Here is a 71,073-nt window from a genome sequence, read left to right on the forward strand (position 1 = left end):
TATGAATCACAACACAGTGTTTAAAATGTGCGTAAACGGGTCTAGGAGTGCGCTGCACTATTGTGAAAAGTTCGCTCTGAAAGCTGGGCGCAGTGGCTCACGCCTATAATCCCAGCACTTTGGGAGGCCGAGGCGGACGGATCACTTGAGAGCAGAAGTTGGAGACTATCCTGGTGAAAATGGTGAAACCCCGTCCCTACTAAAATACAAAAATTAGCCGGGCGTGGTGGGGGGCTCCTGTAATCTCAGCTAATCGGGAGACTGAGGCAGGAGAATCGCTTGATCCCAGGAGGTGGAGGTTGCAGTGAACCGAGATCACGCCACTGCACTGCAGCCTGGGCGACAGAGCGAGACTCCGTCTCAATAAACAAAAACAAAAACAAACAAACAAACACAAACAAAAAGTAAACGGGAGGAGCCGAGCGCCAGCTTGCAGGGAGAGGGAAGAGGCGGGGTGCCGTGAAGTGGAGGAAGAAAAGGACAAAAGGGAGAGGGGTAGAGGGCAAGGAAAAGCATCCTCAAGATTATTAGTACTTGGATGGACTGGATGGTAGAGTGAGTCTAAACGCCATATCTCTCCGTCGCTTCCTCTGGATATGTGGGAAGAGAGGTTCCTTTTTGTCCCTAGGGGGGTAGGCTCGACCAGGAAGGGGACCTGGTTCGTTTCGCCCAGGCTGTCACGGCTTCAAGAGCGCCTCACCGCTCTTTACGTTGCTGGACAGACCAGCTGAGCTCTTTGGGTATGCACGTAAGGTGGCATTTTTATTTTCAGTTCAGGAAATGCTGATTCTGGAGCTTCTGAGGGAGCTGCAGTGATTTCCCGATTTCCTGCGTGCCTGTGTGGAAAGTTAGAAGCGGAATCTACCGGCAGCTTTGAGACTAAGCATGACGGTGGAAACGTCTAATGTTATTAGCTTTTCTCTGAAATGCAAAAGATGAGAAAGAAAGTTCCCGTTTGTTTGCTCCACATATTTCTCTTAGAAGCCTATGGAAAGCCAACTTTCCCCCTGAAGAAACTCCTCCTGGCATTTGCAAAGAGCTCCTTTACTCCTCTTGTCCAGCTCTTTTCTCAAAAGGACTCTGCAGAGCCGGACAGCGGCTGCGGAAAGGCGAAGTTGTTGTACCGCAGCGAGTTAGAGAAATGCCACACTTTGAGACGAATTTAAGAGTCCTTTATTAGCCGGCGACCGAGAGACGGCTAACGCTCGAAATTCTCTCGGCCCCGAGGAAGGGGCTTGATTTTCCTTTACACTTTGGTTTTGAAAGGGGAAGGGGAGCTTAGTTGCAGGAATTCTACAGAAGTAAATATGCAAAAAAAATTAAAAAGACAAATGGTTACAGGGAAACAAACAGTTCCAGGTGCAGGGGCTCTAAATCTATCATAAGGCGTTAGGTATGGGGACTCTGCCGGTCACAAACTCAAGGCTTTATGGTGTTATCTCTTGAGTGAAATCCTGGGAACTTTGTACATTGCTTGCTTCAGTACCTTATCAGTTAATTGGACTCTGATATGTTGAGAGTCAGCTTACACAAGTTAACTGCTTGGGGAAGGGGGTGGGTAAGGAGTCCTTGATGTCTTGTAAATGAAGGAGCCAAATGGAGTTCATCCAGCTTTCTCAGCTAAGGGAGAGCCTATTCATGTGGAAACAAGGCTAGGTGATTAATGGAGAGTCTAAAAACAAGGTTAGGTATTACATTCCCCACTTGTGTTTTTGGGAAATCAAATTGTTGATTCCTCAGTTATAATAAGGGGGTCCTACTGAGTTTTAAGATACATAAGTTTGACAGAAGCTATGCGTTGTTTTACAAAGTTAAGAAACTAATTTAATATACATGGCCTGAAAATTAAGCTTAATAGTAGGATGAGGAGGGGTCCAGCTAACATAGTGACTAGAGTAGTTAGCCATGGATTCCAGTTAAACATGCTTTGATACCAGGGGATGTTATTTTCTCGTTCTTGTTGGCATCTATTTAGATTTTCTCAAACCTTTTGGAGAGTATCTTTTATGACTCCAGGCTGAGTGGCATAGAAGCAACAACTTTCTCCTAGAGCTGCGCATAAACCTCCTTGAGAGAGGAATAGTAGATCTAAGCCTCAGCGGTTTTGAAGAACTACTTCAGCGAGAGACTCTACCTGGGAATGTAATATATCTATGGCAGACTGGAGGTTACTTAAATCAGCATCTACCTGTTGAGATAGGGACATTAGTCCAGTTTCTCCTTGAACTAGGGCTGCTGATCCGGCTATGCTAAGGCTGGCCAAGAAGGGAACTTGGAGCAGGGTGGCTCAGTGAAACCTGGAATGTAACTCCAGGGGAGCGATGAGAAGTTGTCCTTCTGGTCCACTGTACGCATATACCTGGGGAAGTACATGAACTAACATGCACAGGAGAGGTCCTGGTTCAGTTCCATTAATGCAGCGAGTGAGACTTGAAGTGCAGGCCAACCAGGTATTGTTAGGCGCTTGGTAAGAGACTGAGGTGCTTATGGAAGTAAGCAGGGGCTGATAACAAGTAGCATGAAAGGGAGAAGCAGATAAGTTATACCCGGTACTAATTAGACAAGAAGCATTTCCAGACACATCCCTTAGTGTGAGGACACAGGGTCATGCACGACAAGATAGAGGGCCACTTTTAAGTGTAGCCTCTACTCCCAAGCCTACATAATAAGGGGGTTTTGCTTTTAGACATAGCCAACAATCTTGGGCTAGTTTAGGCTGGGTGAGGTTAAGGAGGTGATGTACCCTGCCTAGTATGGACATCAGGCTGGGTTGAAGATGTTGTCGCTGCAGCTGGGGTTTAGGAACTAGGAATGGCAGCGGAACAGTTAAATCGACCTTGTCAGGGTGTTTTTGGAACATAGGGTCGCCGAGATCAGTTAAAGGCCTGATTGGCTTGGGTGGGCTTCATGAGACCAGGATTTTCTTCTGGATGGTGAACATAGTCCTAACATCAAATCCTGGGATATAAAGCCTTAATCCTTATGACATGCCATAATACCATTGAGCTGAATTAGGGTCATGGACAGTTATAGTAAGAGGATTACAATTTTTTCTAGTACACAATCTAGGACAGAAAGCACGACTTATGGAAAGAGTTGAAGATTGGGTTGATCCCCGGGAGTAAGTGTCTAAAGTTACACATGTCCAATCAGGGCAGAAAAACTGGTAAATATCTCAACAGCTAGAGTCAGGGTGGTTTCCAGGACAGAGGTAAAAGTCAACATTTTGGTGTCCTTTTTCTGCACCTTTGGAGCTCCCACATCCAGTCTGGCTCCCGGAGTGTCCAAATCCTGCCGCAAGGTCCACGCTTCCTGCCCCCATGACTGGCAGATTGTGTTGCTCTTTGCTGGTATGGGCTGGTTCTGGGAACAGCGCACATAAATTGACTGCAAAGGAGACTTCCTTGGAGGTTCCTGCCCTCCAAGTAGTGTTTGCGAATACACGTCCTGTCGTGAAATAGGTGAGAAGAAGGGAATAGGAAGGTGCAGAGGACATGACAGGCAAAAACCAAAAAGAGAAGTAAATAAAAAGAAATAATCTAATGGCTTCACCCGACTTAGGCGCAGTTTTAAGGGGCCTGACCCAGGCTTGGGGACCTATGTTTCTTGCTGGGCTTTGTTGGCCTTTTTGATGAGGGAGTGACAAATCCAATCAGGAATGTCGTCCACCTTCAGAGCTGTTGGCATGGTGAGGATGACAGTATGAGGTCCTTTCCAAGCAGGAGTGAGTCCTTCTCTCTGGAACTTTTTAACAAACACCAGGTCACCTGGCTGGAACGAGTGGCAGGGCCCCGTCTGGTTAGGAACTGGATCGGGATGGGCTCCTCGGACAAGTGGCTGGATGATATCTTGTACCTGTTGGAGAGACTTTAGGTACTGTAATAAATTAGCTTGTGATATTTCTGCCAAATGGGTATCCCTTAGCTTAAGCAAGATAGGCGAAGCCTTCCTATACATGATTTCATAAGGTGAGAAAACCTAGCCCAGTAAGGAGTGCACCTTACTCTAAGAAGGGCTAAAGGAAGGAGTCTTACTCAATTCTCACCGGTCTCTAAGATTAACTTTGTAAGAGTGCTTTTTAGGGTGCGGTTCATGTGTTCTACCTGCCCAGAGCTCTGGGGTCAATAGGCACAAAGGAGCTTCCATTGAATGTGTAATGCCTTACTGACTGACTGAGCTATGGACGAGGTGAAGGCCGGTACGTTATCAGACCCCATGGCAGCAGGCAGCCCATGTCAAGGGATGATTTCATTGAGTAAAAACCTAACTACCGTGGTGGCAGTCTCGTTCTTGGTGGCAAATGCCTCAGTCCATCCGGAGAAGGTGTCTACTAGTACTAGAAGGTATTTGTACCTAGCCCAGTGTGGTTTTATTTCTGTAAAGTCAACTTCCCACCTTTCTCCTGGCGAGTTTCCTCAAAGACGGTGGCCTGGGCTGGGTTTAGGACCTTGCTTGGCGTTTACCTGGGCGCGAGTTGTACACCAGAGAGCTGCTTGATCTGCTAAGCTTTGAAGATGGGGAATCTTAATATGGCTCCAGAGGAGCTGAGCCAGTTTTGCTCCTCCTAAATGGGTGGTAGAATGCAGGCGACTGATTAAAGTTTCCCCGAGAGCTCAGGGTATGAAGATTCTGGAGTCTGGAAGAATCCACCAACCTTCCTGATTTTTATTGGCCCTGAGATCTGAGGCTAGTTTTTTTTCTTCTGTTGAGTACGCGGGATTGTCGGGCAGATCTGGCTGTGGAAAGGAGACTGTGGTAATAAGTTTAGAGGCATGACTGGAAGTGCTGCATCCCGGGCCGCTGAGTCAGCTTTCTGTTAATTGCCATGTTTTCTCCTAGATGTCCTTTGCAGTGGATTACAGCCACCTGCTGAGGGAGCCATACGGCTTCAAGCAGGGCTAGAATTTCTTCGTTTTTGATAGTCTTTCCTGCTGAGGTGAGTAGCCCACGCTCCTGATAGATGGCTCCATGTACATGTACAGCAGCAAAAGCGTACCTGCTGTCAGTGTAAATGTTAATAAGTTTATCCTTACCCCATCAGAGAGCCTGAGTGAGGGCGATCAGTTCAGCTTTTTGTGCCAAGGTATTTGCCGGTAAAGCCTGGGCCCATAGCACATCTGTCTCTGTAGTAATGGCTGCACCAGCCTTTCGTACTCCCTGTTTTGAGAAAGCTGCTACCATCTGTAAACACAGTGGCGTCCGCCTTCTTTAGGGGCACATCTTGGAGATCAGGTTGGCCAGTTTCTGTAGTTTCTAACAGTTCCTGACAGTCATGGACAGGTGTAGTGAAGTCTGGATCAGGGAGGAAAGTAGCTGGATTTAAACACTTTCTGGGAGAGAAAGTCAAAGGAGGCTGATCTAACAGTAAACTCTGATACTGCAGGATGAGAGCATTTGACATCCATTTGCCAGAAGCAGTTCGTAATAAAGTCTCTATGCATGAGGACCCATAAAAGTTAAATTTTGGCCTAGAGTTAACTTATCAGCCTCTTGGACTAGGCTTGCTGTTGCCACTATGACTCGCAGACAAGTTGGCCATCCAGAGGCCACAGGATCCAGCCTCTTAGATGAATAGGCCACTGGGCATCTCCAGGGTCCTAAAGTCTGAGTAAACACCCCCTTAGCAACTCCCTGGCTTTCATGGATAAACAGGTGAAACGGCTTTGAGATATTTGGGAGGGCTAGAGCAGGGGCTTCAGTTAGTGCCTTTTTCAGATTTTGAAAAGCCTGTTCTTCTGTGTCCATCTAAACTAGCGGGCTATTCCCTCCTGTAGCAGTGTACAGGGGCTTGGCAATCTCTGCAAACCCCGACATCCATAGGTGACAGTATCCTACAGCCTCCAGGAATTCATGTACCTGTCTCTTGGTGGTGGGAGTGGGGATTCGTAGGATGGCTTCTTTCCGGGCACTGGTGAGTGCCCTTTTTCCTTGGTTTATCTCATATCCTAGGTAGAACACTCTGGGAAGACAAAGCTGGACCTTCTTTGCTGAGACTCGATACCCGAGCTCCTGAAGGAGGTAAAGTAGGTCCCCAGTATGTTGCAGGCAACTGTCTATAGTTTCAGTAGCTAATAAAATGTTGTCCACCTACTGAAGAAGAGTACAGTTAAGGTGACTAGCTTGGAATGGTATAGGATCCTGCTGGGGAGCCTCTCCAAAAAGGGTGGGGGAATTTTTAAAACCTTGAGGTAACTGAGTCCAAGTCAATTGGGTAGTGTCTCCTGAGCTAGGATCTGTCCATTCAAAAGCAATGATCAGTTGGCTCTTGGGGGCCAGAGGAATAGCAAGGAAGGCATCCTTTAGGTCAAGGACAGTGTATACTGTATGTTCTGGCGGGAGCAGTTTGAGTAGAGTATAAGGATTGGGGATGGTTGGATGGACAGTAACGGTCTGTTTGTTAACTTCCCTTAAGTCGGCTGGTAATCATTTGTTCCAGGTTTCTGGACTGGCAAAAATGGAGTATTCCAGGCGGACTGACATGGTGTGAGTATGCCAGCTTGTAACAGTTGTTGAATATGGGGATTAATCTCCTGTCTAGCCTGCTGACTCATAGGATATTGCTTTACCTGGACTGGCAAGGCGGTGGCCAGGAGTTCTACAACCACTGGCAGATGGTGTTTAGCCAGTCCTGGGGGGTTTGACTGGCCCAAACTCGGGGAAAGAGTGTCTGTAAGTCCAAGAGGAAAGGATTAGTATTATTTTCCAGTGGTTGTGATGTTGAAACTAAAAGATATTCCTCTGACAGAGGGGTAGTTAGCAGGAGTTGGGAGGTGCTGTATTTCCTAGCATGAGGTGAGCCTGCTGGCCTGAGAAGGAGATAGAGGCCTGTAACTTATGGAGCAGGTCTCCTCCAAGGAGAGGAAAAGGACACTCTGGAACCACAAGAAATGAGTGTGTCACTCTTTTTTGTCCCAAGCTCACTTCTCGTGAGTGTGTGACTGGATATTCCTGAATAACTCCAGTAGCCCCTTGTACAGCCACTCTTTTATTAGAGACACTGCCCAAAGGGGTCTGCGGTACCGAATGCTCCACCCTGGTAGCTACTAAGAAGCGTACAGGGTGGCCCCTCACTGTAGCGGTCACCATGGACTCCTGGGGGCCAAGAGAGAGGGAGTCCTGGCTCCATCAGTCATCAGACTCTTCCATTGCAGGGAGGGTGAGGACCTTTTTCTTTTCTGATTTCTCCTCTGGCCGTAGTGGGCATTCCTTTTTCCAGTGCCCAGTCTGCTTTCAATAAGCACATTTGTCCTTTTCTAGGGGAGACTGTTCACCTCTTTTGCCCTTATGGTGGGGACTCGAGGTTCCCTGGCTATTCCTCTGTGATGGGGGCCTTCCCTTCTTGACCTCTCGGATGGCCGCAGCTAAGATTTTTGCTTGTCTTTTGGATGCTTTATCAGCTGCTGCCTGTGCTGTTTGTTTTCGTTTTTCAAACTCTCAATTGTCAAAAACTTTTTGGGCTATCTCTAAAAGCTGAGTGATAGTTTTTGGAGTTTTCTTGTAATATCAGGGGCTGCCTGAGCCACAAATGCCAAATTAAGAGCACGGCTATTTTCGGTAGCTGCCGCATCAAAAGGGGTATAAGTCCGATAGGCCTCCTGGAGGCGTTCTAAAAACGCTCCCGGTGACTCATCAGGCCCCTGTATGACTTCAGTCGTTTAGACAAGTTTATGGGTTTCTGAGCAGCTCCTTTGATACCTGCAAGGAGACACCCGTGAAAATCATCCAAAGCTCTCTTCCTACTCGAGGAATTCGGGTCCCAGTTAGGCTGGGTAGAGGGAAAGGCCTCTTCAAGAAAGTCTCTAGTTTCCTCCTCTGGCCTATTGGCTGATGTGAGGAAATACTTTCTGGCCTCTCTTTGGATATGTTTCCTCTCTTCAGAGGTAAAAAGTGTCAAAAGGAGCTGCTGACAGTCATCCCAGGTGGGCCGATGGGTCCGGAGCACAGACTCCATCAGTGAGATCAAGACCTGGGGCTTTTCAGAGAAGGGAGGATTATGAGCCTTCCAGTTACACAGGTCAGAAGTAGAAAATGGGACATAAACCAAGAATGGGGCTGAGCGCTCATCACCCGGAGGGACTTGTGCTTCTCTCAGTGGTAGAAGGGGGGCTACTTCCTCCTGCCGCGGCCGCAATCGAGAGGCAATAGGCGGCGAGCCTACAGGGGATGTAGTCGAGGAGACAAGGGAAGATTCTAAGGGAGAAGGACGGTTATAAGGCAGGTTATAAGGATGGTTATAAAGCAGGAAGGTTATAAGGAACTGGGTGGGGGAGACTTCTTCTTCAGAGGGAGGTAGTACAGGGGGAGCCGAACCAACTGAGCATGGAGGCGAAAGTGCGGTCTGGCTCAAAAGGACCTTGGAGGCAGAATTATGAATGGTGCATGAGCGGAGCCATGGAGGGGGGCTTCTGACCAAACTCAGCCATTGATCAATGTGGGGAAACTGATCGGGGTGGCCGGGAGTTCCAGCAACAACCTGCCACACAGCCTGAACAATTGCGAGGTTCAGTGACCCTACTGGGGGCCACCCGACTCCAAACTTTGGCCATTCTACTTCGCAGAGTGTCCGGAGTTTGCTTTTTTTAAGGCGGACCCCATAATCCTCTGAGAAGCCTAAAGAAAAATTCTGCAACATACATTGGAGGGGGCTCCAATCCTTACAGGGCCGGGAAGAGGAGTTTCTCATTTTTGGAGGCAGTTTAACAAGGTTTGAGCAGGGATATCAAATCCAGCACGGACAGAAAAACTCACTCCCTGGGGGGCTGGAGTATCGGAAGAATAGAATTAACATAACCAGAAGGAGCCGAAAGACAACAATAGCTCACACTACTTGCCACATGACGGTTAACTGTAGCTTTAAGATGGAGGGAGGGCCGGGCGCAGTGGCTCACGCCTGTAATCCCAGCACTTTGGGAGGCTAAGGCGGGCGGATCACGAGGTCAGGATATCGAGACCATCCTGGCTAACACGGTGAAACCCAGTCTCTACTAAAAATACAAAACAATTAGCCGGGTGTGGTGACAGGTGCCTGTAGTCCCAGCTACTTGGGAGGCTGAGGCAGAAGAATGGCCTGAACCTGGGAGGCGGAGCTTGCAGTGAGCCGAGATCGCGCCACTGCACTCCAGCCTGGGCGACAGAGCGAGACTCTGTCTCAAAAAAAAAAAAAAAAAAAAAAAAAAAGAATAATTATCCAAGATTGAGGGAAGAGGACTAGCGGCCAACCTGAGGTCTCCTTGGCCGGATGAACCTAGGCATCCTCCCTCTTTCCCTGGACCTGTAGCCTAAATACTCTTGGTGTCTCCACGACTCAAAGGCAAATAGCTCAAACTCGGCCTTTTCTTTTAAGAGTTTGAGGAGTGAGAGCAGAGCCAAGTCCTGGAGACGCTGAACTTGCTGTGACATGGGAAAACGAGATGTATGGGGTAAGGGGTAGGGATGAGGAGGAAAAAGGGCCACTCGGATCTTTCCTAAGGTAGGAGAATAGCCACAGAGGAATAGAATAAGAGTATAAGAGTTTAAACAAAGTAAAGCGATACGGGCGTAGGTTTCTCTGCACAGTGCCCTATTTAAGGGCACGGGAAAAGTTACGGGATGACAAAAGAGGTGAGCAAGGAGGTCTGCAGGGTGGCTATTTTGAACCTACCACTGGTTTAGTCTGGAGGTGGCCCAGTCACTTGGACATGGGGTATGACAATCTAAATTGCCAGCAATCTTCATGGTGCCAGAAATCCCAAACAGGCGAATGTTCCTCACACTCGTTCCCGTAGCAACACCTGATTTGTTTCTGACAGAAAAGGCAGGACTGGGATGGCCAGCCTAAATGATTGATGAGAAATTTAACCTCCTGTGATAAAAAATCAACACTAAGGACCTTGAAGAAATTCTTGCCTAGACGTCTTGGGCAGTATCGATGACCTGACATACAAAACTTTGACAACCACTAAACAGGACAATGGACACCGAGCAGGACAATAAACACAAAACAAACAACAGACCCTAGGGTATATAAACAATTATGGCAGTTTTTTATTAGACAGACAAGGGGAGGGGGTCCCATGATGGGATCAGTCAGATGCCTGCCTGGCCGCTCCCCCGAGGGGACTTGGGCTCCTCTTAGCATTGGCAGACCGGTATAAACCCCCGGCTCGGATGGAGCTATGCCCGATGCTGCCTTAAAGCTTATGAGGTCGCCACGGAACCGCAGGTGAGGGCCCACTCGAACTCCGTAGCTTTCGCTGTGGAGCTACAAACTGGAGATCCAGAGGCAGGCCCCTGGACTCCTCAGTAGTGCACACATTCACAAAGAGTTTATAACAATTTTTCTTATTTCCCGTTCTAAAGAAAGGTCCCGGAAGACCTGAACAAGAGGAGAGAAGAGATAGAGCAACGGGGAGAAAAGGAGAGGAGAAGAGAGTGAGACTAGTCTTAATGGAGAGGCCGGCCTGCCAGAAACCAGGGCTCTATCCTGCAGCGTCCTGGAGTATGGATAGAGTCAAAGAGAGGGACACCGTCGTCAGGGCTGCCTCCCTCTCACCAAACCAGAACCAAAAGGCGCCTAACAGAAAAACCAGGGCTCTGTCCTCCAGCGTCCTGGAAAAGCGGGCTGTGTCAAAGAGAGGGATGCCCTCGTCAGGGCTGCCTCCCTCTCACCAAACGGAAGTCAAATCTGACTTACCTGACCCCGTGGTCAGAAGCTGAGGACTCACAGGTTGAATTTTGTGGAAACACACACACAGTAGTCGATCCGCTCTCCTCCGGAAGACCGTCGCCTTTCGGGGATCTGGAAAATTTGTTTTCAGGTGGCGCCTCCCCTACAAGCCGGCCGTCCCTCCGGGGGAGCCCGGAGCGAGCCCGGCTCTCACCCAGTGGCGAATATATCTCGCTGGGGCTTTCAAATGTTGTACCCAAGCGAGTTAGAGAAACGCCACACTTTGAGCCGAATTTAAGAGTCCTTTATTAGCCGGCGACCGAGAGACGGCTAACGCTGGAAATTCTCTCGGCCCCGAGGAAGAGGCTTGATTTTCTTTTATACTTTGGTTTTGAAAGGGGAAGGGGAGCTTAGTTGCAGCAATTCTACAGAAGTAAAAATATGCAAAAAAATTAAAAAGACAAATGGTTACAGGGAAACAAACAGTTCCAGGTGCAGGGGCTCTAAATCTATCATAAGGCATTAGGTATGGGGGCTCTGCCGGACACAAACTCAAGGCTTTATGGTGTTATCTCTTGAGTGAAATCCTGGGAACTTTGTACATTGCTTGCTTCAGTACCTTATCAGTTAATTGGACTCTGATATGTTGAGAGTCAGCTTACACAAGTTAACTGCTTGGGGAAGGGGGTGGGTAAGGAGTCCTTGACGTCTTGTAAATGAAGGAGCCAAAAGGAGTACTTCCGGCTTTCTCAGCTAAGGGAGAGCCTATTCATGTGGAAACAAGGCTAGGTGATTCAGGGAGAGTCTAAAAACAAGGTTAGGTACTACAAAGTCGCGGTACAATTGGTGTTAACTACGTGTGCAGCCACCGTTTCCTTAGTGTTATTCCTGAAGGAAATAATGTATACAGTGGTCCATTTCCAAGACAAAGTGCCTTAAATTGGCTTAGGTCAGCAAAGTACAGAAGAAACAGGGTATACTAGGTCCCTGCTTGGATAGCGGATGCCTGCTTGTCACCCACCTCTTTCCTCCCCTTCCCACCCCCCATCCTTAGTTGGTTTCACCCAAACCAAAACAGTTTAGTCTAAGATATAAGTTTATTAGTCTGCAAAATAGCTCACTTTGTCTGTTCTTATCAGCCTGCCCAGCTACTTAGGTCAGAAGTCAAATACTTAAAGAGCCCCTGAGCTAACCAGGATTGCAATGCATTTTGGGCTGCAACAAAATGCAGCAAGACAACCCAAACAAAGAGACACCTAAAGCCCTTGCCTAACAATCAGTCGGCAAACGCCAAGAAAATTGTAACCCCATAGCACTCAGCCTATGAGGAACCCGGGGAGGGACTTGCGCACTAGGGGACAAATTGCTTGTTGAAACTGTTCTGGGTGTGCCTGCACGCCAGACATCCGATCTTGATCTCTCAAGACCTTCATTAAAAGTCTCACTTTCGCTGTTCTCTGGGTCTCTGAGTCCGTTCTTTGGGTTTAGATGGATGAGTTTATTTCTCACATTACAGCTGCAGAGGTGGTACAGGTGAATCCCTCTCAAGTCAAGTGGGTTAACCTCAAAATTGACTTAAGGGGTGGCTTGTGATCACCTGGTAGGTGGTGGACGGTCACAGCCTTTAGAAAGTGAGTAAAAGAGATGATGCATACAGAAGCCCCACTGGGTTGCTTGGCTTCTGCACATGGAGAAAGAGGCTGCTTTTCTGCCTTCTAGGTGTTGAGTAACTTAATTTTTAATTCTTTGATGAAATAGAGCTGAAAATAAAAGGAGATTTTCTTTTAACAAAATAGTGTTAAGATGCTTGCCAAGTATCCCCCTGTGAATTTCTGCTTAGCACTGTGATATCAGAATTAGAAATTGTGCAGAGTTCTAATCTGGAGATATGGGATGTTCAGTAGCTAAGAAGGAAGTTATTCCTGGAAAGTAAGTACAGTGAGGTAGAAAAGGATCCATTGGGATTGGGAGAATAAAAGTTCATTATTTTTATTTATTTAAAAAAAAAAACAACCAAAGAAATGAAGTTTTGTCTGGGCCCGGTGTCTCAGGGCCCGGTGGCTCACGCCTGTAATCCCGGCACTTTGGGAGGCCGAGGCGGGCAGATCACGAGGTCAGGAGATTGAGACCGGCCTGGCCAACATGGTGAAACCCCATCTCTACTAAAAATACAAAAAATTAGCCCGGCGTGGTGGCAAGTGCCTGTAGTTCCAGCTATTCAGGAGGCTGAGGCAGGAGAATTGCTTGAACCCAGGAGGCGGAGCTTGCAGTGAGCCGAGATCGCACCACTGAACTCCAGCCTGGGAGGCAGAGTGAGACTTCGTCTCAAAAAAAAAAAAAAAAAAAAAAAAGAAGAAGAAGAAGAAATGAGCTTTTACCCTAGATGGATCTTGTACTCTGGAGTTCAGAGAGCTTGCCATTTCAGACCAGAAACTTCCTTAAAGAACCAAGAGAAGTAATTTTCTCCCTGCCAAATTTCAGCTGAGGTGATTGAGATCTTTTCCTCATTTGTCATTATATTTGTCATTTGTCGTTATGTTTGTGGTTAAATAGCTTGGATTAAGTTTCAGAATTTGTGGGTCTCTAACGGAAAAAGTGACCACCAGCACGTCACCAGCAATCATCAGCCACTGGTAGTGGAATCCTTTAGTGAAAGCTTACAGGACTTTTGCAACCTGGGTGAGGAAGCAGTTAGAAGAAAGTAAGAAACACAAAAGAACTTGAGCCTTAACCTTCTGATCTGAAATCAGACTTAGGTCACAGAATTCAATGGTTTCTGACTATTTTATTTAAACTGGAAATCTGCGAGATGGCAAGGAATACTACTTGCTTCTATAATGCGTGATCCACGTTAGTGATTTGTGGAACTAATTAGGACAGGTGGATAATCCTAAGCAGCAAATAACTGTAAGTGAATGAACACGAATTACCTCCCTGTATGAGAGAGAAATGCAGAGGCCAACACAATTCCCTTGAATAGGTGGGGAATATCATGAAGAACTTCCTAAGGTAGCTCATAGGAAAAAAAAGAGTGGAAATACTGGAAGTTGAACGCAGGACATCACGCATGCTAACCACGTGCTCTACTCCTGAGATATACCCCCTCCCAAGATCAGGAGCTTGGGAAAATGCTTTAGTGATCTCCGCTGCCTGAGTCTGTGCTTTATGTCATCAAGACAATCACTGTATGTTTCCAATTCCACTGTTTATGAATAACCGACACTAAGTGCCCCCCCCCCCTCTCCCCCCCTCGGGCACGACTACACCAGGAGAAAGATCTCTTAGTGGTAAAAAGAAAGGGATTGTTCCTGATTTGTGGTCAGTCCAAGATCAACTCACCCCAAAGTGGTCTCCCCATCATATTAGACTTTCTGGAGCATACTTCCATTCTATCCGTTGAGTGACCCCCGGCATACAACATTCTCTTGAAAATTTTCTGCTTATAACTTTTTTGTTTTGACTCTGGGAAGCATGTTAGTGTTTCACATAGTCAAAAAATAAAACTCAGGTATGTGTGAGAATACCCTAAAATTCAGTACAAATAGAGGCAAATTAACTGCATTTCAAAAGAATAATGTAACCACATTGAAGAGGAAAGAACTGATCTAAGAAAATGGTTTACACAGATTGTTGTTCTAATTGTAAGATCGAAAAGAACATCGAACAAATCTTAAACTCTATGTATCAGGATTATTTTTTGTAGAGTGAGGGCTGTAGCAATTCTGGTATTTTGTGTGAATTTTAGGATTGGGAAATCGAGTGTCTGTTGTTGGAACCAGACTCTCACTGTGGGAGAAGAAGGAAGATAAAGAATAGTCCTGTTGATACTGATAGGAATTAGAGGCATCAGTATGAAATTGTACATATGAAATTGTAAAATTTCCCCACAGATCTATCTGCTAAGTGGGCCTAGAAGAAATGATACCTCAGAAGCAATGAGCAAAGATAACTCTGTATCTTGATTTTCAAATACCATTCCCTACTAAAAGGAACCAGAGGTACTAATAGAAAGTAGCTGTTAGTGTCAACTACACTGACTCCAGGACTGTGCCAGGGAAACTGCAAGATGAACTTAAGATATCTTGCCGTGCCAGAATGTAAGTGCTCAGAAATGACGGGAGTGATTTAAAAGGACACAGAAGCCAGCTTGAAGGGAATCTCACTGGCCAAATCTGACACACTTTTAGCATCAGTGATGACAATAACTGATTATCAATCTTGGGAATTTAAACAAATAAATATGGAAGACGGGACGATTTTCCTTACAGTGGTTTGCCAAATGATAAATGTGAAAGTGACGGTCGGGCGCAGTGGCTCACGCCTTTAATCCCAGCACTTTGGGAGGCCGAGGCGGGCGGATCACGAGGTCAGGAGATCGACACCATCCTGGCTAACACGGTGAAAGCCCCTCTCCACTAAAAATACGAACAATTAGCCGGGCGTGGTGGCGGGTGCCTGTAGTCCCAGCTACTCGGGAGGCTGAGGCAGGAGAATGGCGTGAACCCGGGAGGCGGAGCTTGCAGTGAGCCAAGATTGCGCCACTGCACTCCAGCGTGGGCGACAGAGTGAGACTCCGCCTCAAAAAAACAAACAAACAAAGTGAGGATAAAATTTAAAAATCCCCATTTAAACAACACCGTCAGAATGATGATAGATGCAGGCAAAATTTGTAAGTCGATGTTTAAGTATAGGTAAAATTTTGATGAGGATCGGGATATTTACGTAGTCTCGGAGTATTTCTCTGTAGATTACTTGTTAATTACAATGAGGAAAATGATAATTTTTCAGGGAGGAAACAGTAATTACAAACTTAAAATCAAGTGATCAAGCTAACTTCAGTCAGCTCATGCCTCTTGGTGTGAGAGACGGTAATAACGTGATTTCTGTGACATTTCTCCCAATTTCCATAACCCGATGTAATCTTATCATGGCTAATACAGATTAAGAAACATTGCACAAAACCACTGGAAAAACTCTTCAAAAACATGTCGGTGTTGTGAAAGACAAGAAGATTAAGAAACTGTTCCAAATTAAAGGGCACTAAAGAGTCAAGACAACTAGATTCATATGTGATTCTGAAATGGATCCTGGCTTGGGAGAGAAATTTGTATAAAAGTTTTTATTGGTACAATTAGACAATTTTTAATAGACTTTATATTAGGCTATATTCACATTTATCAATGTTAAATTTACTGAACTTGATAATTGTGCTCTATTAAGGAATTGACCTTGTTCTTAAGAAATACACATTGAAGTATTTAAGAATAAAAAGATATGATGTCTGAAAATCATTATCAAATAGTTTAGAGAAATAATCTTTGTCTGATATATATATATAATACATAATACATATATATGATATGTATTCCAGTGTTGTTGATTGGTCATTGAGAAAAAGATGTTTTGAAATTATCCCAAGATTTGAACAATATATGTTTCTCAGATGGTCCCATTTCATTTTAAATGTTGCTAGGCAGAGACAAAGATACAAATTTCTCAATTTGTATTAGAATTTAGAAGGTGTTTTATTCTATTTTCCTCGTCACACTCCTTGCTTGTGAGTCAATCAACTAAGGACATCTGAAAGAGACAGAATCTTTCTCAGAGTCAGGAGGTAATGAGGGGCTGCTCTGGTAGGGAAAGAAATAGTGAAGTTGTTCTTTTTTGGAGAAAAGCAGCAAAAAAAAGAGAGTGACCGGAGAAACAGAAAGAAAGAATGGAAGGAAGGGAAAGAGGAAAAGAAACAGTGAAGTTGACAAACAGAACTCCCTTCCCTCTTTATTAGTCTTCAGGAAATACAGGGTTTGAAACTATCACAGCCCTGGAAACCCTTTAAATACGGCCATCAGTAGGCCAGAAATTTTGATTAGTGCCTTGAAAATAAAAGCATAGCCGGGCGCGGTGGCTCACTCCTGTAGTCCCAGCACTTTGGGAGGCCGAGGCGGGCGGATCACGAGGTCAGGAGATCGAGACCATCCTGGCTAACACAGTGAAACCCCGTCTCTGCTAGAAATGCAAAAAATTAGCCTGGCGTGGTGGCGGGCGCCTGTGGTCCCAGCTGCTCAGGGAGGCTGAGGCAGGAGAATGGCGTGAACCCTGGAGGCGGAGGTTGCAGTGAGCCGAGATCGCGCCACTGCACCACAGCCTGGGGAGACAGAGCGAGACATCGTCTTTAAAAAAAAAAGAAAAAGGAAAGAAAGAAAATAAAAGCAGAAGTGATTAGACGGACAGGAAACAGCAGAGGAAATGGCTGCTGTTTCACTACAGTCAAAATGTCTTAGACATCTGTAAACTATTTGTCCTCTTCTCAGAGGAGGGACGCTTTTTTAGGTACTAAAAAAGAATTGTTTGGCACTTCATGGCAGCAACATGTTTGATGTTAACTGACATTTCCAGACATCCAGGTATGATTTTTATTTAGCGACTTTAAAAGAAGGATGAGAAAAAACAACAAAAACAAAAACAAAAACAAAAAAACAAAAACCATGAGCCAGGTGTGGTGGCCTGCATCTATAGTCCCAGCTACACCTACACAGGAGGCTGAAGAGGAGGCAGGAAAACAGCTTGAGGTCAGGAGTTGGAAGACCCAGTGCTCTACGATTGCCCTGGTGAATAGCCACTGCACTCCAGTCTGGTCAACAAAACAAGATCCCGTCTATTAAAAATAGAAAGAAAATAAACGAAGAAAGAAAAGAAAGGAAGGAAGGAAGAAAGAAGGAAGGAGAGAGACAGAAAGAAAGGAAGGAAAGAGAGAGGGCAAAAGGAAGAAAGGAATGGAGGGAGGGAGAGATTGACAGAACAGATTAGAAAACATAATCCAACTATACACTGTCTAAAAGAAACTCACTTCAAATATAATTATATAAGCAGGCTGAAATTAAGGGGATAAAAATATATTACATGCAAACGTTAATCAAAAGAAAGCAAAAGTGACTATATTAATATAAACTTAAGAACAAAGAAAATCCACCAAGAAGGCATAACAATCCTAAATATGTATACACCAAACAGCAGAGCTGCAACATGTAAAGAAAAAAAAAAAAAAAAGGACCGGGCACGGTGGCTCACGCCCGTAATCCCAGCACTTTGGGAGGCTGAGGCGGGCAGATTACAAGGTCAGGAGATTGAGACCATCCTGACCAACCCCGTCTCTACTAAAAATACGAAAAAAAAAAAAATAGCTGGGCGTGGTGGTGCACCCTGTAGTCCCAGCTACTCGGGAGGCTGAGGCAGGAGAATTGCTTGAACCTGGGAGGCAGAGGTTGCAGTGAGCCAAGATCATGCCACTGCACTCCAGCCTGGGCAACAAAGTGAGACTCCGTCTCAAAAAAAAAAAAAAAAGAAAAGAAAACCAGGCAGGGCGCAGTGGCTCACGTCTATAATCCCAGCACTTTGGGAGGCCGAGGTGGGCGGATCACCTGAGGCCAGGAGTTGGAAACCAGCCTGGCCAACATGGTGAAACCCCGTCTCTACTAAAAATACAAACATTAGCTGGGCATGGTGGTGCAGTGGCGTGCACCTGCAGTCCCAGCTACTAGGGAGGCTGAGGCTTGAGAATTGCTTGAACCCGGGAGGTGGAGGTTGCAGTGAGCCGAGATGGTGCCAATACACTCCAGCCTGGGTGACAGAGCGAGATTCTGACTCATAAATAAATAAATAAATGTAATACATAAATAAATATTTTTAAAAACTAAAAAGATAGAATTTAAAAAATCGACAAATGCAGTTACATTGGAGATTTCACTTCTCTCTCTCTCTCTCTTTTTTTTTTTTTTGTGAATTTGTTTTTATTGGGGAACACAGCACAGGGTGGGAAATGTCACCTTGGGCTATGGTATGCCCCACCTCCCAGAGAATGTCCATTTGCATTCTAATCTTCCTGGGATGCTTTATGGAACTTTTTCTTCTTCTTGGAGCTGCTCTTGCCAGCCGCCTCTTCAGGCCCACTGCTGACCAGCTCCTCTTTGGAGAATTTCCTCTTTTTCTTGAAGCCACTTCTGGGGCCTGCCTCTTCGGGGTCATTAACTGTTTCCTCTTTGGGTGAAGACTTCTTCCTCTTGGGAAGACTGGTGCTGCCAGCGGTCTCTTCAAGATCGCTACCCATCAACTCCTCCTTGGAAAAAGATTTCTTTTTCTTGGGTTTGGAGAAAGAGATAGATGGGTCTTCCATTCCATTCTCCTGAGGAACCTCCTGGGGCTTTTGCTTTTTCTTCTTTTTGGGTTTTTCACTCGTCTCCTCACATGCTCTGTCGCCCAGGCTGGAGTGCAGTGGCGCAATCTCGGCTCACTGCAATCTCCGCCTCCCAGGTTCAAGCGATTCTCCTGCCTCAGCCTCCCAAGTAGCTAGGATTACAGGCATGTGCCACCACACCTGGCTAATTTTTGTATTTTTAGTAGAGACGGGGTTTCATCATGTTGGCCAGGCTGGTTTCCAACTCCTGGCCTCAGGTGATCCGCCCGCCTCGGCCTCTCAAAGTGCTGGGATTGCAGGCATGAGCCACCGCCTATGCCAATGTAGGCATATCTTAAAAGGATACATGACCTGGGGATACTTTGAGTATTGAGATTAATTAATTTTTAAAGAGCAGCCAAGCATGGTGGCTCAGGCCTCTAATCCCAACACTGTGGGAGGCTCAGGCAGGCTGACAGCTTGAGCCCAGGAGTTTGAGACCAGTCTGGGCAACATGGCAAAACCGAGTCCATACAAAAAATACAAAAATTAGCTGGGTGTGGTGGCGTGACCTCTAGTCCCAGCTACTGGGGAGGCTAAAGTGACAGTCCCTTGAACATGGGAGGCAGAGGCTGCAGTGAGCTCAGATCCCGCCACTGCACTCCACCCTGGGTGACAGAGTGAAACCTTGTTTCCAAAATAAAATAAAATAATAACAATAATAAGAAGAAGATTTCAATCCATTGAATAAAAAAGATTGAGTCATTACTATTAGTAAAGAAATTACTGAAGAGGAAAGGGGGGGACACGTTACTGCACCATGGTATACCAGCTAATAAATGTGGAAGAAATGATATATTTAAAATATCGTGATACCAACACAGTAATGATTGATTAAGGCAAAATTCATTGATCAACCCATAAAACTATGAGTAAAAGTTTGATGAAGAATGGAATATTTGCATGTCCTCAAATATTTCCTTACAGATTACATACTAGTTACATGGGGAGGAAATTATGACTTTACATTCAGTTAACATCACCAAAAATGGGGAAAAAAATCCTTATGTGATGTACTAAAAACACAACATCTCTTATGCTATGTTCTCGCCAAATGTGCATAACCTGAATCTAATTATGAGGAAACATCGGAAAACTCAAACTGAAGGACATTCTACAGACAACTGGCTTGAATTCTTCAAAATTAATGTCATAAAACACAAAAGAAAGGTTGGGAAACCACTTCAGATCAAAGGAAACTAAAGAAACAAGAAAGGATATGTTGGAATTAATGGTGAAATTTAGATATAGACAGTATATTAAATAATAGTATTGTATTAATGTTTAATTTTCTGAGTTTGAAAATTATGGTTTACAAGAGAATGTTCTTTCTAGTAGGAAGTACACATTGAATTACTAGAGATAAAAATACATGATGTATGCAAGCTATAAAAAACCGATCAGGAAAAATAATGTGTGTGTGTTTATATTTGTAGAGACAGATAAAGAAAGAAGAACCAATGTGGTAAAATATTTGAAATTGCTAAATCTGAGTAACTTGTGTATGGTAGTTCCTTGTATTATTTTTGCAACTTTTCTGTAGGCTTGAAATACTTTCAAACTAAAAAGTGTTTTTTTAATTCTCACTTCTTACATCTTTTCCTTCTGCCTTCAAGGGCTGTCACACAAAACAGAATGGTCAGTACCGCCTGGGGGGATCTAGGTCCAGGTGAGGAGGTGAGAAGGTGGAATTCCCAGCTCTTAGAAATGAAGACCCAGGAGCGTGGGTCGCTGCCCGTCCTTACCCTCGCCAGCCCCTGGGCCGGCACCGTGGCTGAAACCCAGCATGGATTTCATCTTGGGGACGTTGTGGCTCCAGTTTTGAGACTCAAGAAACGACGAATGGAGAGGAGAACGAGGACCACCTGAGCTCGACCACAGGAGCTCGAGGAGGGAAGCAGTGACGCGGTGGCGTGCGCACCTGCTGCGGCGGCAGCAAAGGCGGAGGAGGAGCGAAGTGAACGAGCAACGGAGGCTGCCAGAGGATCTGGGCAGCCCAGGTGCCCATCTCTGCTGCGTTTCCTCGGTGTCCGCGATAGGCGAGAGGGCTCATTCCCTGTAGGAGAAGTGAGCTGAAAACACTTCCCCCGCAAGATCTCCCTCGTTTTGCTCAACGTAGTCGCGGCGTTGAGAACGCCTCGCAGCTCCTTTACTGGCTGGGGTACTGGGGAGCAGGGGTACCCTTGAGTTTTGGTACAGGCGGGTGGTATTGGTGGCTTCCGAGGAAAGGACAGAGAAGCCGCCTATTTCCAATCCCTACTGTTCGTGAGGGGGAGAGTGTTGAACCAGGTCTCTCTGGACTCTCCTGCTTAAGCCCCTGTGTTATAGATAGGAGAGTGTGTTCTGTTTTGGTATTTGAGTGTGTGTGTGTGTGTGTGTGTGTGTGTGTGTGTAGCTTCTTGAGCTTGGAATATGTCATGAAAAACAAGAAAGATCAGGGAGTCTCAGTATATTTTAAACTTAAATTGGTTTTCAGAAGTACTTATACCTTGTTCCTAAGGAATTCAGGGTGTCCAGATTTCAACCTGCCTAGCAGTGCGAAGCTCTATGAGTCGAATATCCTAGGCTTTCTTCCACATCAGCAAGCCTCTGAAATTTAGGTTTCTTTCTGGAGAATATCACCCACACTTTGGCAGTGGGCTCCTACATTGCCTACATCCAACTCTTGGAAGCAAGAAGAGTGGGGAAAACCAAGGTCACCATACAAAAGTATATCCCTACACGAGATTAGTGGAAATAAAGCACTGGCTTAGGTGTGGAGAGGAAGAGACAAATGTGAAAACGCAGAAGGTAGACAGACAGAGAATATCTTCCAAGGAGGAAGAGTCTCCTAACAACAAGGAACTCTCTACTTAATGCTGCGAAGATATTTTAATTACATTTTATGCATTAGATTGCGGTTTTTTTTGTTTGTTTTTGTTTTTTATTTTTGATGGAATCTCGCTGTGTCACCAGGCTTGAGTGCAGTGGCGCTATCTCAGCTCACTGCAATCTCCGCTTCCCAGGTTCAAGGGATTCTCCTGCCTCAGCCTCCCCATAGCTGGGACTACAGGCGCGGCCACCATGCCCAGCTAATTTTTTATTCTCCTGCCTCAGCCTCCCCGGCCACCATGCCCAGCTAATTTTTGTATTTTTGGTAGAGACGGGTTTCACCATGTTGGCCAGGATAGTCTCCATCTCTTGACCTCGTGATTCACCAGACTTGGCCTCCCAAAGTGCTGGGATTACAAGCATGAGCCACCGCCCCCAGCCACGTAGACTGGGTTTTAACAACTTGATCTTAGACCAGAACTTTGGCAGAATTGGTGGTTGCTTGAGAGACAGCAGGGTGAATTCCATCCCTGAGGGTGGAGCAAGAATGATTACAGTGTCTTCCTTAGAGCTTAGAAACTTTCAAGCCTGGGTTTCAAATTGAAAGGCCAAAATAGCTTGAGATGGCTCCAGGTATTTTGGCTGGAAAGAGTCTCCTGGCTCTAAAGAACTCCTGTGAATTCTTCTACAGGAAAATCAAAGGCTCTTGTGTGTGATCTCCAGTCATCTAAAATATTGAAGGTCTCAAAGAGGTAATAAATCCACTCTCACCCCTGATGTAAGGCAAATACGTAACTGGCTTTCTACGTGGTTTGAGTTTTTTATTGAAAATAGGCAGGGAACCCCGGGAGCAACTCTTTCTCCTTAGCAAGCGTCTGGCCCTGAGACCTCCTTCTGAAACATCTAGAGCAATGCTTCTCAAACTTTAGCATCAGAGTCACTTGAGGGCTTATTCAACACAGGCGGCTGGGCCCCACTCTCATCAATTCTGATTCTGTAGATCTGAGGTTGGGCCTGGAATTTGGCATTCCACTGGTAGCACCCTAATCCCTCACCCCTTGCTCTCCTGTGCAGCATCCTTTGTGGCAAACATGACACTGTTTCCTTAAAGTGCCTGGAGAGAACCAGTAGATAGTAGGGGGGAAAAATTAAGAAATGAAAAGAAAATATATGGCATGTCTTCATTACCTGTCTCCAAAAAATGCATCTTAAAACAAACATATGATTGGCCTGGGGGCACACAGCCAATCCTCAGCTGAGCAGGTTTCACCAGACGGTATCCCTCCTGGATACTGGTTATGGATATTTTCACTGGATAAAAGAATCAAGAAGTAAGGACATCCCAGCCTGATAGAGTGTTAGACGGGTGGATGGTGACAAACATCATACTCTGTTGCCTCTCAAAGATGCTTTGATTCAACAGCAAACATGTACAGAGGACAGCAATTTTGAAACACACAGCATTGGAAACCCCTAAAAGGTATCATCAGTGGACAGGATTTCCTGGGAGTTCCCTGGTCACGCAATGCAGATGTGATGGGATTGACAGAGAAAGAACAAAAAAAAAAGTTTGTTTTGTTTTGTTTTTACCTGAGGAAGTGCTCAACACACCTGCGATCCACTCACCTTTTACTTTGCATCTATTTTCCATTGTGACAGAAAAACTTTTCCTACTATTTCATATGAGTCCTCCGTTGGCTGTTAACAGAGGTTTCCAGGCGATGTTTTATTTTAACGAGGGAAATGGAATGGCTGAAGAAATACAGGAAAATGAATCAATTGTATCAGTAGGGAATGTTGATCTGTATTGGTTTCTGCTCCTCGCATGTTGAAGGCCTCTAATTCCCTGACAGTCTTTGTTCGGTCATCCAGCGTCCTTCCACTCCCATCTCAAGCGGCTGGAGAGCCACAGCAGCCCTTGTCTCAGTATTGGATCACACTTGTGGCTGTGCTTTCTGCGCAGGCTGACAGGGAGAGACTGGAGGAGAAATCAGTGGACAGATGCTTTCGCTCTGTTCTTTGGCCCAGAAAACAAAACTAAAGTAAAAAAAAAAAAAGATGATGCTGGGAGCGGTGGCTCACGGCTGTAATCCCAGCACTTTGGGAAACTGTGGCGGGTGGATCACCTGAGGTCTGGAGTTCGACACCAGCGTGGCCAAAATGGTGAAACCCCGTCTCTACTAAAAATACAAAAATTACCTTGGCCTGATGGCACGCACTTGTAAACCCAGCTGCCGAGGCAGGAGAATCGCTTGAACCCGGGAGGCAGAGGTTGCAGTGAGCCGAGATCGCGCCACTGCAAAAGAATGGCCGCGGGTTGCTTTTCTCCCTTCTTTGTCTTTCCTTCTCTTTAATCATAGTACAAAATGAGAGCGAATGTGAACCGCTCGTGGATGTGCACACTTTTGTTTGGGTTCAAGACACCCTGTTGGGATCCCATTCTTCTTTCTTCCTCATTTCTTTTTCACCTTCCTTCTGCCGTCGCAATCGCCTTCGGTGATGTCGAAGCTCACAGCATAGAGATGGATTATAAATGGAGGCAACCCTTTGGGTTACGTCTTTACTCTCTGTATGTGCAGAAATAGGATAGAAAAAGGTGCGGAGGCAGAAGTAAGTCTATGTTGCTTCAGAATTAGGTTTGAACACTACCAGAGCAAAACCACCGTTTGGAGGTGCCGGGGATTGAACCCGGGGCCTCATACATGCAAAGCATGCGCTCTACCACTGAGCTACACCCCCTTCCTGAAAACCCCTCTTGTAATAATTTCCAGGAGGTAACTTTCTTTTTCTGAGTATTGTGGAGCGTCTGCAGCTGCTGTGAGTAGAATATACTAGGTACTAATGGGGATACAAATTATTTAGAATACTGTATACGACTTGAAATGGAAGGCGCCTATAATCCCAGCTACTGGGGAGGCTGAGCCAGGAGAATCCTTGAACCCGGGAGGCGGAGATTGCACTGAGCCAGCATGCGCCACTGCACTCCAGCCTGGGCATCGGAGCGAAACTCAATCTCAAAAAAAAAAAAAAAAAAAAAAAAAAAAAAAAATCACTTCCTAGGTTTAAGACTTTAAATAATTTATTTAATGTCAGCACTTCATGGAAGACTTCAGTGGAATATGCAACCAAAGGAGAGAGTGATGCATATATATATGCATATACATATATATATATGCGTGTGTGTGTGTGTGTGTGTGTGTGTGTATATTACCTTTATCGGATTTTCAACAGCAAAAAATTGGAGTTCTATACACCCTTCTGGGATTGGCATGCAAGTGTTGTATAAGGGTTGTATTAGCCAGGCGCTGTGGTTTACGTCTGTAATCCCAGCACTTTGGGAGGCCGAGGCGGGCCGATCACCTGAGGTCGGGAGTTCGAGATCAGCCTAACCAACATGGAAAATCTCCGTCTCTACTAAAGATACAAAATTAGCCAGGCGTGGTGGCGCATGCCTGTAATCCCAGCTACTAGGGAGGCTGAGGCAGGAGAATCTCTTGAACTCAGGAGGTGGAGGTTGCGGTGAGCCGAGTTCGCTCCATTGCACTTCAGCCTGGGCAACAAGAGTGAAACTCTGTCCAAAAAATAAATAAATAAATAAATAAGGGTTCTATTAGGCAAAACTAAAAAAAAAAAAACAAAAACAACAAAAACTGCCGAAACCCGGGATTGAACCAGGGACCTTTAGATCTTCAGTCTAACGCTCTCCCAACTGAGCTATTTCGGCTTCTCTGAGCTTGTTCTTTTAGCTATTTCTTCAAAATATAAAAACTGTCATTTGTAGGGTCACTATATCTTCCAATTCTTTTGTCTTCAATATCACCTGTCATTCACTCACCCCTTCACCCCCAAAATATAGATTCTTCTCCAATTTATGCCTGAAAATAGGACCCAATTTTAAGGACAATTAATGGGTTAGCAAAAGCCAGGGAAAGAAAAGGCAAAGGTGAAGAACAGAGCAAAGCAAGAACATGCTCCCCTACATGGTCACTGCTCAGAATACCAAGGGAATTCAAAAGAAAATTTTCTAAGTTTTTCCTTTTCTCTGGGCTCTTGTTTTTCTGTCTTGCTCTTCAACGATATGGCAAAAAGGAACAGAGGATTATTGGGCACGTTAATGTGGTGGCGGGTTTATAGCTTCTGACTAAAGAAATCCTGAGCGAGACAATTCATTTTCGCTATTCCCTTCCTTTCACTCGTCTTGTGCTGACACATCCACCTTGGGTGGTACAGAGACCCAGGGAGTGGAAATGGAAAGTATAATATGTTTATTTTAGTGTGACCACGCAAGACGTTTTTAAAAGGAGAAAAGTACAGAGTGGCGAGAATTGTGAAAAACAGATGAACGTGTATGCTTTTGAACCCTGTGCAAGGCAAGGACACACTACCACTGAGCCACACCTCTCTCACTACAGAAACATCGTGAAGATTTTTTTGACGCATTAGTCATATTTCTGAGAGGTCTTCAAAAATATGGTAAGTTGGCCAGATAGAAAATCCACTGTCTCATATCTCACTATTTCTTACCTCTAAACTATATCCCTTGAAGCTGCTAGGAGAAATGTAAGAGAATCACAGACCAGATCACAATTTCTGCTTCTGGAACATTTCATCCCATCTGTTTATTCGGAGGTTTCTTCTCCAGCAAACTGCCTGGGGGCATTTTCTCCCACAGCCAACGGGTAAGATGTCCAGATGGAACTTTCTCTGGGGTCTTCAACCTGTCTGTCTCCATTTCTTCTCTTTCACCTGCTTACAAAGTTTTTCAAGCCCCATCCTCCTTAAGAAAAGATGATGAGCCACAATCTAGGAGAAGATATTTCAATACTTATATTTTACTAAGGATCTTTATCTGGGATATGTTAAGAACTTCTACAAAGCACTAAGAAAAAGACTAAAACTTCAATAAGAAAGAGCAAATTAATATGCACTTCACAAAAAATTGCTATTGAGTAAAATAAAATATGCTCGACATCTTTTGCTATAAAGGAAATGCAAATTAAAAACACAACAAGGCTGGGGACAGTGGCTCACGCCTATACTCCCAGCACTTTGGGAGGTCGAGGCGGGTGGATCACCTGAGGTTAGGAGTTCAAGACCAGCTTGTCAACATGGCAAAACCCGGTCTCTACTACAAATACAAAAATTTAGATGGCCACATGCCCCTGTAGTCCCAACTACTCAGGAGGCTGAGGCATGAGAATCTCTTGATCCTGGGAGGCAAAGGCAACAGTGAGCCAAGATTGTGCCGCTGCACTCCAGCCTGGGCAGCACAGCAAGACACTGTCAAAAAAAACACAAAAACCACAAAATAATATTGCCCTTCATCGGAATCATTTAACCTAAAAAGTGGATAATATCGTGTTGCTGAGTATGTGAAGCAATTGGAACGTGCATACATGGCTGATGAGACTGTAAACTGCTATATCTACACTGGGAAACTATCTGAAAATATCAAATAAAACTATATATATATATATATATAAAATATATAACCTGTGACCCCAAAACTAGACGGTTACATTTATACCCAAGAGAAGTGCATGAGCATTTCCCTTGAAGGACATGTATCACAATGTTTACAGCAGCATTAGACATTTCAACCAAAAACGAGGGGTGCTGCAAATGTACTTGGACAGTAAAATGAATTAATAAATCATGATGTACAGTATTCAGACAATAGAATACTCGAGAGCAATAGAAAATAACTACTGTTAGTAGCAACAATATATAGAAAATGAAGGCCGGGCACAGAGGCTTACGCCTGTAATCCCAGCACTTTGGAAAGCCAAGGCGGGCAGATCACAAAGTCAGGAGATCGAGACCATCCTGACTAAAACAGTGAAACCCTGTCTCTATTAAAAATACAAAAAATTAGCTGGGCGTGGTGGACAGCACCTGTAGTCCCAGCTACTCGGGAGGCTGAGGCAGGAGAATGGCGTGAACTCAGGAGGCAGAGCTTGCAGTGAGCCGAGATCGCGCCACTGCACTCCAGCCTGGGTGACAGAGCAAGTCTCCACCTCGAAAAAAAAAAAAAAAAAGAAAGAAAAAAGAAAAGAAAATGAATCTAATTTTTTTTTTTTTAACAAAAATTGAGTGAAAGAATCCATACTCAAATGAGCACAGATTTGCTATGGTTTGAAAGTGTCCCCTCCAAAGCTTAGGTGTTGCCATGTGATAATTATCAAGAGATAGGGCCTTTAAGAAGATTAAGCCATGAGGGTTCCTTCCTCATGAATAATATTATGTATCCTTATAATAAGACTTGACAAAGGAAGTTCATCTCTCTATTGCTCTCAGTTTTCTGCCATGTGAGGACACAACAAAAAGGCCATCACCAGACATGAGAGCCAGTGCCTTGATCTTGGACTTCCCAGCCTCCAGAACTGTGAGAAAGTACGTTTCCGGGCCTGGCGCGGTGGCTGTCTCCTGTAATCCCAGCGTTTTGGGAGGCCAAGGTGGATGGATCACCTGAGGTCAGGAGGTCAGGAGTTCAAGACCAGCCTGGCAAACATGGCGAAACCCCATCTCTACTAAAAATACAGAAAAATTAGCTGGGCGTGGTGGCATTCACCTGTAATCCCAGCTACCCAGGAAGCTGAGACAGGAGAATTGCTTGAATCCGGGAGGCAGAGGTTGCAGTGAGCCAAGACTGAGCCACTGCACTCCAACCTGGGCAACAAGAGTGAAACTCTGTCAGGAAGTGAAGGGAAGGGAAGGGAAGGGAAGAGAAGGGAAGGGAAGGAAAGGGTTCCGTTCGTTACAAATTACTAGTCTTTAGTGATTTTGCAGCAGCCCAAAATAGACTACGATGATATTATATGATCCCATTTATATTATTTAAAACATAAGAAAAATAATCTATGGAGATGGAGGTCAGAGAGTTAGGATAATTGAAATGAGGCAAAAGGCAGCTGTTGATTGCTGAAAAATTCAGTATCTTGGCCTGAATTTTGGTTATATATATAATAAGCCGTAAGCTGAATAGGTTTCATGCGTTTTATTTTACATAAATGAAGGCTTAAATTGAAATACAAGAAAAAAAGGTTTTCCTAGGTACTTCCTATTCTCCAGTACATTCTGTCTCTTTCTTAGGGTTGTTTTGTTTTGTTTTGTTTTGTTGAGACGGAGTCTCGCTCTGTCGCATCCTCAAGATAATTAGGACTTTGGTGGACGGGATGGTACAGTGAGTCTAAGCGCCACATCCCTCCGTCGCTTCCTCTGGATATGAGGGAAGAGAGGTACTTTTTTTGTCCCTAGGGAGGGAGACTGGACCAGGAAGGGGACCTGGTTCGTTTCGGCTTCAAGAGCGCCTGTCCGCTATTTCCGTCGCTCAGCAGACCGGCTGAGCTCTTTGGAGGAGCGCGTGATGTTGGGTTTTGGTTTGCGCTTCAGGAACCGCTGATACTGTAGCTTCTGAGGGAGCTGCAGGGATTTCCCGATTTCCTGCGTGCCTGTGTTAAAAGTTAGAAGCGGGATCTGCTGGCAGCTTCGAAACTGAGCATGACGGTGGAAACATCTAATTTCATTAGTTTTTGCTTGAAATGCAAAAGATGAGAAAGAAAGTTTCCGTTTGTTTGCTTCACGTATTTCTTTTAGAATGAAGCCGATTGAAAGTTAACTTCACCCTGAAGAAACTCCTCCTGGCGTTTGCAACGATCGCCTTTATGTCTCACGTCCAGCTTGACTCAAAAGGACTCTAAAGAGCTGGAGAGCGGCTGCGGAAAGGCGGAGTCACGGTACAATCGGTGTTAACTACTCCTGCAGCCACCGCCTCCTTAGTCCTCTTACAGATGCAGAGGCAGTATAGCTGAATCCCTCACAAGTCGAGTGGGTTGACCTCAGATTGACTTTAGCGATGGCTTGTGACCACCTGATAGATGGTGGCCGTTACAGCGTTTAGAAAGTGAGTAAAAGAAAACGGAAGCCCACACGCTTGCTTGGCTTCTGCAGATGGAGAGAGGTCGCTTTTCTGCCTTCTGAGTGTTTAGTAACTTATTTTTTATTTCCTTTGTTGGCTTGAAATAGAGCTGAAAATAAAAGCAGATCTTCTTTTAACAAGATAGTATTAACATGCTTGCAGAGTATTTCCCTGTGAATTTATGCTTAGCACGGTGATACCACAAAGAGCTCCAATCTGGAGGTATGGGTTGTTCCCTAGCTTAGAAGGAGGTCAATCCTGGAGACTAAGTACTGTGAGGTACAAAAGGATCCTTTGGGATTGGAAGAATAAACGTTCATTACTTTTATTTATGTAAAACAACAAAATGAGCTTTCTCCTGTACTGATCTTGGTCCCTGGAGTTCAGTGTTTGCATCTCAGACCAGAAGCTTCCTCAGAGGACCCAGAGAAGTGCTTTTTACTTCCACCAAATCTCAGCTGAGGTGAATGCTATCTTTTCGTCATTTGTTGTGTGTTTGTAGTTAAGTAGTTTAAGTTTCAGAGTTTGTGGGTCTCCAATGGAAAAAGTGACCACCACACATCAAATCATCAACCCCTGGCAGTGTAATCTTTTAGTGAAAGCTTGTAGGGCTTCTGCAACCTGGTTAGGGGGAGTTAGAAAAAGAAACAGAAAAAGACTTGAGCCTTTTAGCTTCCGATCTGAAATCAGACTTGGGCCACACAGTTCCATGGTTTCTGATGATTTCATTTACAGCTAGAAATTGGCTGGATGGCCAGGAATACTACTTGTTTCCCCCATGCGTTGTCCACGTTAATGATTGATGGGACTGCTTAGAAAGAATGGGCAGATAATCCTAGGCAGCAAATAACCTCAAGTGAATGAACACGAATCACCCTCTGTATGAGAGAGAAATGCAGAGGCCAACACAATTCACCTTGACAGACAGAAAAATATAAAGTTGGGAAATGTCATGGACCGCTTCTTACTGGTGTCCCGGGGAAGAAAACAGGGACTGGAGGTACTGGGGATCGAACCCAGGGCCTCGTGCATGCTAAGCACGCGCTCTACCACTGAGCTATACCCCCTCGGGACTCGAGGTCTTCAGGAAATTCTTAGGTGACCGCCAATATGTGAGCCTGCCCTCTGTGTCAGGATACTCACTGTACGTTTCCAATTCCATTGTTAATTCCCTACATGAAGCGCTTCCTCTTTTAGGCACGGCTATACCGAAAGAAAGGTAGTTTAGCCGGGTGCGGTGGCTTACGCCTGTAATCCCAGCACTTTGGGAGGCTGAGGCGGGTGGATCACGAGGTCAGGAGTTCAAGACCAGCCTGGGCAAGATGGTGAAACCCTGTCTGTACTAAAAATACAAAAATTAGCCGGGCGTGGTAACAGGCGCCTGTAATCCCAGCTACTCTGAAGTAGAGAATTGCTTGAACCCGGGAGGCAGAGGTTGCAGTGAGCCGAGATCGGGCCATTGCACTCCAGCCTGAGCGACAGAGCAAGACTCCGTCTCAAAGAAAGAAAGAAAGAAAAAGAAAGGAAGGTAGCTTAGTGGTAAAAATAAAGGCACTGTTCCTGATTTGTGGTCAGCCCAAGATCAACTCACCCCAAGGTGGGCTATCCATCATGTTAGACTTCCTGGAGCATACTTGCATTCTATCGTTTGAGTGTGTCCCGGTATACAACATTCTCTTGCAAATTTTCTGATAACTTTCTGTATTCTTTTGACTCCTGGAAGCATGTTGGTGTTTCACATAGTCAAAAAATAAAACTGACTCAAGTGCGTGTGAAAATACCTTAAAATTCAATACAAATAGAGGCAAATTAAAATGGCGTTGTCTATCGCTTCTCGGCCATTTGGCTAAGATCAAGTGTAAAATTGCATTGTGAAACAATAACATAATCCTACTTGAAAAGGAAAGAACTGATCTATGAAAATGGTTTATACAGTTTGTTGTTCTAATTGTAAGATTAAAAAGAATTGCAAACAAATTTTGAACTCTGTATCAGGGTTATTTTTGTAGAGCTAGGGCTGTAAGAATTCTGAGATTTTGTGTGAATTTTAGGATTGGGAAAATGAGTGTGTGTGAGCGGGTGTGTTGTTGGAACCAGGCTGTCACTGTAAGAGAAAGAAGGTAAAGAATTGTCCTGTTGGTGTTGATGGGAATTGGAGGCATCAGTATGAAATTATACATATGTAATTTTATAGGCTGGGCGCAGTGGCTCACGTTTGTAATACCAACACTTTGGGAGGCCGAGACGGGCAGCTCACCTGAGGTCAGGAGTTCGAGAACAGCCCCGCCAACATGGTGAAACCCCGTCTCTACTAAAAATACAAAAATTAGCCGGATGTGGTTGTGCGTGCCTGTAGTCGCAGCTACTCGGAAGTCTGAGGCAGGAGAATCGCTTGAACTCAGGAGGCAGACGTTGAAGTGAGCCAAGATCCCGCCACCGCACTCTGGCCTGGGTGACTTAGACTTTGTCAAAAAAAAAAAAAAAAAAAAAAAAGTAAAATTTCCCTGCAGATCTGTCTGCTAACTGGGCCTGGAAGAAATACCTCAGAAACAATAAACAAAGATAACAATATTTTGATTTACAAATACCATTCCCTACTAAAAGGCACCAGAGATACTAATAGAAAGTAGCTACTAGTGTCAACTACACTGACTCCAGGACTGTGCCAGGGAAACTGCAAGGTGAACCTAAGATATCTTGCTGTGCCAGAATGACGGGGATGACTTAAAAGAACACAGAAGTGGGCTTGAAGGGAATCTCATTGACCAAATCTGACACACTTTGAGCATTAATTATGACAATAAATGATTATCAATCTTGGTAACTTAAATAAATAAATATGGTTGGCCAGGCGCGGTGGCTCACGTCTGTAATCCCAACACTTTGGGAGGCCGAGGCCGGTGGATCACGAAGTCAGGAGTTTGAGACCATCCTGGCTAACACAGTGAAACCCCATCTCTACTGAAAATACAAAAAAATTAGCTGAGCGTGGTGGTGGGCCCCTGTAGTCCCAGCTACTCGGGAGGCTGAGGCAGGAGAATGGCGTGAACCCGGCAGGCAGAGCTTGCAGTGAGCTGATATCATGCCACTGTACTCCAGCCTGGGTGACAAAGCGAGACTCTGTCTCAAATAAATAAATAAATAAATAAATAAATAAATAAATATGGAAGATGGGAAGATTTTCTTTACAGTGGTATGCCAGCTAATAAATGTGGAAGGAAGGATAAAATTTGCAAATCCCCATTAGAAAATTAGAAAATCTGGACACCATCAGAATTCTGATAGGTGCAGGCAAAATTATAAGTCAATGCTAAAAGTACAGGTAAAATTTTGATGAGGATCAGGATATTTATATAGTCTCAGAGTATTTCCCTAGAACTTACTTATTGATTACAGTGAGGAAGATGATACTTTTGCAGGGAAGAAATAGTAGTTACAAACTTAACCAAATGATGAAAGCTAACTTCAGTAATAATTGGGAAAATTGACATCACTTGCTTCTTGGTGTGATAGAGGATAATATGAATTTTTGTGACATTTCTTCCAGTTTCCATAACCTTAATCTTACCATGAATAGGACAAATTAAGAAACATTCCGCAAAACCACTGGCAGATACTCTTCAAAAACATTATCAAAGTTGTGAAAGACACAATTGAGCAACTGTTCTAAATTAAAGGAGACTAAAGAGTCAAGACAATTAGATTCATATGTGTCTGTGAAATGGCTCCTAGCTTGGGAGAGAAATTTCTATAAAAGATTGTATTGGTACAATTAGTTAAATTTTTATAGATTGTATATTAGATAATACTATTTTATCAATGTTAAGTTTACTGAATTTGATAATTGTGCTGTGTTAAGGAATTGATCTTGTTTTAAGAAATACACATTGATGAATTTAGGGATTAAAAAGATATAATGTCGGAAAATCATTATCAAATAGTTTAGAGAAATAATCTTTGAGATCTCTCTCTCTCCATATATATGTGTATATATGTGTATATATATGTATGTGTGTATATATATATATATACATATATATATTCCATTGTTGCTGATTGTTTGAAGAGGCAAGATGTTCTGAAATGATCCCAAGATGTGGACAATATGTGCTTCTCAGGTGGTTCCCATTCCATTTTAAATGTTTCCAGGCAAAAACAAAGATACAAATTTCTCAATTTGTATTCAAATCTAACAGGTGTTTTATTCTATTTTCCTGCTCACACTCCCTGTTTGGGAGTCAATCAACTAAGGACACCTGAAGGAAATAGAATTTAATTCTCAGAGTCAGGAGGTGATGAGAGACTGCTTTGGTAGGGAAAGTAATAGTAAATTTGTTCTTTCTTGGTTAAATAAAGAAGAAAAAGAAAGGAGAGAGGGAGGCAGGGAAAGAAATAGAAGGCATAACGATCCTAAATATGTATCCACCAAACAGCAGAGCTGCAACATATGTAAAGAGAAAAAAACAGAACTTTAAAAAAAAATAGACAAATCCACAATTACTCTGGAGACTTCAAAACTTCTCTCATAATGATTGATAGAACAACTAAACAGAAAATCAGCAAGAATGTTGAAGAACTAGGCCGGGCGTGGTGGCTCACGCCTGTAATCCCAGCACTTTGGGAGGCTGAGGCGGGCAAATCATGAGGTCAGGAGATCAAGACCATCCTGGCTAACACGGTGAAACCCTGTCTCTACTAAAAAATACAAAAAAATTAGCTGGGCATGGTGGCGGGTGCCTGTAGTCCCAGCTACTCGGGAGGCTGAGGCAGGAGAATGGCGTGAACCCGGTAGGCTGAGCTTGCAGTGAGCCGAGATTGCGCCACTGCACTCCAGCCTGGGCAACAGAGCGAGACTCTGCTTCAAAAAAAAAAAAAAAAAAAAAAAAAAGAATGTTGAAGAACTCAAAACATCTTCAGCCACCAAAATTCTGTTAGCATTTATAAAACAGTCCACACAAGAAGAGCAGAACACACACGTCAAATCCACACTGAATATAGGTAAAGGTAAAACATATCCTGGGCCATAAAACAAACCTCAACAAATTTAAAAGAATTAACTAATATGGTATGATCCCTGACCAAAATGAAATTAAAGTAAAAATCAGTCACAAAAAGATGACAGAAAAACATCCAAACGCTTGGAAAATGAACAACACACTACTAAACATTTCATAGGACAAAGAGAAAACCTTAGTAGATATCAAAAAATAAGTTAGCCTGAATAAAAATGAAAATACAATATATTAAAAATTCCAAGATATCCTAAAGGAGTGCTGAGAGAGAATTATACAGCACTAAGTGCATACATTAGAAAAGAAAAAAGTCCCAAATCAGTCCTCTAAGCTCTTACTTGAAGAAACCAGGTGGGAAAAAGAGCAAAATAACCCAAAGCAAATAGAAGAAAGGAAATAATAAAAAATAAAAGCAGAAATCAATGAAATGGAACACGCGCACACACACAAAAATAGAAAAACAAAAAGCTGGTTCCTTTCAAGGATTAATAAAAGAAGAACTCTAGCAAGACAGAAATTTTCAGCAGAGAGATGACACAGTTTACCAACATCAGGAATAAAAAGAGGACATCACTGTAGACTCAGCTGACATGAAAAGGATGAGGGAGGCTGGGAATGGTGGCCCACACCTGTAATCCCAGCACTTTGGGAGGCCGAGGTGGGCGGATCATTTGAGACCAGGAGTTCCAGACCAGCCATGGCCAACATGGCAAAACCCCATCTCTATTAAAAATTCAAAAATTAACCTACCATGGTGGCGCATGCCTGTAATCCCAGCTACTTGGAAGGGTGAAGCATGAGAGTCGCTTGAACCCAGGAGAGAGAGGTTGCAGTGAGCAGAGATGGCACCACTGCACTCCAGCCTGGACGAAGAAAGAGACCCTGTCTCACAAAAACAAACGAAAAAACAAACAATAACCTCTATGGGGGAAGGGGAGGAGACCTCTTAGAACTAAAAATGTAATACAGCAAGGTCACAGGATAAAATAAAAGTCTACAGAAATAAATTCTATCTCCAAATAAAGGCAATGAACATGTGGATAGTGAGATTTAAAATGTAATACCACGTATTTCCTAATAGCTAGAAGTGAAAATTTGGAATATTCCCATTGCAAAGAAACGAGAAATATCTGAGGCGATGGATTTGCTAATTCCCCAGATTTAATCATTACACATTGTACGTATCGAAACACTTCTGTACCTCATAAATATGTGCAATTATTATATGTCAAGTAAAAATAATTTTAAAAATACATTTTTCAGGGCGGCGGCGGTGGCTGCACGGGACCGGGGCCTTTTGTTTGGAGCGGCTGCTTGTGTGTGTGTGGGCGGGGGCCGGAGCTGCGAGGCCGTAGGCCTTCCCCAGCTCGCTCTGTCCCTGCAGCCCCTCGCGGGGGTAGGGGACCGCCCCCTGGGCCTGGCATCCCTCAGGCACCGCCGCCCCGCCCTAGGCCCGCCCCCCCGACTTGAGGGGAGGAACCCGCCAGGCCTCACCTCGCGGCCCAGCCACCTCCAGAGGCGCCGCCTCTGCTCTCAGTGCTCCGGGCCCGAGTCCGTCCCTTGCCCGTCGGGCCGACGCCATGAAGATCAAAGATGCCAAGAAACCCTCTTTCCCATGGTTTGGCATGTACATTGGGGGAACTCTAGTAAAGCTCTAGTACTTTGAACCTATTGATATCACAGCAGAGGAAGAACAAGAAGTTGAGAGTTTAAAAAGTATTCGAAAATATTTGACTTCTAATGTAGCATATGGATCCACCGGCATTTGGGATGTACACCTTGAACTGAAAAATTTAACACTTTTTGGCCAAAGAGAGAACTTGCACTTTACCAACTTTCCAACCCAGGACCTGCCTACTTTTATCCAAATGGGAAGAGATAAAAACTTCTCAACATTGCAAACCGTGCTATGTGCTACAGGAGGTGGTGCCTACAAGTTTGAAAAAGATTTTCGCACAAACCTCCACCTGCACAAACTGGATGAACTTGACTGCCTTGTAAAGGGCTTGCTGTGTATAGACTCTGTCAGTTTCAATGGACAAGCGGAGTGCTGTTATTTAGCTAATGCACAGAACCTCAGCGATGCCAAAAGATGCCTTTTAACCTGGATGATCCCTGGCCACTGCTTGTAGTGAACATTGGCTCAGGAGTCAGTATTTCAGCAGTGCATTCCGAAGACAACTACAAACGAGTGACTGGGACAAGCCTTGGAGAGGGTACCTTTCTGGGTTTATGCAGTTTATTGACTGGCTGTGAAAGTTTTGAAGAGGCTCTTGAAATGGCATCCAAAGGTGACAGCACACAAGCTGACAAGCTGGCCCGTGATATTTATGGAGGAGGTCATGAAAGATTTGGTTTGCCAGGTTGGGCTGTAGCATCTAGTTTTAGGAATATGATTTATAAGGAGAAGAGAGAATCTGTTAGTAAAGAAGATCTGGCAGAGCTACTTTAGTTACTATCACCAATAACTTTGGTTCTGTGGCACGAATGTGTGCTGTTAATGAGGAAATAAACAGAGTTGTCTTTGTTGGAAACGTTTTACGTGTCAACACCCTCTCAATGAAACTTTTGGCATATACACTGGATTTTTGGTCAAAAGGTCAACTGAAAGCATTGTTTCTTGAACATGAGGGATACTTTGGAGCAGTTAGTGCACTTCTTGGGCTGCCAAATTTCAGCTAAAGCACCAGGTCTCTCTCTCTGCTAATAAAGGTCATCCAAGAGGAACTGAAACCAGAGGCATTATTACTGCATTGTTTGTCACTGGGAACCAAAGGATAAAAGAGTAGCATAAGGTGCTGAATGTTGCTATATTAAAGGAGAGAACTTAGTAACATGAAAAAAAATAATTTTAAAAAGACAAAAACATGGGCCAGGTGCAGTGGCTCACGCCTGTAATCCTAACACTTTGGGAGGCTGAGGCGGGTGGATCACGAGGTCAGGAGATCGAGACCATACTGGCTAACATGGTGAAACTCCGTCTCTACTAAAAAATACAAAAAAATTATCTGGGTGTGGTGGTGGGCGTCTGTAGTCCCAGCTACCCCGGAGGCTGAGGCAGGAGAATAGCGTGAACCAGGGAGGCAGAGCTTGCAGTGAGCCGAGATCGGGCCACTGCACTCCAGACTGGGTGACAGAGCAAGACTCTGTCTCAAACAAAACAAAACAAAAAAAAGTATAATCTCTGACGAAAAAGAAACACTTAGATGTAAATATGACAAAACCTGAATAATGCTGAAAAAGACACAACGCAATGTAAGGCAGGCGTCGTGCCTCCAGCCTGTAATCCCAGAACTTTGAGAGGCCGAGGCGGGTGGATCACCTGAGGTCAGGAGTTCAAGACCAGCCTGGCCAACATAGTGAAACCCCATCTCTACAGAAATACAAAACTTAGCCGGGCTTGATGGCAGATGCCTGTAATCCCAGCTACTCGGGAGGCTGATGTGGGAGAATCGCTTGAACCTGGGAAGCAGAGGTTGCAGTGAGCCAAATCGTGCCATTGTACTCCAGCCTGGGCGATAGAGCAAGACTCCATTAAAAAAAAAAAAAAAAAAAAAAAAGAAACGTACACAATGTAATGTACACAATGCTGATGAAATAAGTTTTAAAAAACCAAAAATACAAAAAAAAAAAAAACTAAATAAATGGAGAGATGTACAGTGTTAACAGTTTGCAAAACTCAATGTGGTAAAGATGGCAGTTCTTCTCAAATTGATATATAGGTTCAATGAAATTCTTATCAAAATCCAAGCAAGACTTTTATTAATATAGACACTGTTACTCTAAAATGTATGTAGGAAGTTAAAGGAATTAGAATAACTAAAATAATCATTAAGAATAAAAAATATAAGGGGAAGAAACAGTCAGCTTGATTTCAAGACTATTGTATTACATTGTTGTATTCTTGTATTATTGTATAAGAAAGGGAGGAAGCAAGTCCGGGCCCCCTGGCTCATGCCTGTAGCCTCAACAACACTTTGGAAGACTGAGGCGGGAGGATTGCTTGAGCCCAGGAGTTGCAGATCAGCCTGAGCAACAAAGGGTGATCCTGCCTCTACCAAAAAAAAAAGCTGGTCATAGTGGTTTTGTGCCTGTGGTTCCAGATACTCAGGGAGAGTGAGGTGGGAGGGTAACTGGGGCCCTAGAGGTTGAGACTGCAGTGAGCAGTGATACTACCACTGCACTCCAGCCTGGGCGACAGAACAAGACTCCGTCTCAAAAAAAATTTTTTTTTTTTTTTGAGACGGAGTCTTGTTCTGTCGCCCAGGCTGGAGTGCAATGGCGTGATCTTGGCTCACTGCAACTTCTGCCACCTCCTGGGTTCAAGTGATTCGCCTGCTTCAGCCTCCCGAGTAGCTGGGATTACAGGTGCCTGCCACCACGCCCGGCTATCAAAAAAAATTTTTTTAATAAAAAAATTTAAAAGAATGTCAACATTATGCCTTACAGAAAAATGAACTCAAAATGGATCAAGGATGTAAACGTAAAAGTATAAAACTTTTAGGAAAAATATGGAAGAAAATCTTTTGGATCTAGGTCAAGGCAAAGAATTTTACAGTTGACATGGAAACATGATCCAGAGATCTTGTTAAGCTGGTTCTTCTCTTCCTCCTTCTCTCTCCTGCTGTGTCATTTGCTTTGGGTGATGCTGAGACTGGAAATAGGAAATGCAAATAGGAGAGTATTAAAGGCAACTAATTGGGTCATGTCTTTACTTTTGTTTGTTTGTTTGGAGACGGAGTTTCTTCCCTCTTGTTGCCAGGCTGGAACGCAATGGCGCAATCTCGGCTCACTGCAACCTCCGCCTACTGGGTTTAAGCGATTCTCCTGCCTCAGCCTCCCAAGTAGCTGGGATTACATGCATGTGACACCACGCCCAGCTAATTATTTGTATTTAGTAGAGTCAGGGTTTTACCTTGTTGGTCAGGCTAGTCTCGAACTCCTGACCTCAGTTGATACACCCACCTCTGCCTCCCAAAGTGCTGGGATTACAGGCATGCGCCACTGTGCCCGGCCTGTTTTCACTTTTTATTCAATCAAGAAATGAGAGAAAAAGAAAGAAAAAAGAGAGAGAGAGGAAGAAAGAAAGAGAAGGGAGAAGAGAGAAGAAATCAAAGAAAGAAAATTGGAAGAGTTGAATCAGAGTTCTTTGAGGAGTGGGTTTGAGGAGTGAGTCAGAGAAAAGTAAAAAATAAAAGTACACAGAGTTGAACCCAGGGCCTCAAAAATGCAAAACATAAGCTCCTCTATCACTGTCATTTAAAGACAAATTCAAGCTAAAATAAGAAGAGACAATATTCAAAAGAAAGACTATTGCAATGGGAGAGCACTCAGCAATCTAAGCACCCCAAAATCAAACAGAAAACACTTTTCTTTTTTTTTTCTTTTCTTTTTTTGAGATGGAGTCTTGCTCTGTCGCCCAGACTGGAGTGCAATGGCACAATCTTGGCTCACTGCATCCTCCGCCTCCTGGGTTCAAGCAATTCTCCTGCCTCAGCCTCCTGAGTAGCTGGGATTACAGGCGTGACACCACACCTGGCTAATTTTTGTGTATTTAGTAGAGACAGGGTTTCACCATGTTGGTCAGGCTGGTCTCGAACTCCTGACCTCATGATCCACCTGCCTCGGCCTCCTAAAGTGCTGGGATTACAGGGGTCATCCCACCACGCCGGCCTATGCTTTTCTTTTATAGGTAGGAAGGGCTAGGCAAAACTTTAGCAAAACTTTTCAAGGAAATAGGGCAAGCAAGGGGGATAGGACTAGCAGGGTCTGACACCAAGTGTCTCTCTTGTAGTCAGCCAAGGAGAATAAGCAGATAAGGGGCAGGGTCTGCTTTTTAGTGCTTACCGAGGCTTGGGCAAGCAGAAGTCAGGAGCCTGCAGCAAGAACAGTAGAAGAAGGAAAGAAATTTAGGGGCCTGACTAAAGTTTGATTAAAACAAAGCAGAAAATAAGAAATGGTTTCACCTTGGCCAGCACTTGGTCACCACTAAGCTACACCCCTAACTCTTCACTGAGAGCACTTTGATTTTCTGAAGCTCTGAATCCTTCATGATTTGTTATTAGTGTTAACTCTAAAAGATGGACTTACCATTTTTTTCTGCGTAGGGCTTGTGATGGAAGAAAAGTAGTGGAAATAAAAATCAGATTATAGCTGCATGCAGTTTACGTTGCAGTTCTAAGCAGATTAATTGTTAAAGCTTCAGTCTTCTCTTTTGAGTAATAAGAATTGAGTCTTGATTTGGGGCTTTTCTGACTTCCTTCAGAAATATCTTACCCTAGGAGGCAAGGACATTAAAAGTAAGCTTTTCTCTGGCTAAATACTTTGTGGTTCTGTTTGCTCAACAAGATTTGACAAGATTTGTTGGCAAAAACTGACATTGGGAGAGACACAGAGAAATTCATTTAGCATTTTGTTAAGAAGGGTCTCCTTTCCAGGAGCGATGGCTCATGCCTGTAATCCCAGCAGTTTGGGAGGCTGAGGTGGGCAGATCACTTGAGCTCAGGAGTTTGAGACCAGCCTGACCAATATGTCAAAACCCCGTCTCTACTAAAAATACAAAAATTAGCTGGGCATGGTGGCAGGCGCCTGTGATCCCAGCTACTCAGGAGACTGAGGCAGGAGAATCGCTTGAACTCAGGAGGCGGAGGTTGCAGTGAGCCAAGATTGCACCACTGCACTCCAGCCTGGGTGACAGAGCTAAGACTCCCTCTCACAAAAACAAAACAAAACAAAACAAAAACAAACAAAAAAGAGATGGTAAATCCAACCCCACCCCTGACATAATGCAACTACAAACCTCACTGGCTTTCCTACGTGATTTAAGTTTTTGATTGAGAATAGGCAAGGAACCCCAGGAACAAATCTTCCCCCTCAGCAGCTGCCTGATTCTGGGAACTCCTTCTTAAACCTCTAGAACAGTGCTGCTCAAACTTTAGCATCAGAGTCACTTGAGGGCTTATTCAAACACAAGAGGCTGAGCCCCATGCTCAGCAGTTCTGATTCAATAGATCTGAGGTTGGGCCTGGAATTTAGCATTCTGCTTGCAGCACCCCAATTCCCCACCCCTTGCTCTCCTGTGCAATGTCCGCTGTGGCTGACATGCCACTGTTTGCCTGGAGAGAACCAATGGATGCCAGGAAATTAAAAAAGAAAAAGTATGAAGCAAAAAGAAAATACATGGCATGTGTGTATTACCTTCCTCCAAAAAATGTATCTCAAAACAAACATGTGATTGGCCTGGGGGCACACACACAGCCAGTCCTCAGGGAAGCAGGTTTCACTAGACAGTATCCCTCCTGGATGCTAGTTATAGATACTTTCACTGGACAAAAGAATCAAGAAGTAAAGACATGCCAGCCTGATAGAGTGTTAGGCTGGTGGACTGGGAACAAACATTGTAGTTTCTTGCCTCTCAAAGACAATTTAATTCAACAATAAATAAATATGTACAGAGAGAACAGCAGTTTTGAAACTGTATACCATTGGAAACCTTTAACAGGCACCGTGAGTGCATAGAATTACTTGGGAGGTCCCTTTTCAAAAAAAGCAGTTGTAATCAGATGGATCGAGAAAGAAGATGAAATGTTTGTTTGGTTTTTTCCAAGGCAGGAAGTGCCCAATACAATTGCGATCTACTTACCTTTTACTCTGCATGTATTTTCTATTGTGACAGAAAACCTTTCCCTGTTTCTTTCTTATGGGCCTCCGTTTGCTGTTACCAGAAGTTCCCAGGCAATATTACAGTGACTGAGGAAATACAGGAATATGAATATGAATCAGTCTTATGGAATATCACTAGGGAATGTTGATCCATATTAGTTTCTGCTTCTTGCATGTTGAAGGCCTCTAATTCCCGGACAGTCTTCGTTTGGCGGTCCAGCGTCCTGCCACTCCCATCTCAAGCGGCTAGAGAGCCACAGCAGTCCTTGTCTCAGTATTGGATCGCACTTGTGTCCCTATGCAGGTCGACAGGGAGAGACTGGTGGAGAAATGAGTGGACAGATGCTTTCGCTCTGTTCTTTGGCCCAGAAAACAAAAATAACTTAAAAAAAAAAAAAAAAAGATGCTCACTGGCATTTTTCTCTCTTCTTCGTCTTTGCGTCTCTTTAATCATAGTACAAAAATGGAAGGCCGGGCGCGGTGGCTCACGCCTGTAATCTCAGCAATTTGGGAGGCCGAGGCGGGTGGATCACGAGATCGGCAGTTCAAGACCAGCCTGACCAACATGGTGAAACCCCGTCTCTACTAAAAATACAAAAAAATTAGCAGGGCGTGGTGGCGGGCGCCTGTAATCCCAGCTACTTGGGAGGCTGAGGCAGGAGAATCGCTTGAAACCGGAAGGCGGAGGTGCAGTGAGCCGAGGTGGTGCGACTGCACTCTAGCCTGGGCAACGAGAGCAAAACTCCGTCTCAAAAAACAAAACAAACAAAAACAAAACAAAATGGGAGCGAACGCAAGCCGCCTGTGAATGTGCACGCTTTTGTTTGGGTTCAAGAGACCACTGTTGCGATCGTGTTCTTTCCCCTCGTTACTTTTTTGTCTTCCTTCTGCTGTCGCAATCGCCTTATGTGATGTTGAGGCTCACAGCATAGAGGTTGGAGATAGTTCAAGGCAATGCATTGGAGTACATTTTTACTTACTATATGTGCAGAAATGGGATAGAAAAATATGACGAGGCAGAAGTCTGTCGCTTGAAAACTACCAGAGGGAAACCATCACTTGGAGGTGTCGGGGATCGAACCCGAGGCCTCATACATGCAAAGCATGCGCTCTACCACTGAGCTACACCCCCTTACTATAAGGCTGCTTTGTAATAATTTTCAGGAGATAACTTTCATTTCCTGAGACTCCGTGAGCATCCTGGTAGTAGTGGTCAGTACTATGGAGCGTGGAGAGCTACTCTGGGCAGGAGATACTTGGTACTAATGGAGGATACAGATTCTTTAGAATACTGTGTAGGACTTGAAACGAAAAACGAAAGATTAGAAAAGTGTCGGATAATAACCACAAGAAGTTTCCTTTGTGGCCTCAAGACGTTGAGTTCTTAGGGTCTCCTTCTATTATGCTTGGCAAGAATCAAGTTCTGATTTTCGTTTCTTTTGATTTCTTCCAGATATAACACAAAGCCATTGAAATTCAGCCTTTTCCTGCCTAAAACGCTTCATCATTGTTGTTTGCTCAATCGAAATATCAAAGGTAAGATTTGATAGAGGAAAGCCATAATCAGAAGAAAACCTGAGAGCGGTGCACTCAACATTTTTTCATAGGGGTCCTTAGCGTGTCTTACTTCTGTACTCACAGCTACTCCAGAGGCTGAGGCACGAGGATCGCTTGAACTCGGGAGTTGCCGGTTGTAGGGAGCTATGATTGCGACACTACCCTCGAGCCCGGACAATGGAGTGAGAAAAGCAAGCAAGCAAGCAAGAGAAAGTGGGAGGGAGGGAGGGAGGGAGGGAAAGAGGGAAGGAAGGGGGGAAGGAAGGAAGGAAGGAGAAAGAGAGAGGAAGGGAAGGAAGGAAGGAAAGGAGAGAGAGAGAGAGAAGGAATGGGAGGGAATTCATAAGACATAAATGAAAACTAGCTTTGGGGGTGGAGATGAGGGTTGAATTATGAGAGTAAGACGAAAGATAAATAGAAACAGGATTGAAGAGTAGTTCAGAAAAACAAGCATGCTATTGCCAAAGACAAGCAGGCACAGAAAAGGAGAGGTTTTAACAACTCTTTTAGGTATGGGAGAAAGATTGAAAGATGGAGAAGATGAGTTAGTCTGGCTCATGCTAAATTTAAAATATCTGTGGGGCACGCCTGTGAGGATATTACACAGAGAACTCAGGCAATTAACTCCGTCTCCAGCCTGGGATTTGTAAGCAGTAGTAGTAGTAGACACATTACATGGAGGTGGATAAAGACTAAAAAGTGTACTTTGAGATAAGGGAAATACAGACCTATTCGTGATATTTGTAGGCAACAAACAAGTTTTCTCCTAACTAGTTCTCGAATCTTGGGACTTATCATGGTGAGACTGGATTCTTTGAACTATACAAGAAGATGAGAAGAAAACCCATTTCTCGGAATCAAATTTCTAGTGACTATTAACTCTTTCTTATTCTGGTTTGCCCATATATGAGCCTTTGCCAATGTTAATAAAATAAAATTGATCCATTTTAAAATTGGCAGATTGCAAGTTGTATGGCAGACTTGGCTTTTCAGTTGGCTGACGGGATTTCTAGAATAAAAATAGGAAACACTGAGTAATAGGTTTCACTGAATGAGAGACTAGAGAAGCGTTACACACACAATTCATGTGTATTCATGTGTGTGTGTGTGTCTGCCTGTCTGTGTTTGTGTGTGTGTGCATGTAAATGCTTGGGAGGATTATCTTGACTCTTTGATGCCTTAAAAGCAATATTAGGACAGTCTGCAGAAACACTCCTTCATCCTTATGTCATGTCACAGCCAGAGAAACCTGGCTGTCTATCAGATTCTTGGGAATTCATAATAAGAAGGTATGCTTTTTTCTTTGCCACATGAAAGGGGGGAATTTAAAATAATTAAATATCCATATCTATCTTCAGACTATCTACCAACAACATGATTGAAACACTTTGTTTTTTGCGTATAATCTGTAGGATGAGCTTATTTATCACAGCATTCTTCTGAGGAATTAAACATTTAATTTTGAAGACAGAACACCCTCACGTCATACATACTCAGTTTTGAAAACCTAAAAATATATAAAGTATCTGTTTAAATCTGCACTGTCCAATATGGTTACCATTAGCCACATTGGCTATTGAATGCTTGAAATTGCCCAGTCCAAGGTAAGATGTGTTGTAAGTATAAAATATATACCAGATTTCAAAGATGCAATATCATTTTTTAATATAAAATAACTCACTTATAATTTTAAGGTGGATTACTTAATGTTGTTATACAAGGCGATTTACATATATTATTAAAACTGGACATAAAAGACGGAAACAGTAAACATCGGGGACTACTAGGGAGTAGCTGGAAAGGGGAAAGGCTTGAAAAGCTAACTATTGGATACTATGCTCACTAACCGGGTGATAGGATTAATCCCACCCCAACCCCAGCATCATGCAATATACCCATGTAACAATCCTGCACATGTACCCCCTGAATCTAACTTAAAAGTTGAAATTATTTTTAAAATAATATAGAGGCCGGGCGCGGTGGCTCACGCCTGTAATACCAGCACTTTGGGAGACCGAGGCGGGTGGATCACCTGAGATCGGGAGTTCAAGACCAGCTGACCAACATGGAGAAACCTCGTATCTACTAAAAATACAAAATTGGGGCCGGGCGCGGGGGCTCACGCCTGTAATCCCAGCGCTTTGGGAGGCCGAGGCGGGCGGATCACGAGGTCAGGAGATCGAGACCATCCTGGCTAACACGGTGAAACCCCGTTTCTACTAAAAAATACAAAAAATTAGCCGGGCGTGGTGGCAGGCGCCTTTAGTCCCAGCTACTCGGGAGGCTGAGGCAGGAGAATGGCGTGAACCCGGGAGGCGGAGGTTGCAGTGCGCGCCACTGCACTCCAGCCTGGGCGACAGAGGGAGACTCCGTCTCAAAAAAAAAAAAAAAAAAAAAAAAAAAAAAGTTAGCCGGGGTGGTGGCGCATGCCTGTAATCCCAGCTACTCGGGAAGATGAGGCGGCAGGAGAATCGCTTGAACCCTGGAGGCAGAGGTTGCGGTGAGCCGAAATCGCACCATTGCACTCCAGCCTGGGCAACAAGAGCGAAACTCCATCTCAAAAAAAAAAAAAAAAAAAAGATATAGAATAAATATTGCCTGTTTTTTTAATGTGACTACTAGAAAATTTAAAACTACAAAAGTGACTCGCATTTATGATTTGTATTTTTTTAAACTATTTTTATTCCAGAAGATAAAGTAGAAGACTTGTATTATCTTTTAATTGGACAGCATTGTCTAGAGATGATATTATCTCTTTAAATGCTGTTCTGGGAGATTCCCAGAGCCAGAGAACATGGAGCATGGTCTCCCAGTAATTAAGTTTCATGCCTTGAGTGTTCTCGACAGAATGCATTTCTATGCATAATCTCCTTAGATCTTTACAACATCCTATTTAACATAATTATTATTAGCTGCATTTTTAAGCTATTGAATAGAAGACAAATCATGCTTGGAATTACCCTAGACCTTCCCTTTCAACAGAATGTAAAGGAATCATTACTGTGTTAGGCAAGAAAACATTCAGTGCTACCATTTGTCTAATCAAATATTTCTTAATGAAATGAAACACAAGCTTCTGAGTTGAGAAAGCCTCAGTGACCTAAAGGATAAAGTATCTGATTCCCAGTTTCTGTACAGTCAGTGTCCTCACCCTGAGGTTTCTTCTCATTTGGTACTAATTTTCCTTTTTCAACTTGCTGCAGTTCTGATGTTGAAGTACTGTAGATTGTTTAGTCTCCTCACACAGTACGCAGGAGTTAGGGGAAAATAACTCTCAAAATGAAACAGCAATTTGAAAGAAAAAAGGAGGAAAAAACAAAAGACCCATTACCCCCAACACAGTATTTCAACAGAGAAGTTGAAGTGGAAAATGGAAAATGAGGCACATGCACCTGAGTCTTGATGACTTTGCTGCCCATTTGCTTTCATTTTCAGTATTCTAAGGCCCCTCATGAATGTCTGACAGAATAATTCATATACAAGTACTTATTTTTGTTCTTTCCTGGATACCAACATAGAAATTAGTTAAGATTTGGAAATTCTGGACAAGGGTGCCAGGCTTCCTGTCAGTAAGAAAACTTAGAATATTCCTGTAATTAGGCCTGGTGTGGTGGCTCCAGCCTGTAATCCCAGCACGTTGGGAGGCAGAGGTGAGCCAGGATTTCCAGAAGAGCCAGGGCAACATGGTGAAACCCAGTCTTTACCAAAACAATTCAAAAACAAACAAACAAACAAAAAGCCAGGCTTGTTGTTGCATTTCTGTAGTCTCAGCTACTCAGGAGGCTGACATAGGAGGATCGCTTGAGTCCAGGGAGGCTGAGGCTGCAGTGAGCTGTGATCATACCACTGCACTCCAGCTTGGGTGACAGAGTGAGACCCTGCCTCAGAAAAACAAAACAAAGCAAAAGTTATTTTTCCAGCAGTTTAACTGCAGAGCTATGGAGTTGACTCAAGGTACAAACCTGGGTTTTTCTAATTGCAAAATGTTTCTTGAATATACCACTACCACATATATACACTCATACAGTATAATAGTTCTTCTTCTACAGGTTTCTTCACATTTCTTGTGATTTAAAACACCCCCGCCCAACACACATAAATAACATCAAATCAGAAATGAATTGTAAGTGCCACAGCATATAGCTTAGGTTTTAAAAGTAATTTCTTAGGTTTTAAAAGTAATAACTTGCTAGGTTTAAGACTTTAAATAATTTACATCCTGTCAGTTAATACTTCATGGAAGTCTTCAGTGGAGAGAGTGTTACAAATATATATGTGTGTGTGTGTGTGTGTGTGTGTGTATATATAGATAGATATGTGTGTGTGTGTGTGTGTGTGTATACATTACCTTTATGGAATTTTCAGAAAACAGCAAAAAAAAAAAAAAAAAAAAAAAAAAAAGATTGGTGCGCAAGTGCTGTGTTAAAGGAGTGACAATTATGCTAAAACCAAAATGCATCTGCCGAAACCCGGGATTGAACCAGGGACCTTTAGATCTTCAGTCTAACGCTCTCCCAACTGAGCTATTTCGGCCACTGTGATCCTACACCTTGTGTCATTTCTCCAAAATACGGAAACTGACATTTGTAGGATTAGTGTATCTTCCAATGCCTAATTCTGTTGTCTTCAACATCACCTGTCATTCACTCACCTCCCTTCCACCCAAAAAATATAAGTTCTGCTGCAATTTATGTGTGAAATAGGATCCAATTTTCCCCAGCAAAAGATGGGAAAGAAAAGGCGAGGAATAGGTCAAATCAGGAAGATACTCCCATGCTTGGTCACCGTATAAAACACTGCTCAGAAAACTAAGGAATTCAAAATGAAATTATCTAGGCCTTTCCTTTTCTCTTTTTTAGGATTTTCTTTTTCTGGCTAGTTCTTCAAGGGCATGCCATAAAGGAACAGAAGATTAGTGGACACTTTAACATGGTAGTGGGCTTATAGCTTCCAAAAAAGGACATCCTGAGTGAGGTAGTTCTTTTTTTCTATTTTGTTCCTTTTACCAGTCTTGTGCTCACACATCCACCTTCGATGGTGCGGAGACCCAGGGAGTGAAAATGGAAAGTATAATATGTTTGTTTGTTTCTTTCTTTCTTTGTTTTGAGACGGAATCTCGCTCTGTCTCCCAGGCTGGAGTGCAGTGGCGCGATCTGGACTTCCTGCAACCTCCTTCTTCCAGGTTCAAGCGATTCTCCTGACTCAGTCTCTTCCAGTAGGTGGGATTACAGGCGCGCGCCACCACGCCCAGCTAATTTTTTTTGTATTATTAGTAGAGACGAAGTTTCACCATGTTGGTCAGTCTGGTCTCTCCTCGGCCTCCCAAAGTGCTAGGATTACAGGCGTGAGCCACCGTTCCCGGCCTATTCCTTAGGTTTCAGAGAATTGTGGTCTGCACATTGATGCATAAGTATTGTGTTTTTTTTCCAGCTAGGTGCAGGGGCTCACGACTGTAATCCCAGCACTTTGGGAGGCCAAGGCGAGCAGATCGCCTGAGGTCAGGAGTTCGAGACCAGCCTATCCAACATAGTGAAACCCCATGTTGTCTCTACTGAAAACACAAAAATTAGCCCCGCGTCGAGGCGCGCCCCTGTAGTCGCAGCTACAGAATCGCTTGAACCCAGGAGGCGGAGGTTGCAGTGAGCCGAAATCACACCACTACACTCCAGCCTGGGTGACAGAGCAAGACTCCATCTCACAAAAAAAAATAAAATAAAATAAAATAAAAATAAAATAAATAAATTGCTTTTTACATACACATCTGTAATCATGAGATTGTATTTATTTATTTATTTATTTTTATTTTGACAGTGTCCCACTCTGCCAGACTGGAGTGCAGTGGCAATCTCCTCTCACTGCAACTTTCACCTCGTGGCTCAATCAGTTCTTCCACCTCAGCCTAGAAGTTTTATATCAATTCAAAAGTGTCAAGACATTGGACTCCTCTTGCTAAATAACTTAAAAACAGTTTAAGATGTTTACAGAATTTCAGAAACAATTCTCTCTGGAATGAGAGAATTGCTATGGCCAATAACTACTTGCAAACCGAATTTCAATAAAACCCTCTCTATGTCTGGACAGTTTTCAAACTGAGTCTCCTATTCTGAAAGAGTCAAGCCTTTCAGTTTTAGCCAAAATTTGATGGAAGGGTCAGTAAGAAATTGTTCTTGAAGCCAGGAGTGGTGGCTCACGCCTGTAATCCCAGCACTTTGGGAGGCCGAGGTGGGTGGATCACCTGAGGTCAGAAGTTCAAGACCAGCCATGGTCAACATGGTGAAACCCCGTCTCTACTAAATGTACATAAATTAGCCGGGCATGGTGGCGGGCGCCTATAATCCCAGCTACTCAGGAGGCTGAGGCAGGAGAATCGCTTGAACCCGGGAGGCAGAGGTTGCAGTGAGCCGAGATCGCGCCACTGCGCTCCAGCCTGGGCAACAAGAGCGAAACTTCGTTCCCCCCCAAAAAAATTGTTTCTGGATGATTAGATGATTTCCTAAAAAATTAATAAATAAAACTTATAAAATTATGTTCTCTTACAGTCTTTGTTTTTTCCTCCCGCTTGCAAGGTCCGAGCCTTCTCAGACAGGAAACAACATTCCTCTGGGTTTATCCCCGCCGCCTCACGTCTCTCCCCAGCTGGGCGCAGCCTCAGCCTATGCTGCAGAAATGTTTAAAGTTGAACATACAGAGAGGAAAAAAATGGAACGTGATGCGGAAATTAAAACAGCAGCTACATATAAATCTCAACACAGTACTTAAAATGTGTGTAAATGGTTCTAGGACTGCGCTGCACTATTGTGAAAAGTTCATTCAGAAGTAAACGGGAGGGAAGGTGGAGAGGAGCTGAGCGCCAGCTGGCGGAGAGAGGGAAAAGGAGGGGTGCCGTGAAGTGGAGGAAGAAAAACACAAATGGGAGAGAGATAGAGGGCAGGGAAAAGCAACCTTAAGATGATTCGGACTTGGATGGACGCGATCGTAGAATGAATCTAAGCGCCACGTATCTCCGTCGCTTCCTCTGGCCGTGAGGGAAGAGAGGTGTCCCTAGGGAGGTAGGCTGGACCAGGAAGGAGACCTGGTTCGTTTCGCCCAGGCTGTCACGGCTTCAAGAGCGCCTCTCTGCTATTTCCGTCGCTCGACAGACGGCCTGAACTCTTTGGAGTGATGTTGGGTTTTGGTTTGCGCCTCAGGAACTGCTGATACCGTAGCTTCTGAGGGAGCTTCAGGGATTTCCCGACTTCCTAAGTGCCTGTGTTGAGAGTTAGAAGCGGGATCTGCCGGCAGCTAAGAGACTGAGCATGACGGTGGAAATATCTAATTTTATCGGTTTTTGCTTAAAATGCAAAAGATGAGAAAAAGTTCCGTTTCTTTGCTCCACATATATCTCCTAGAATAAAGCCAATCGAAAGCCAACTTCACCCTAAAGAAACTCTTCCTGGCGTTTGCAACGAGCTCCTTTACTCCTAACGTCCAGCTCTTGGCTCAGGACTCTGCAGAGCGGCACAGCGGCTGCAGAAAGGCGAAGTCGCGGTACAATCGGTGTTAACTACGTGTGCAGCCACCGTCTTCTTAGTCTTGTTACAGGTGCAGAGGCAATATAAGTGAACCACTCACAAGTGGAGTGGGCTGACCTCAGATTGAGTTTAGCGATGACTTGTGACCACCTGGTAGATGGTGGACTGTTACAGCATTTAGAAAATGAGTACAAGAAAGGATGCATACGGAAGCCCACACGCTTGCTTGGCTCCTGCAGATGGAGAGAGGTCACTTTTCTGCCTTCTGGGTGTTTAGTAACTTTTTTTTTTTTTTTTTTTTGCTTTGTTGGCATGAAATAAAGCTGAAAATAAAAGCAGATTTTCTTTTAACAAGTTAGTATTAACAAGCTTGCAGAGTATTTCCCTGTGGATTTCTGCTTAGTACTGTAATACCAGAATCAGAAACTCTACAAAGAGCTCTAATCTGGAGGTATGGGTTGTTCCCCAGCTTAGAAGGGGGTTATTTCTGGAGAGTAAGTACAACGAGGTAGAAAAGGATCCGTTGGGCTTGGGAGAATAAACGTTCATTACTTTTATTTATGAAAAGCAACAAAATGAGCTTTCTCCTATACTGATCTTGGTTCCTGGAGTTCAGAGTATTTGCAGAGAAGTGCTTTTTACTTCCACCAAATTTCAGCTGAGTTGACTGCTATCTTTTCATCATTTGCCATGTGTTTGTAGCTAAATAGTTTAAGTTTCAAACTATGTGGGTCTCTAATGGAAAAAGTGACCACCAGCCCATTAAATCGTCAACCACCGGCAGTGTGATCTTTTAGTGAAAGCTTGTAGGGCTTCTCAACCTGGTTAGAGGGAGTTAGAAGAAGAAACAGAAAAGGACGTGAGCCTTTTTAGCTTCCGATCTGAAATCAGACTTGGGCCACACAGTTCTACGGTTTCTGATTATTTCATTTACAACTAGAAATCGGTTGCATGGCCAGGAATACTACTTGCTTCCCTCGTGCGTGGTTCATGTTAGTGATTGGTGGACTGCTTAGAAAATATAAGTGGATAATCCCAAGCAGCAAATAGATTCAAAGGAATAAACACGAGTCACCTCTGTGTATGAGAGAGAAATGCAGAGGCCAACACAATTCACTTCGACAGACAGAAAAATTTAAAGTTGGGGAATATCATGGACCGCTTCTTACTAGTACCCGGGGAAGAAAACAAAACCTGGAGGTACTGGGGATTGAACCTAGGACCTCGTGCATGCTAAGCACGCGCTCTACCGCTGAGCTATGCCCCCTCTGGAAAATTTCCTTTTCAGAGAATATTTTGATGACTATTATTGTCTGAGTCTGGGCTCTGTGTCATGACAATATGTTTTCAATTCCACTCTCAATTTCCTACAGGAAGTGTTTCCTCTCTTAGGCCCCGCTACACCAAAAGAAAGGTAGCTTAATAGTACAAATACAGGCACTGTTCCTGATTTGTGGTCAGTCCAAGATCAACTCACCCCAAGGTGGGCTCCCCATCGCGTTAGATTTCCTGGAGCATACTTGCATTCAATCATTTGAGTGTGTCCTGGCATACAACATTCTCTTGCAAATTTTCTGATTATAATGTTCTGTATTCTTTTGACTCTTGGAAGCATGTTAGTCTCACATAGTCAAAAAATAAAACTGACTCAAGTGTGTGTGAAAATACCCTAAAATTCAATACAAATAGAGGCAAATTAAAACTGCATTGTGAAAGAATAACATAACCCCATTGAAATAACTGATTTAAGAAAATGCTTGACAAAGTTTGTTGTTCTAATTGTAAGTACAAAAAGAAGAGGAAACAAATCTTAAACTCTATGTATGAGGGTTATTTTTTTTAGAGCTAAGGCCGCAGGAATTCTGAGATTTTGTGTGAATTTTAGGATTGGGAAAATGAGTGTGTGTGAGCGCGTGTGTTGTTGGAAACAGGCTGTCACTGTAAGAGAAAGAAGGTAAAGAATAATCCTGTTGGTGTTGATGGGAATTGGAGGCATCAGTATGAAATTATACATATGTAATTGTATAGGCCGGGCGCGGTGGCTCACGCTTGTGATCTCGTCACTTTGGGAGGCTGAGATGTGTGGATCACTTCAGGTCAGAAATCGAGAACAGCCTGGCCAACATGGCAAAACGCCGTTTCTACTAAAAATACAAAAATTTGCCTGGTGTGGTGGCCGCGCCTGTAGTCCCAGCTATTCGGGAGGCAGAGGCAGGATAATCGCTTGAATTCGGGAGGCGGACGTTGCAGCGAGTCAAGTTCGCGCCACCGCACTCCAGCCTGGGCGACTGAGTAAGACTCTGTCTCAAAAAATAAAAATAGTACATTTTCCCTACAGATCTGTCTGCTAACTGGGCCTGGAAGAAATACCTTGGAAACAATGAGCAAGATGACTCTATATTTTGATTTTCAAATACCATTCTCTACTAAAAGGAACCAGAGATACTAATAGAAAGTAGCTACTAGTGTCAACTACACTGACTCCAGGACTGTGCCTGGGAAACTACAAGATGAACCTAAAATATCTTGCTGTGCCAGAAATGATGGGGATGATTTAAAAGAACACAGAAGCTCCAGGGTAGCTCACGCCTGTAAACCCAGCACTTTGGGAGACCGAGGCAGGCGGATCACCAGAGGTTATGAGTTCCAGACTCGCCTGGCCAACATGGTGAAGCCCCGTCTCCATTAAAAATACAAAAACTGGCCTGGCGTGGTGGCGCATGCCTCTAATCCCAGCTACTTGGGAAGCAGAGGTAGGAGAATCGCTTGAACTTGGGAGGCGGAGGTTGCAGTGAGCCGAGATCGCACCACTGCACTCCAGCCTGGACGACAGGGCAAGACCTGTCTCAATAAATAAATAAATAATAAAGTCCATGAGAAAAATAATAGTTTGTGTGTGTGTGTTTAGTCGTAAAGAGAGAGGAGAAACATTGTGGCAAAATATCGGGAATTGCTAAATCTGAGTAACTTGTGTATGGCAGTTCTTTGTTTATTTTTGCAACTTTTCTGTAGGTTTGAAATAATTTCAAACTAAAAAGCTTTTTTTAAATTCTCCCTTCTCAAATTTCTTTTCCCTCTTCCTTCAAGGGCTGTACTCTTCTATCAAGAGTAACGTAGATGGATACTAAAACAGAAGGGTCAGTACCGCCTAGGGGGATTTAGGTGCAGGTGAGGAGGTGAGAAAGTGGAATTCCCAGCTCTTAGAAATGAAGACCCAGGAGCGTGGGTCGCTGCCCGTCCTTACCCTGCCAGCGCCTGGGCCAGCACTGTGGTCGCGAAACCCAGCATGGATTTGATCTTGGGGACGCTATGGCTCCAGTTCTGACACTCAAGAAACGACGGATGGAGAGGAGAACGGGGACCGCCTGTGAAAAGAGTTCGAGAAGGAAGCAGGGACGCGGTGGGGTGCGCACCTGCGGCGGCGGCGGCAAAGGCGGAGGAGAAGCGAAGTGGGCGAGCGCCCGAGGCTGCCAGAGGATGTGGGTGGGCCGGAAGGCGGAGCGCAGCCCGGAAGCCCATCTCCGCTGCGTTTCCTCGCTGTCCGCGATAAGCGAGAGGGCTCATTCCCTGTGGGAGAAGTGAGCTGAAAACACTTTCCCCGCAAGATCTCTCTCGTTTTGCTCAAGGCAGTCGCGGCGTTGAGAAGGCTTCGCAGCTCCTTTACTGGCTGGGGCACTGGGGAGCACGGGTACCCTTGAGTTTTGGTACAGGCGGGTGGTATTAGTGGCTTCCAAGGAAACGACAGAGAAGCCGCCTATTTCCAATCCCTACTGTTCGCGAGGGAGAGAGTGTTGAACCGGGAAGAGAGACCCTCTTGCTGAAGCACCTTTGTTATAGATAGGAAGAGTGTTCTTTGCTATTGTTTTTGTTTTAGCTTGTCAAGCTTGGAATACAAGGCATGAAAAACAAGAAAGGTAAGGCAGTCCCAGTATATTTTAAACTTAAGAGGGTTTTCAGAAGGAGTACTACCTTGTTTTTATGTAATTCAGGGTGTCCAGATTTCAACCTACCTAGCAGAGCGAAGCTCTATGAGTCTAATATGTTGGTTTTCTTCCACATCAGCAAGCCTCTGAAATTCGGGTTTCTTTCTGGACAATATCATCTACACTTTTGCAGTGGGCTCCTATATTGCCTGCATCCAACTTGTGGAAGCCAAGGTTACCACATAAAAGAAGATCCTTACATGAGACAAGTGGAAATAAAGCAGCAGCTGAGGAGTGTGTAGAGGAAGAAACAAACGTGAAAATGTAGAAAGTGGATACACAATTTTTTTCCAAGGAGGAAGAGGAATGGTCTGCTCACAACAAGGAACTCTCTACTTACTGCTGCAAAGATACTTTTACTACATTTCATGCATATGCTGGATTTGAACAACCAGAACATTGGGAGAATTTGTGGGGGCTGGAGAGACAGCAGTCACTCCCAACCCTGAGGGTGAGTCCCCACCCTGAGGGTGGAGAGAAAATGATTACTCTCTGCCACAGGGCTTAGAATCGTCCAAGCCTGGGTTTCAAATTGCAAGGCCCATCGCTTCTCGGCCTTTTGGCTAAGATCAAGTGCAAATTGCAAGGCCCAAATAGCTTGAGAGAGCTCCCAGGTATTTCAGCTCAAAAGAGTCTCCTGGTTCAAGAGAATTCCTGTGAGTTCTTCCACAGGAAAATCAGTCTGTTGTGTGTGACCTGAAAAGTTACCTAAAATATTCAAAGGGTCAAAGAAATGTTAAATTCAACCCCATCCCTGACATAAGACAAATACAAACCTCACTGGCTTTCCTAGGTTTGTGTTTTTGATTGAGAATAGGCAGGGAACCCCAGGACCAACTCTTCCTCCTCAGCAGGTGCCTGACCCTGGGACCTCCTGAAACTTCTAGAGCAGTGCTTCACAAACTTTAGCATCAGAGTCACTTGAAGGCTTATTCAAACACAGGAGGCTGAGCCCCGTCCATACTCAGCAGTTCTGATTCAATAGACCTAAGGTTGGGCCTGAAATTTATTATTCTGCTTGCAGCACCCTAATCCTCCACCCCTTGCTCTCCTGTGCAGTGTCCACTGTGGCTAACATGCCACCGTTTGCCTGGAGGGAACCAATGGATACCAGGAAATTAAAGAAGAAAAAGTATGAAACAAAAAGAAAATACATGGCATGTGTGTATTACCTTCCTCTAAAAAATGTGTCTCAAAACAAACATATGATTGGTCTGGAGGCACACACACAGCCAGTCCTCAGCTAAGCAGGTTTCACCAGACAGTATCCCTCCTGGATGCTGGTTATAGATATTCTCACTGGACAAAAGAATCAAGTAAGGTCATGTCAGCCTCATAGAGTGTATCTATCATGCCAGCCTGATAGGCTGGTGGACTAGGAACAAACATCATACTCTCTTGCCTCTCAAAGACACTTTAATTCAGCAGGAAATATGTACAGAGAGAACAGCAGTTTTGAAACCATACACCGTTGGAAACCATAAAAGGTATCATGAGTGCATAGGATTTCTTGGGAGTTCCCTCTCCAAAAAAAGCAGATGTAATCAGATGGATCGAGAAAGAACATGAAATGTTTGTTTGGTTTTTCCCAAGGCAGGAAGTGCCCAACACACCTGCGATCTACTTACCTTTTAGTCTGCATATATTTTCCATTGTGACAGAAAACCTTTTCCTAGTTTTTCATATGGGGCCTCCGTTTGCTGTTACCAGAAGTTCCCAGGCAATATTTTATTGTAAAGAGGAAAATGGAGTGACTGAGGAAATACAGGAATACAAATCAGTCTTATGGAGTATCAGTAGGGAATGTTGATCTGTTTTGGTTTCTGCTTCTCGCACGTTGAAGGCCTCTAATTCCCCGACAGTCTTCGTGTGGTTGTCCAGCGCCCTACCACTCCCATCTCAAGCGACTGGAGAGCCACAGCAGTCCTTGTCTCAGTACTGGATCACACTGGTAGCTGTGTTCTCTGCGCAGGTAGACAGGGAGAGACTGGTGGAGAAATCAGTGGACAGAGGCTTTTGCTCTGTTCTTTGGCCCAGAAAACAAAAATAACTTAAAAAAAAAAATAGATGCCTTCAGGGCGCTTTTCTCCCTTCTTCTCCTTTGTCTTCGCGTCTCATTAATCATAGTACAAAATGGGAGCGAACGCGAGCCGCTTGTGAATGTGCACGCTTTTGTTTGGGTTCAAGAGACCGTGTTGCGATCCCGTTCTTCTTTCCCCGTCATTTCTTGTTTGTCTTCTTTCTGCTGTCGCAATCGCCTTTGGTGATGTCGAGGTTCACAGCTTAACCAGTGGAGAGTTCAAGGCTGCGCATTGGGCTACACTTTTACTGTCCATATGTGCAGAAATTGGATAGAAAAACGTGAGGAGGCAGAAGTCTGTTGCTTGAAAGCTGCCAGAGCAAAACCATCACTTGGAGGTGTCGGGGATCGAACCCGAGGCCTCATACATGCAAAGCATGCGCTCTACCACTGAGCTACACCCCCTTACTATAAGGCCTCTTTGTAATAATTTTCAGGAGGTAACTTTCATTTCCTGAGACTCCGTGAGCATGCCAGTAGTAGTGGTCAGTATTATGGAGTGTGGAGAGCTGTTCTGAGCAGGAGATACTTGGTACTAATGGGGGATACAGATTCTTTAGAATACTGTGTAGGACTTGAAACGAAAAACGAAAGATTAGAAAAGTGTCAGATAATAACCACAAGAAGTTTCCATTGTGGCCTCAAGACGTTGAGTTCTTAGGGTCTCCGTCTATTATGCTTGGCAAGAATCAAGTTCTGATTTTCGTTTCTTTTAATTTCTCCCAGATACGACACAAAGCCATTGAAATTCAGCCTTTTCCTGCCTAAAACGCTTCATCATTGTTGTTTGCTCAATCGGAATATTAAAGGTAAGATTTGATGGAGCAAAGCCACAATCAGAAGAAAACCTGACAGCGATGCACTTAGCATTTTTTCATAAGGGTCTTTAGCTGGCGTGGTGTCTTACGCCTGTACTCACAGCTACTCTAGAGGCTGAGGCACCAGGATCGCTTGAGCTCGGCAGTTGGTTGTTGTAGGGAGCTATGACTGTGCCACTGCCCTCCAGCCTGGGCAACAGAGACAGAAGGGAAGGGAAGGGAAGGGGAGGGGAGGGGAGGGGGGGAGGGGAGGGGAGGGGAGGGGGGAGGGGAGGGGAGAGGGGGGAGGGGAGGGGAAGGGATTCACAAGGCGTGAATGAAAAACAGCCATGGGGATGGAGAGAAGGGTTGAATTATGAGAATAAGACCGAAGATAAATACAAACAGGGTTGAAGAATGGTTTAGAAAAACAAACACAAGCAGGTGCAGAAAAGGGGAGAGGTTTTAACAGCTCTTTTAGGAATGAGAGATAGATTGGAAGATGGAGAAGATGAGTTAGTTTGGCTCATACTCGATTTAAAGTATCTGTGGGGCACACTTGTGAGGATGTTACTCAGAGAATTCAGGCAATTAACTCTGTCTCTAGCCTGGGATTTGTAAGCATTAATAGTAGTAGACACATTACATGGAGGATGGATAAAGACTAAAAAGTGTACTTTGAAATATGGAAATTACAAACCTATTCATGATATTTGTAGTCAACAAACAAGTTTGTTCCTAAAAAGTTCTTGAATCTTGGGACTTATCGTGTGTCCTTTGAACTATATAAGAAGATGAGAAGAAAACCTATTTCTCAGCACCAAATTTCTAGTGACTATTAACTCTTTCTCATTCTGGTTTGCCTATATACGAGCCTTTGCCAATGTTAATAAAATAACATTGATGCCTTTCAAAGTTGCCAGATTGCAAGTTGTATGTCAGACTTGGCTTTTCAGTTGGCTGATGGGATTTCTAGAATAAAAATAGGAAACACTGAGTGATAGATTTCACTGAAGGAGAAACTAGAGAATTGTTATATACAAAATTGATGTGTATTCATGTGTGTTTGCCTGCCTGACTGTGTCTGTGTGTGTGCATGTAAATGATGGGAAGGATTATCTTGGCTCTTTGAGGCTGTAAAAGAAATATTAGGACAGTTTGCAGAAACTATCCTTCATCTTTATGTTGTGTTACACCCAGAGAAACTTGGCTGTCTATTGGATTCTTGGGAATTCATAATAAGAAGGTTGCCTCATAAAAATGGGAGAATTTTAAATGATTAAATATCTGTAGCTATCTTCAGACTATCTACCAACAACACGATTGAAACATGTTTTTTGTGTGAAATCTGTAGGATGAGCTCATTTAACATAGCATTCTTCTGAGAAATTAAACATTTAATTTTGAAGACAGAAAACCCTGTCATACACACTCAATTTTGAAAACCCAAAAATATGTAAAGTATATGTTTAAATCTGCACTGTCCAATATGGTTACCATTAGCCACATTGGGTATTGAGTACTGAAAATTGCCTAGTCTAAGTTAAGATGTGTTGAAAGTGAGAAATATATACCAGATTTCAAAGATGTAATTATTTTTCATGGAGTCTCGCTCTGTCACATAGGCTGGAGTGCAGTGGTGCAATCTTGGCTCACAGCAACCTCCACCTGTTGGGTTCAATCCATTCTCCTGCCTCAGCCTCCTGAGTAACTGGGACTACAGGCGTGCGCCACCATGCCAGGCAATTTTTTTTTTTTTTTTTTTTCAGTAGAGACAGGATTTCACCATGCTGGCCAGGCTGGTCTCAAACTGCTGACCTTGTCATCTGCCCTCCTCGGCCTCCCAAAGTGCTGGGATTACAGGCATGGGCCGCCGCACCTAGCCAGATGTATTATCATTTTTTAAACATAAAATGTCTCACTGATAATTTTAAGATTGATTACTTGTTAAAACAATATTTTGGACATGCAAGGTGATTTACATATATTAGTAAAACTGGATATAAAAGATGGAAACAATAGACACTAGGGACTACTAGAGGGGGAGGTGAGAAGGGGAAAGGCTTGAAAAGCTAACTATTGGATACTATGCTCACCACTCAGGTGATGGGATTAATCCCACCCCAACCACAACATCATGCAATATACCCATGTAACAAACCTGGACATGTACCCCCTGAATCTAAAATAAAAGTTGAAATTATTAGTATTAGTATTAGTATTTTGAGACAGAGTCTTGCTCTGTCTCTCAGGCTAGAGTGCAGTGGCGCTATCTGGGCTCACTGCAAACTGCTCCTCCAGGTTTCAAGTGATTCTCCTATCTCGGACTCCCAAGTAGCTGAAATTACAGGCACGCACCACCATACCCAGCTAATTTTTGTATTTTTAGTAGAGACAGGGTTTCACCATGTTGGTCAGGTTGGTCTTGAACCCCTGACCTCAGGTGATCCGCCCACCTCGGCCTCCCAAAGGGCTGGGATTTCAGGTATGACCCACCTTGCCTGGCTGAAAGCTGAAATTATTAAAAAATTTTATAAAATAAGTATTGCCTGTTTATTTTTTAAATGTGACTACTAGAAAATTTAAAACTACAGAAGTGGCTCTCATTTAAGATTTGTATTATCTTTTTCAAAAATTCTTTTTATCCCAGAAGCTAAAGTAGAAGACTTGTATTATCTTTTGATTGGACAGCATTGTCTAGAGACGATGTTATCTATTTAGGTGCTGTTCTGGGAGAATCCCAGAGCCAAAGGACATGGAGCGTGGTCTGCCAGTAATTAGGTTTCATGCCACCAGTGGACTTGACTAAATGCATTTCTATGCATGATCTCCTTAGACCTTTGCAACATCCCATTTTACATAATCATTATTAGCCTCATTTTTAAGGTATTGAATGAGAGACAAATCATGCTTAGAATTACCCTAGGCCTTTCGTTTCAACAAAATGTAAAGGAATCACTACCGTGCTAGGCAAGAAAACATTCAATGCTGCCGTTTGTCTAATCAAATGTTGCCGTTTGTCTAATCAAATGTTTCCTTTTTTTTTTTTTTCTTTTTTTAAGACAGAGTCTTGCTCTTGTTGCCTAGAGTGGAGTGCAATGGTGCAATCTCGGCTCACTGCAACCTCCACTTCCCAGGTTCAAGGGATTCTCCTGCCTCAGCCTCTCGAGTAACTGGGATTACAGGCATCCACCACCACGCCCGGCTAATTTATTATTATTATTATTATTATTATTATTTTGTATTTTTAGTAGTGACAGGGTATCACCATGTTGGCCAGGCTGGTCTTAAACTTCTGATCTCAGGTGATCTACCCGACTCGGCCTCCCAAAGTGCTGAGATTACAGGTGTGAGCCACCATGCCCAGCCTATCGAATGTTTCTTAATGAAATAAAACACAGGCTTCTGAGTTGAGGAAGCCTCAGTGACTTAAAGGGTAAAGTATCTGATGCCTAGTTCCTGTACAGTCAGTGTCCCCACCCTGAGGTTGGTCTCTCATTTGGTAGCAATTTTCCTTTCACAATTTGATGCAGTTCTGATGTTGAAGTACTGTAGATTATTGTCTCCTCACACAGTATGCAGGTGTTAGGGGAAAATAACACTGAATGAAACACCAATTTGAAAGAAGAAAAGATATTAAAAATGACAAAAAAAAAAAAAAAAAAAAACCCAGGACAAAAAAAGCCCATTATCCCAACACAGAATTTCAAGAGAGGTGTTGAAGTGAAAAAAGGAAAATGGGGCACATCCACCTGAGTCTTGACAGAATAATTAATTTAGCAATACTTATTTTTGACCGGACGCAGTGGCTCACACCTATAATCCCAGCATTTTGGGAGGCTGAGACAGGCGAATCACGAGGTCAGGAGCTGGAGACCAGCCTGGCCAACATGGTGAAATCCCATCTTTACTAAAAATACAAAAATTAGTCAGGCATGGTGGTGGACGCCTGTAATCCCAGCTGCTTGGGAGGCTGAGGCAGGAGAATTGCTTGTGCCGGGGAGGCGGAGGTTGCAGTGAGCTGAGATCGTTCCACTGCACTCTAGCCTGGGTAACATGGCAAGACTCCGTCTCAAAAAAAAAAAAAAAAAAGAAAAAAGAAAGAAATACTTATTTTTGTTCTTTCCTGGATACCAATAAAGAAATAACTTAAGATTTGGAAATTCTAGACAAGGGTTCCAGGCTAAAGAAATGTCCTGTCAGTAAGAAACTTAAAATATTCCTGTAATTAGGCCTGGTGCGGTGGTTCCCACCTGTAATCCCAGCACGTTGGGAGGCAGAAGCCGGCAGGTTGCTTGAGCCCAGGATTTCAAGAACAGTCGGGGGAACATGGTGAAACCCAGTTTCTACAAAAAAAAAAAAAAAAGTACAAAAGAGAGAGAGAGAGAAAGCCAGGCTTGTTGTTGCATTTCCGTAGTCTCAGCTACTCAGGAGGCTGACATGGGAGGATCGCTTGAGTCCAGGGAGGCTGAGGCTGCAGTGAGCTGTGATCATAATACCATTGCACTCCAGCATGGGTGACAGAGTGAGACCCTGCCTCAAAAAAACAAAACAGGGCCGGGCGCGGTGGTTCACACTGTAATCCCAGCACTTTGGGAGGCCGAGGTGGGTGGATCACGAGGTCAGGAGATCGAGACCATCCTGGCTAACATGGTGGAACCCCGTCTCTACTAAAAATACAAAAAATTAGCTGGGCGTGGTGGCGGGCGCCTGTAGTCCCAGCTACTCCGGAGCCTGAGGCAGGAGAATGGCGTGGACCCGGGAGGCGGAGCTTGCAGTGAGCCGAGATCATGCCACTGCACTACAGCCTGGGCGACAGAGCGAGACTCCGTCTCAAAAAAAAAAAAAGTTATTTTCCCAGCAATTTAACTGCAGAGCTATGGAGTTGACTCAAGATACAAACCGAGGTGTTTCTTTTCTTTCTTTTTTTTTTTTTTTGAGACGGAGTCTCGCTCTGTCACCCAGGCTGGATTGCAGTGGCGCGATCTCAGCTCACTGCAAGCTCCGCCTCCCGGGTTCACGCCATTCTCCTGCCTCAGCCTCCTGAGTAGCTGAGACTACAGGCGCCCGCCACTATGCCCGGCTACTTTTTTTGTATTTTTAGTAGAGACGGGGGTTTCACCGTGGTCTCGATCTCCTGACCTCGTGATCCATCCGCCTCGGCCTCCCAGAGTGCTGGGATTACAGGCCTGAGCCACTGCGCCCGGCCAAACCGAGGTTTTTCTAATTGCAAAATGTTTCTTGAGTATACCACTACCACATATATACACTCACAGCATAATAGTTCTTCTTCTACAGGTTTCTTCATAGTTCTTGTGATTTAAAACACCTCTGCCCAACACACATAAATAACATCAAATCAGAAATGAATTGTAATTGCCACAGTCTATAGCATATTGGAATGTCTTAGGTTTTAAAATTAGTAACTTTCTAGATTTAAGATTTTAAATAATTTACATACCGTCAGTTAACACTTCATGGAAGACCTCAGTGGAGAGAGTGATACAAATATACATACATATATATGTACATTACCTTTATGGAATTTTCAAAAAGCAAAAAATGGGAGCTATATATAGACCTCTGGGATTGGTGTGCAAGTGTGGTATAAAGGAAAAACAATTATGCAACAACCAAAAGGCACCTGCCGAAACCCGGGATTGAACCAGGGACCTTCAGATCTTCAGTCTAACGCTCTCCCAACTCAGCTATTTCGGCTACTCTAGACTTGTCCCCTTGGTCGTTTCTTCAAAATATAAAAACTGCCATTTGTAAGGTCAGTGTATTTTCCAATGCCTAATTCGGTTGTCTTCAATATCACCCGTCATTCACTCACCTCCCCCCAGTCCAAAAATATAAATTCTGCTGCAATTTATGTGTGAAAATAGGATCCAATTTTCCCCGGCAAAAGACGGGAAAGAAAAGACGAGACGGCCGGGCACGGTGGCTCACGCCTGTAATCTCAGCATTTTGCGAGGCCGTGGAGGGTGGATGACTTGAGGTCAGGAGTTCAAGACCAGCCTGGCCAACATGGTGAAACCCCTTCTCTACAAGAAATATAAAAATTAGCCAGGAGTGGTGGCGCACGCCTGTAGTTCCAGCTACTTCGGAGGCTGAGGCAGGAGAATCGCTTGAAGCAGGGAGTTCCAGGATGCAGTGAGGCGACATCGCACCACTGCACTCCAGCCTGGGCGACAGCGAGATTCTGTCTCTAAAAGAAAGAAAAAAAGAAAAGGCGAGGAATAGGTCAAACCAGGAAGATGCTCCCATGCTTGGTCACCTTGGAAACACCGCTCAGAAAACTATAGGAAATTATCTAAAACTAAAACGAAATTATCTAGACTTTTCCTTTTCTCTCCTTTTGGCTCTTTTTTGTTTTGTTTTCTGTCTTGCTCTTCAATGACATGGTAAAAAGGAACAGAAGATTATTGAACACGTTAACCTGGTAGTAGGTTTATAGCTTCCGATTGAAGAAATCCTGAGCGAGCCAATTCTTTTTCTCTGTTTCCTTCCTTTTACTGGTCTAGTGCTAACACATCCACCTTAGGTGGTACAGAGACCCAGGGGTGGAAAAGGCAAGCATATGTTTATTTTAGTGTGACCACGATATATATATACACACACACACACATACACATATAAATATGAAATATAAAATATATAAATTAAAAATATAAATATATTATGTTGATATAGATATTATACATAATATAAAATATACATGTATATCTCTCTATATATATATATAGAGAGAGAAGATTCCAGCTAGAGAGAGAGAGAGAGAGAGAGAGACAGGGTCCCACTCTGCCAGGCTGGAGCGCAGTGGCAATCTCCTTTCATTGCAACTTTCTCCTCCCGGCTCAATCCGTTCTCCCACGTCAGCCTAGAAATTCTTATATCACTTCAAAAGTGTGAAAACATTGGACTCCTCTTGTTAAATAACTTAGAAACAATTTCAGAGTTTACCGAATTTCAGAAACAATCCTCTCTGGAATGAGGAAATAGCTACAGCCAACAATGATTTGCAAATTGAATTTTAATAAAACCGTCCCTATGTCTGGACAGTTTTCAAACTCAGTCTCCTATTCCGAGAGAGTCCAGGCTTTCTGTTTTTAGCCAAAATTTGTTGGGAGGGTCAATTAAAATATTTTTTGAATAATTTCCTCAAAAAAAATTTAGATTCTCTTACAGGCTTTTTTCTTTTTTTCTCTCCCTCTTGTAAGGCCCGAGCCTCCCCAGACAGGAAACAACATTCCTCCAGGTTTATCCCCGCCGCCTGACGTCTCTCCCCATCTGAGCGCAGCCTCAGCCTATGCTGCAGAAAACGTTTGAAGTTGAGCATGTAGAGAAGGAAAAAAAAAAAAAGGAAAGTGATGTGGAAATTAAAACAGTGGCTACATATAAATCTCAGCACAGTGCTTAAAGTGTGTGTAAATGGTTCTAGGAGTGCACTGCACTATTGTGAAAAGTTCATTCTGAAGTAAATGGGAGGGAAGGTGGAGAGGAGCCAAGCGCCAGCTGGCGGAGAGAGGGAAGAGGCGGGGTGCGGTGAAGTGGAGAAAGAAACACAAAAAGGGAGAGGGGTAGAGGGCAAGGAAAAGCATCCTCAAGATTATTAGGATTTGGATGGACGGGATGGTAGAGTGAGTCTAAGCACGCATCTCTCCGTCGCTTCTTCTGGATATGAGGGAAGAGAAGTAGGGAGGTAGACCAGACCGGGAAGGGGACCTGGTTCGTTTCGTCCAGACTGCCACGGCTTCGAGAGGACTGGGCTCTTTGGGGGAGCACGTGATGTTGCGTTTTTTGTTTGCGGGTTCGGGAACAAACTTGATACTGATAGCTTCTGAGGGAGCTGCAGGGATTTCCCGATTTCCTGCGTGCCTGTGTTGAGAGTTAGAAGCGGAATCTGCCGACAGCTTCGAGACTGAGCACGACAGTGGAAACGTCTAATTTTATTAGGCTTGAAATGCAAAAGATGAGAAAGTTCCCGTTTCTTTGCTCCACATATTTCCTTTAGAATGAAGCCGATTGAAAGTCAACTTCACCCTGAAGAAACTCCTCCTGGCGTTTGCAATGAGCTGCTTTACTCCTCAAGTCCAGCTCTTGGCTCAAAAGAGCTCTGCAGGTTGGCACAGCGGCTGCGGAAAGGCGAAGTCGCGGTACAATCGGCGTTAACTACATGTGCAGCCACCGTCTTCTTAGTCCTATTATAGGCGCAGAGGTAATATAGGTGAATCCCTCACAAGTTGAGTGGGTTGACCTCAAAATTGACTGTAGCGATGGCTTGTGACCACCTGGTAGGTGGTGGACCGTTACAGCGTTTAGAAAATAAGTAAAAGAAAGGATGCATACGGAAGCCCCACTCGCTTGCTTGGCTTCTGCAGATGCAGACAGAGGTCGCCTTTCTGCCTTCTGGGTGTTCAGTAACTTAATTTTTTATCTTTTGTTTAAATGAAATAGAGCTGAAAATAGAAGGCGAATTCCTTTTAACGAGATAGTATTGAGATGCTTGCAGAGTATCCCCGCGTGGATTCTGCTTAGCTCTGTGATACCAGCATCAGAAACTGTGCAAAGAGCTCTAATCTGGAGGTGTGGGTTGTTCAGTAGCTTAGAAAGAGGTTATTCCTGGAGAATAAGTGCAGCAGGTAGAAAAGGATCCATTGGGATTGGGAGAATAAAAGTTCATTCATTATTTTTATTTATGGAAAACAAAGAAATGAGCTTTACCCTATACTGATCTTGGTTCCTGGAGTTCCGAGTGCTTGCATCTCAGGGCAGAAACTTCCTTAGAGGACCCAGAGAAGTATGTTCCCCCTACCAAATGTCAGCTGAAGTGACTGTGATCTTTTTCTCATTTGTCATTATATTTGCCATTTATTGTATTCTTGTAGTTAAATAGTTTACATTAAGTTTTAGAGTTTGTAGGTTTCTAATGGAAAAAGCGACCACCAGCACATCAGGTCCTCAGCCACTGGCAGTGAACTCTTCTAGTGAAAGCTTGTAGGGCTTCTGCAACCTGGGTTAGAAGAAGAAACACAAGGCCAGGCATGGTAGCACACGCCTGTAATTCCAGCACTTTGGGAGGCTGAGGTGGGCAGATCACCTGAGGTCGGGAGTTCTAGACTAGCCTGACCAACAGGGAGAAACCCCCATCTCTACTAAAAATACAAAATTAGCTGGGCATGGTGGTGCATGCTTGTAATCCCAGCTACTCAGGAGGCTGAGGCAGGAGAATCACTTGAATCTGGGAGGCAGAGGTTGTGGTGAGCCAAGATTGTGCTATTGCACTCCAGCCTGGGCAACAAGAGCAAAATTCTGTTTCAAAAAAAAAAAAAAACAAACACCATACACAGGAAAAGACTTGCGCCACGTGGTTCTATGGTTTCTGATTATTTCATTTACAACTAGAAATAAGCTGGATGGCCAGGAACAGTACTTGCTTCCATAGTGCATCGTTCACCTTAGTGACTGCTGGGACTGCTTAGAAAGAATAGGTGGATAATCGTAAGCAGCAAATAACCTTAAGTGAATGAACACGAATTACCTCTCTGTATGAGAGAGAGATGTAGAGGTCAACCCAAATATCTTGACAAGGCAGGACATTTTGGACAGCTGGGGAAGGTCATGGAGCTCTTCTTACAGTGCCACAGGGAAGAAAATTGACCTCTGGAGGTACTGGGAAATCAGCCCAAGACCTCGTGTGTGATAAGTACACGCTCTACCACTGAGCTATACCCCCTCATACCTCCTGTGTATTTGGAAAACTGGTGACCACCATTATCTGAGTATGTGCTCTATGTCATAAAGACAATTACCCTGTGTTTCCAATTCCACTGTTTATGATTCCCCTATATCTAAGTGCCCCCTCTCTTAGGCACAGTTACATCACGAAAAGTTACCTTAACAGTAAAAAGAAAAACACTGTTCCTGATTTGGGATCAGCAAATCTATTTCCAAATAGAGCATTTCAAAAGTATAACATAACCACATTGAAAATTCAGGAAAGAATTGACCTAAGAAAATGGTTTACACATCGTTCTCATTGTAAAAAGAAAAAGAACAGCAAGCTTATCTTAAACTCTATGTATCAGGAATATTTTCTGTAATGCTAAAGCAATAGCAATTCTGATATTTTGTGTGAATTTTAGGATCGGAAAAATGAGCGTGTGTGCGCCTGTATGTTGTTGGAACCAGGCTCTCACTGTGGGAAAGGAGGAAGGTAAAGAATAGTCCTATTGGTGATGATGGGAATTAGAGGCATCAGTATGAAATTATACACTTAATTGTAAAATTTCTCCACAGATCTCTCTGCTAACTGGGCCTAGAAGAAATGATACCTCAGATGCAATGAGCAAAGATAATTCTATATATTGATTTTCAAATACCACACCCTACTAAATGGAACCAGCGATACTGATAGAAAGTAGCTACTAGTGTCAACCACACTGACTCCAAGACTGTGCCGGGGAAACTACAAGATGAACCTAAGATATCTTGCTGTGCCAGAATGTAGGTGCTCAGAATTGATGGGTATGATTTAAAAGGACACAGAAGCCAGCTTGAAAGGGATCTCAATGGCCAAATCTGACACATTTTGAGCATTAATGATGACAATGAGTGATTATTAATCTTGGGAACTTAAACACATAAATATGGAAGATGGGAAGATTTTCCTTACAGTTGTATGCCAAGTGATAAATGTGGAAGTAAGGATAAAATTAGAAAATCCTCATTTGGGCTGGGCGTGGTGGCTCATGTCTGTAATTCCAGCACTTTGGGAGGCTGAGGTGGGGGGATCACCTGAGGTTGGGAGTTCGAGACCAGCCTGACCAACATGGAGAAACCCCGTCTCTACTAAAAATACAAAATTGTGGTGAGCCGAGATCACACCATTGCACTCCAGCCTGAGCAAGAAGAGCGAAATTCTATCTCAAAAAAAAAAAAATAATAATAAATAATGAGAAAAACTGACATCACATGCCTCTTGGTGTGATAGAGGGTAACATGATTTCTGTGACATTTCCATGACCTGAATGTAACCATGACTACACAAATTAAGAAACATTCCACAAAACCACTGGCATATGCTCTTCAAAAACATATTCATGAAAGACAAGAAGATTAAGAATCTGTTCCAAAGTGAAGGAGACTGAAAAGTCAAGACAACTAGATTGATATCTGATTCTGAAATGGCACCTAGTTTGGGAGAGAAATTTCTATAAAAGATTTTATTGATATAATTAAAATTTTTATAGACTATATATTAGAGAATACTATTTTATCAATGTTAAGTTCACTAAATTTGACAATTGTGCTGTGGTAAGAAATTGACCTTGTTCTTAAGAAATACACATTGAAGTATTTAGGAATAAAAAGATATAATGTCTGAAAATCATTATCAAATAGTTTAGAGAAATAATTTTTGTCATATGTATATATACATATATATACACACACACATACACACACACATACACACACACACATATATATTCCACTGTTGCTGATTGGTTGTTGAGGTGAGGAAGAGGCAAGACCGTGTTCTGAAATAATGTCAAGATTTGGACGATATGTGTTTCTCAAATGGTTCCCATTCCATTTTAAAAGTTGCTAGGCTGAGACAAAGATACAAATTCCCCAATTTATATTAGAATTTAGCAGGTAGTTTGTTTTGTTCCGTTTTTTTTTTTTGAGACAGAGTTTTGCTCTTGTTGCCCAGGCTGGAGTGCGATGGTAGGATCTTGGCTCACTGCAAACTCTGCCACCTGGGTTCAAACGATTCTCCTGCCTCAGCCTCCCAAGTAGCTGGGATTACAGGTGTGCACCACCATGCCTGACTAATTCTGTATTTTTAGTAGAGACGGGGGTTTCACCATGTTGGTCAGGCTGGTCTCAAACCCCCAACCTCAGGTGATCTGCCCGCCTCGGCCTCCCAAAGTGTTGAGATTACAGGCGTGAGCCACTGTGTGCAGCCAACTCCTTTATAATCTTATAAGACCACTGTAGGATATGTGGTCTGTGGTTTACTAAAATGTCAACATGTAGCACATTACTGCACTCCAGAAGTGTGAAAGAATAAATTTCTGTTTTTATAAGCCACCTAATTTGAGATAATTTGTTACAGCAGCCATAGGAAACTAATCAACGGCAAGCTTATTCTACTCTGCTAACTGCCTTGAGTGGTTTTGAGGCTCATGAAGTCTAAATAACGTAACATTGAAATTAACATCTTGGTAAAATTTAACAGCCCTTCATGCTAAAAACTCTCAATAAACTAGGTATTGATGGGATGTATCTCAAAATAATAAGAGCTATTTATGCCAAACCCACAGCCAATATCATATTGAATGGGCAAAAACTGGAAGCATTCCCTTTGAAAACTGGCACAAGACAGGGATGCCCTCTCTCATCACTCCTATTCAACATAGTGTTGGAAGTTCTGGCCAGGGCAATCAGGCAAGAGAAAGAAATAAAGGGTATTCAGTTAGGAAAAGAGGAAGTCAAATTGTCCCTGTTTGCAGATGACATGATTGTATATTTAGAAAACCCCATTGTCTCAGTCCAAAATCTCCTTAAGCTGATAAGCAACTTCAGCAAAGTCTCAGGATACAAAATCAATGTGCAAAAATCACAAGCATTCCTATACACCAATAACAGACAAACAGAGAGCCAAATCATGAGGGAACTCCCATTCATGATTGCTACAAAGAGAATAAAATACCTAGGAATCCAATTTACAAGGGATGTGAAGGACCTCTTCAAGGAGAATTACAAACCACTGCTCAACAAAATAAATGAGGACACAAACAATTGGAAGAACATTCCATGCTCATGGATAGGAAGAATCAACGTCATGAAAATGGCTAT

At 43.7% G+C, this 71,073-nt stretch overlaps 1 protein-coding gene, 8 non-coding genes and 1 pseudogene across 9 annotated transcripts; 1 reads left to right on the forward strand and 9 right to left on the reverse strand.

The window, feature by feature from the left end:
- Positions 1-18,406: 18,406 nt before the first annotated feature.
- On the reverse strand, positions 18,407-18,881 carry LOC100457448 (nucleolar protein 56-like). Its single transcript, XM_024248832.3, has one exon. It carries the CDS (start codon positions 18,813-18,815, stop codon positions 18,516-18,518), a length of 300 nt encoding a protein of 99 aa, XP_024104600.1. The 5' UTR covers positions 18,816-18,881; the 3' UTR covers positions 18,407-18,515.
- A 5,472-nt stretch (positions 18,882-24,353) lies between these two features.
- Positions 24,354-24,425, reverse strand: TRNAA-UGC (transfer RNA alanine (anticodon UGC)). The gene has a single exon. It is a non-coding gene; the product is annotated as a tRNA-Ala (tRNA).
- A 912-nt stretch (positions 24,426-25,337) lies between these two features.
- Positions 25,338-25,410, reverse strand: TRNAF-GAA (transfer RNA phenylalanine (anticodon GAA)). Its single transcript has one exon. It is a non-coding gene; the product is annotated as a tRNA-Phe (tRNA).
- Positions 25,411-30,599: 5,189 nt separating this feature from the next.
- On the reverse strand, positions 30,600-30,671 carry TRNAA-AGC (transfer RNA alanine (anticodon AGC)). Its single transcript has one exon. It is a non-coding gene; the product is annotated as a tRNA-Ala (tRNA).
- A 5,504-nt stretch (positions 30,672-36,175) lies between these two features.
- LOC100443377 (pantothenate kinase 3-like) lies at positions 36,176-37,399 on the forward strand (annotated as a pseudogene).
- A 5,939-nt stretch (positions 37,400-43,338) lies between these two features.
- Positions 43,339-43,410, reverse strand: TRNAA-UGC (transfer RNA alanine (anticodon UGC)). Its single transcript has one exon. It is a non-coding gene; the product is annotated as a tRNA-Ala (tRNA).
- A 4,885-nt stretch (positions 43,411-48,295) lies between these two features.
- On the reverse strand, positions 48,296-48,368 carry TRNAF-GAA (transfer RNA phenylalanine (anticodon GAA)). Its single transcript has one exon. It is a non-coding gene; the product is annotated as a tRNA-Phe (tRNA).
- A 4,173-nt stretch (positions 48,369-52,541) lies between these two features.
- Positions 52,542-52,613, reverse strand: TRNAA-AGC (transfer RNA alanine (anticodon AGC)). Its single transcript has one exon. It is a non-coding gene; the product is annotated as a tRNA-Ala (tRNA).
- Positions 52,614-57,742: 5,129 nt separating this feature from the next.
- Positions 57,743-57,814, reverse strand: TRNAA-UGC (transfer RNA alanine (anticodon UGC)). The gene has a single exon. It is a non-coding gene; the product is annotated as a tRNA-Ala (tRNA).
- A 6,037-nt stretch (positions 57,815-63,851) lies between these two features.
- On the reverse strand, positions 63,852-63,924 carry TRNAF-GAA (transfer RNA phenylalanine (anticodon GAA)). The gene has a single exon. It is a non-coding gene; the product is annotated as a tRNA-Phe (tRNA).
- Between the last annotated feature and the right edge of the window lie 7,149 nt (positions 63,925-71,073).

Source organism: Pongo abelii, chromosome 5 (assembly GCF_028885655.2).
Source record: "Pongo abelii isolate AG06213 chromosome 5, NHGRI_mPonAbe1-v2.0_pri, whole genome shotgun sequence".
Lineage (NCBI taxonomy): Eukaryota > Metazoa > Chordata > Mammalia > Primates > Hominidae > Pongo > Pongo abelii.

Bases quoted from the DNA above. Each gene is read 5' to 3' on its own strand.
- LOC100457448 (XM_024248832.3), bottom strand. From the start codon at position 18,815: ATGGAAGACCCATCTATCTCTTTCTCCAAACCCAAGAAAAAGAAATCT.